General features: G+C 40.9%; 1 protein-coding gene and 2 long non-coding RNA genes across 3 annotated transcripts; 1 reads left to right on the top strand and 2 right to left on the bottom strand.

The window, feature by feature from the left end:
* Positions 1-12,509: 12,509 nt before the first annotated feature.
* On the bottom strand, positions 12,510-15,150 carry LOC130166592 (uncharacterized). The gene is made up of 4 exons (XR_008827166.1): positions 14,664-15,150; positions 14,038-14,120; positions 13,161-13,238; positions 12,510-12,639 (listed from the first exon to the last, which is right to left on the bottom strand). It is a non-coding gene; the product is annotated as an uncharacterized LOC130166592 (long non-coding RNA).
* A 30,619-nt stretch (positions 15,151-45,769) lies between these two features.
* LOC130166674 (uncharacterized) lies at positions 45,770-48,073 on the bottom strand. Its single transcript, XR_008827185.1, has 4 exons — positions 47,578-48,073; positions 46,879-47,000; positions 46,672-46,746; positions 45,770-46,376 (listed from the first exon to the last, which is right to left on the bottom strand). It is a non-coding gene; the product is annotated as an uncharacterized LOC130166674 (long non-coding RNA).
* Positions 48,074-54,201: 6,128 nt separating this feature from the next.
* On the top strand, positions 54,202-59,682 carry LOC130166971 (uncharacterized). Its single transcript, XM_056372845.1, is given in 5 exon segments — positions 54,202-54,435; positions 54,746-54,867; positions 55,250-55,587; positions 55,824-57,186; positions 57,302-59,682. Coding segments are annotated over 5 exon segments (3,303 nt in total). The 3' UTR covers positions 58,548-59,682.
* Positions 59,683-72,089: the final 12,407 nt, after the last annotated feature.

Raw genomic sequence — 72,089 nt, forward strand, 5'->3', positions numbered from 1 at the left:
TGGAGCAAAGAAACATTTGGTCTATTGAATGACTGAGTCCCAACAGTCCCCCCTTTGTTGTCAGGATGCCACCTGACGTGTCATCCTGAGAGCATAATGTATAGTCCATTTGTCAGTTCATTCAACGGGTAACATCCGGGCATTTGTCAACACTATCTATCTTGGCTAAGCAAGAACAATCAGGTTACAAAGCAGAGTTCAGATAATAACCACAATGATGAAATAGTGTAAAACAACTAACATGTTTCCTAGTTACTCATGGTGTTAGTGAGGACTGGAAAGTCAGTGATGTTAGTTTGTTAAGGTGAGATATAGAGGGTCGCACCTAGAATGACAAGATTTGGAGTGTCTGGGTGAGTGTGCCATGTATATGCAATGTCCTAAACTTGTATCTGATTTGATTCAGAATTTAGTTTGCTGCTGCTGCTGCTGACAAACCCATTGAGTCCATCTGGAAGAGTGTAGGGTACCCTGAGCCTACTTACTGTCAGTACTCTGTGCGGCGAACTCTGGAGCGCCGGTGCTTTAAGTTTTCCTTAACTTGTGGCACAAAGCTGTAGCACTTTGAGTAGCTGAAGGAAGAACATTCAGAGGCATTGTCACTGTCTGAGTTAACGTGGTCAGAGATGACGTGGTCATTGTCTGGTCCTGTGTCTGAGCCAGAATTTCTGCGTAAGGCCGTCTCCTGCTCCTATTGTGGGAGTGCCTATCTCTACGCACTTGGTGGGCGTGGCGGTTACGCTCAGCACCCATATGTGGCCTTTTATCACCCCCCTTCGATCTGTTCTGAGGGTGATCTTTTGAGGTTACATGTCTGTGTGACGCTAAGGTGTTTGAGTTGCTAGGCTCAGTTGTTTTCCCCCTTGCCTTGGAATTGACCATGGTTTCCCAAGCCATTTTTGTCATTTTCTTTATTTCCTGCATGGTGGGCTTACCTTGATGCGTCATCAGTGTAACATGAGTGCGTACACAGGGATGGAGGTTTCGTAGGAACAAAGACTTGAAGGTGGAGTTCTGCTCTAAGCCTGGTGTGTTCCTACCCTGAAAATATGTATGCCTCAAACGTTGGTAAAAGTCATTGGGATGTTCATGGCGGGAGTGTTTGATTTGAGAAGCTGCAACCAAAGATTCTATCTCATCTGCAGCAGGAGAGAATTCTTCTGTCAGTGCTTGACAGAGCTCTTTGTAGTCATCTCTGACACTGGGAGGCAGTGATTGCATAAACTTGTGGACTGCTTTTGAGCTGGTCTTCCACACAAGTTTAGTTTTCTCCCTTTGGGTTGCATGGGGCAAATCAATTAAGTTTTGATCTAACTCCCTAAAGTAGTTTTCAATATGTTGATCAGAGCTGTCTGGATCAAAATGTTCAATGTCCTTTGCTAATAACTCAAGCGCTTCGAGGCGGGGGCACTGTGAGGTCCCTACTGATGAAGGCGAGACTATGCTAGCTGGACTAGAGGAAGGAGCTGAACAGCGGTCATCACTCTCATGGAGGTGCAGAGAGGAGGCTGAACAGTCCGGGAAAGTTTTGGTCCTTCTGTTGGAGGGGTGAGCACAGGTGAAAGTGTTATGCATCAGTGGCTGATGGGAACATGAATATCCTCTACCGGATAAACTACCTGTCTCTTCAGTGTCAGTTTCAGGAAGATGGGAAGTCAGGTGGGTGTAACCTCGGTCTCTCAGTGGAGGTTGAGGAGCTGACTTTATTTCCCAGGACTTAGGGTCAGTTGGGAATTGGTCCCATCCTCTGAGTGGAGGCGGAGTTAACCTGTCATTAAGGGAAGAGTGTGAAGCAGAGAAACCAGAATCACAAGCACTGACCGATCGTGGTGGAGCAAGGCATTCTGATTTAACCTTTAACAATTCTTCCTTGTGTGAACAGAGATCTAACTCTGCTGCATGCAGGTCTCCTAAGTAGCGCATGGCTTTCTTGTTAGCTTCCTTAACTTCTTGGAGGAGAAAAGCATTTTGAGCTCTAAGCGATTTTACCTCCTCCTCTAGGGCTGCTTGGCTCTGAAGTGAAATGCTGGTTTGCCTGTGGAAGTTCAACAGTACACATCTTAACAATGGGCCTTTGGATGCAGTCTGAGCATCACCTTTGTCACTGAGTAGCAAGTCTATTTCTTTACTGCACTCACTGGAATTTAACTTGCTGATAAATTCTAGGTAGCCAGGCTTCAGGCTCTGTGCTAGGGAAGAAATAAACTGCTCTACACAGGAGTTCTCCATTGTTGTGTCTGGGAAGGAGGCAGGTTAAACAAGTTTTTCACAAAACAAGAAGTCAATGTAGTTGGCTGTGGTGTTGCGCTGGCAGACACCTTGTAGTGTAGTTTGGCAGTACACTAGCCTAACTAAACAATGCAGTGGCCTACACTATGGGGGGTAGCTTCCTGTGGAGGAGGGGCAGCTACACTAGTGGGCATAAAGATTAAGGACAGTAAAGGCAAGTGCAGGTTTACTGTCTGCTTAAGAAATGTTTCAAAAAGCAATGACTGAGATGCAAGGCAGTAACAGTCCAAAGATTATCTCTTCAAGTTGACTCAGGCTGTAATGCAAGGCAGTAACAGCTAGGTGCAGAACGTGGGTTTCACAGGGCTGGTAGCACGCTGTGGCTCTATCTCAGGCTCTATTTCTTACTCAGGCTGAAATGCTTGGCAGTAACAGCCAGGTATAAGCTCTCTGTGTTACACAGGGCTGTCGGCACACAGTGTTTAATGTTAAAGGGAGCAGCAATTCTGACAGCTTTACTAGATAGCATTGAACACGTGGTATTCAAATGCTGAACTGAGGTTCTTACATTTCCTACAGAATAAACTCAACTGGAATTGTTAGCAACAATAGCAGGCTCTTGATACTAAGGCTTATGTGTTAGCTATTAATAACTGGAGGACGTCTAATATTACTTCAGGTAAAATTAGTAAACCAATTCTCACCACAGTGCACTTGTTTGTAAGTACACCTGGACGTTTACTCCTGTGGTGGACTAAAAATTTTTCAACCTTTGCGGTTTTGGCCAAATTATGAATTTAATATTGCACAATTATGAATATTTGCCAACAGTACTCGGCCTCACACGGGGCACCATTATGTTGGGTCTGAGCTCTATTAGTAACTGGAAATCATTAGTACTCGGCCTCACACGGGCGGCACCATTATGTTAACAGTACTCTACCTCATGAGCTGGACACCAAATGTGTTAGATTTCGGTTGTTTATCAATTTATTGGCTATCACAAATTAAGGAAATATTAATATTAAAAATATTAATATTAAATAATATCTTTAAAATGAATTAAAGTTCACGGGGCACCAGCCTAAACTAATAGGCAAAATAGCCAATATGGTTTTAGTCTCAATTTATTACAATTATTCTGGAACTCTGATTAATCATTAGCTTACTAACTATAACCAAATTACCAAATCAATAGTAAGTTACAGTTGAAGGATTGGAATTCTACCGAGTAGAGGTTGGCAATATTCACGCTTGTGCAACATTAAACACACCAGTAGTTATACTTAAAAAGGCATTTATTTACAATGGAGCAGAGTAAAGTACAATGTCTAATCTAGCATATACAGGTGTGTGTGTGTGTGTGTGTGTGTGTGTATGTGTATGTGTGTGTGTGTCTGTGGGGACACAGACAAAGGCAAGATGGCCGACTCAAAGTGGTCACTGTGACCACATGACCTGAACAAAGAAGACTACAAAGATGGCGGTAAACAAAGAAACTACTAAAATGGCCGCTGAGACCACCTAGTGTGTGTGAGAGGGGAGGTGTGAGTTTCTTTGTTAGCCTAGCTCATGTAATCTAAAGGTACCAGGTTAGAGGGGGAAGGTTACCTTCATGCAGGTTCTAGGACTGAGACGTACTGCTATGTGTGTGAACATACGAGTACTCGATTAACTGTATGACTGACCACAACCTAAGCAAACATTACAACAACAAGACATCAATCAACAAGTACATTAACAAGTTAAGACTTCTGCTGATTAGCTATGCGGTGCTATGCTGTGCTGGGAGAGGTAAGGCCCAGTCCGTTAACGTTACCCGATCCTTGGAACAAGCAAAGAGGTCCTTTCCAGTGGTTTGTAAAATCCAGTGAGTTTGGGGGGTTTCCTGGTGGAATAAAGTCCTGTCTGGCTGTGTTGCTTGCTGGTATCTCCTTTGTTCCCCTCACAGAGTTAGCTGTTCCATGCTAACTCTGCTACGACTCCTGTTGCTTGGAAAATCAGCTGGCCTTGTGTTGTAGCCGCTGATTCTGAAGAGGATTTGGTTCACTCACAGTTAATCCGAAGCAGGTCGCTGTTGTGGAGGAGAAGAGTGTTTGCAGGCTGCTGGTTGCAGGCCGGCGAGAGAGCTAGTTTCTCAGGTAGCAGAGCTGACCTGGGCTGGGGCCTTGTTGCCCTTTGAAGAACCGAGAGGAGAGGGCTGGAGCTGCTCTCCAGAGCAAGCCAAGAAGGGAAGAGAGAGAGAAGGGGTCTAGAAGACTGGTTTTGTTTGTGACACCTTAGGGGGTCACATGTCACACGCTGGCCCACACTGGCTGGCCAGTGGGGTCCATGGGGGGGAAGGGTCATCCCCAGGTGTGAACCGTGAGGAACTGTGGGGTGTGAATTCCTTTGTCCAGTGGAGCAAAGAAACATTTGGTCTATTGAATGACTGAGTCCCAACAGCAAAAAGGTGCAATTTTGTCGAAAAAAGGTGGGTTTCTTAAGAAAATTCCAATGCATTTCTAATGCATTATTTATTCCCAGTTTTTTGGGAATAACTTTGGGAAAAATTGGAATTTTAACACCGCCCCGAGGCACTCCTCTCAGCTATTCTAGCTGTAGAGGAGTGCCTCGGAGCTGAGCACCCGTGGCACTAACAAGCACACTTTTTTGTTCTATAGTTATGAAATAGTTACAGTTACAGGTAGTTATTTTATTACTTTACATTACAACATGACAATACTAGATCAATCTATACACGTCAAAGTCAGGGTTTGGTTACAGGTCAGGCTACTGCCACTTGAGTATTCATTTGCAGACTGGTAATTAGAAGATGGGTTTACTGATTATTTATTAATGATTGGGTGTGTTCATGCATTTTCAAATAGTGCCAGCCCAACTGTGAATATATCATACCTAAGTGCAATTTGGATTCATATATGATATCACAATAGCATGAGAAAAATCAGCAGTCAATGGCTGTGACTTACCACCTTTATATTGCTGTGAACCAACATCTCTCTACATTCAGCAATATATACACAAAATTCATGATCTGATATGCTTGAGGGACTGTTAATGTATTTTATCACAAAATTTGGTTCATAACATACACATACACAGTTAAAAGGTCACCCAGATCTGATCCCTGTCCCAGCAGCCAAAGCACTCCTGCTCCCTCACTCTCGCTTGCCCACTCACTCGTTTAAAATTAGGCATTAGCCTGCACATGGCTGCTAAAACATTAGTGGTGCCAAACATTACGAAGGCAAGTGTATTATATCTGTCTTACACACCACAGACAGCTCTCCCCTCTGCCACTTCCAGTCAATATCCCGACAAGTTCCCTCTGTGTCCACCTAAGCGCGCCACCCTTAATGACTTTCATCCCTAGGGCTAATTGTCATTTCAGATGGATGTACTTATAAGACTAACATGCCAAAAAACTCTGAACAGTAAAATAATGGTGCTTATCGGCTAGGCCGCAAACCTGTAATTCAACAGTTCAGTGGCTACTCTTCTGTATTCCCACTAGTTAGCATTACGTATTGTCTATTCCTTAGCTTGCTACCATGTGCTCATATTGCCCAAATTTCTGGGAGTAACTAAACTAACACTGCCAATGTCACATACCGAAATTCCAACTTCACAGACTGCATTAGAAAAACATACTTACTCTGATAATTATTTGACGTTGCTCATTCTGGATTTCACTGTTGCTTCCACTTTCGCACCACTCTCCTGTGAATTCTTCCACATTCATTGAGTGAGCTTCTCTGCATGCTCAATGCCCGTCTTACGCTAACGCATCTAGGACATTCAGGGTATCTCAGACTTAACCCTTGTTTGAAAAATTATAAGGTAGTTCTTAGAGGACAAAATAAATTGCAATAAAAACTATAATTTTTCCACATCAGTTAATGTCATATATTTAATGATTTTCAGGATTGTAAACCCTCATAGTTTGTTCAAATAATGTCACTTCATGAATTATTTTCCATATAAAAAATACTAAAGGGAGAATTTGTTTATATATAATATAATGCCGTGAGAGCCACTTGCTCTCAGCCCATATTGAAAAGTAATTATAAACACTTGCATTGCATATAGGCACACACACATATAGGCACACACACATATTTATAGTGCACACACACATATTTATAGTGCACCCCCCCAACACACATACACACACACATCTTCAAAGCTCACTAACCACACACACACATATCTTCAAAGCTCAATAGCCTACTGTAATTTATGTACTGAAATTTACTGCACCTATAAGGTATAATATATTATTCTATTCTTCATCCAGTTGAAAAAAGTAAGAACTATAATTTTGGAATCTCGACTTCAGAATAAAAGACTGATGTTATGCTGTAATGGAAGAGGGATCAACATTTGCAGTTTTTTGCAGGGCTTCAATGGGAAAATTTTTTTTTTAACCTTGAGTTGTGATTGTACATTTTTTGTTTACATAGTGTATTATAGACATAGTATGGGATCTGAGGACACATCAACTGTCATTTCTCTCCAGAAAGCCTCAGGATGAGGTTTCCTGCCTTGCAGAGTTGCAATCATATGATGGAAAACATGCATTTATATCAGAATGTGTTCAGTTTGCCCTGCAAAAGCACAATTGCTAATTTGTGCACTAATCTTGCTCAAAGCAGATCCTTCTGTGTATTGTTAAAATAGTATAATATTATAAATCAGTTTTCACTTTATTCACTCATTTTTCACATTAACTGTCATTTGTCTCAGGTAAGTCTCAGAATGATGTTTTTGAAAAAATTTAAATGTTAATCTCTGCACTGCTCTCACTCAAAGCAATTCATTTTACATCATGTTTAACACTAAATGAACTTTGAACAAGAGTAGCACACAAATTGTTCGTTTTCTGGTTGGTCCCATCCAATTTCTTTCTTCATAAACGTCATATTTGCAACTAGAGCAGACAGGAAACATAATTCTGAGGCTTTCCTGAGAGAAATGAGAGTTGATGTGAAAAATGACAGATATATGACAGATATAAAAAAGTTTATAGCACCTGGTATTCCCAGTCAGTCTCCCATCCAATCACTAAAAGTACTAAAAAGATGATTTCTAGTGACCAAGAGATGAAAAAGTGTACAAATAAGACCAACAAGTCAACACTTCAATTTGGCAGGTTTATTCTTGCATGACGGACCGATCAAGTCTCTCTCCGAATGACAGAACTTGAGCTGCTTATATCGTATGTTGTTTTGGGTGTTGTAACTAACATCTGTTAACCTTGAGACCCTTACCTCTGTTTCACTTTTATTGCTTACCTCCTCCTAAAAAGGGGGTGCATCACTAAATCTCTGCAGGATGTAGATAAACTCATAAACAACAATATATATAACCATAAAATCCAGATATGTAATGGATCCCTTGACATTCTGCTTACCCCAAAAGTCAGCAGCTTACCCAAGGTTCACATTCTTAACATCCTTAAACCAAAGTTACCAACATGCAAAACAAATACAACCATACAATCTTCCCTTTTTTATATCCCCTTTTTTTTTCAGGGGCTGAGGTTACATATTGATTAACATATATTCAATAACTCAAGCATATAATTATAAGAGATAATATTTGACATCAAATGCATAACATATCAAAGTCCTCAGTGCAAATATAGGCCAAAAACCCTATGAAAGGGAAAATTCCCCTTTGGGCCCTAGAAATACTTTCCAGCCATCTTTAGGCGGTTGCCTTTTTGGCTTGCATTGGGCACATATTCTTTTTCATTCATTTAATTCTTCCCTTGATGTTTTCCTTTCAATACAATAACATGAATACATGAACATGAATAAATGAATATACATGCTATCATAAAATCTAAGTATATTGAATATATCAACTACAATTTCTACTTCATACACTAAAACATACTAAACAAAGTTCACATTTATCTTCTATCTCCCCTCTTTTTTTCAGTTTCTAACTTTATCCAATTGCTGCATCAGTCCTTGTCCTTAGATGATAACTAGAAGAGTTATAGCTATTAACAGCTCCCCTTCATCTGTTCTAGTCTCTGTTGTTGCTTCTCTGAGGTCCTCAGTCCACTGCTTCTTCTTGGCTGTTGCATTGGGTCCCGCCTTACTTTGCTGGTATAGATCCATTGATGCTGACCTTTGACCTTAACTGCTGTTCTTGTTAACAGCAGGACTTGAGTTGGTGGCCCGTAACATGGTTCCCCAGCAGTCTCTGTCAAGCTCCTCACCCACATGTAGAGTCTCCTGGCCAGAATGGGTGTAGTGAAACGGAGAGGAACAAGACTTCGGAGAAGATCTTACAGTGTCCCAGGGCCCAATTATTTATAGCACATGGACATCATCGCAGACCGTGGGCTAGACTTTTGTTTGGCCGAGACATGGCAACAGCCCAGCGACTTCTCCCGGCTGGTTGCGAGCTGTTTTGGTCCCACCAACCATCATTGCTACTGTCTACTGTCACTTTTGTATTGTTTTTATTTTTATATTTCATTTTTATTGTTGTTAATTAATTCTTAATATGTTTTTAATCTCAATTTGTGTAACTGTGTACGGTGTCCTTGAGTGCCAAGAAAGGCGCCTTTAAATAAAATGTATTATCATTATTATTATTATTATTATCTGTCACTATGACAAAGATGAAAGAAAGAAGGCATGTCATTTATTGTGTTTCCTGGTGTAGCGTCATACGTGGCCTGGCATCAGTCAAAAGCCATTAAGGAAGTTCATTATAAGGACATGCAGAGTTACGGACCCACAATTGACACTTTGCGACTCTTTCCACCATCAAACTATCAGATTGATAGGAAACTATCAATCTACTAACTACTAACACTCCTATTACTCCTCTCTGCCATTATTAGTGCAAGTAGTTTTATGTTATTTCATTTAATTTTTTGTGGTCATGTTGGAAGAAGGATGTGCGAGTTTATAAGTAAACTCTAGATTTAAATTATTCTAAAGTTCAGTGGAAAATTACTCTCTTCTCCAAGTGGAAACACAGGAGAAGATGGGTGGTGCCCATGAAACATGCGGCAGCCCCCAGGGGATAAAACAGTCGTGAACAATTCACACATTGCCTATTCTAAGCCTATTCTAAGCCAAAAGCCGAAGCCAATTCCAGGCCTAAGCCTAAATCAGGTCAGAAGCCAATGCCGTCCGGCATTGGCTTCAGAAGCCCCGAAAAGCCCCGAAAATCTGTTCAGAATCCAGAAACCAGAAGAGAAAGAAAAGTCAGAGAAACCCAGATGACAAGGAGATGCGAGAAGCGAGAAACGATGCAGAAACTAGAAGCTGAGATCTTTGCTCAAAGCTCAGAGTCCCGGCTCAAAGCCCGGCTCTGTAGCCATGGAAACTCTTAGCTCTAAGCTGCTAGTCACAAACTCATGGCTCTTAGTCATTTTTGCACTTTTCGCATCTTTTATTTTTCTTTGCCACAAGCTACAAGTAACATGATTTTTGTCTACATGCGCGATCTTTTATTTTATAAGCCAAGTCAAGACCAACTGAACCAAAGCAACAGAAGTGCCTCAGAGTAATTTTGTAACTTTTAATCATCATCAAGTTTTCCTTTTTGAAGATTTTGACAACTTTAGAGTCATCTGGTCAACGCCAGTCTCCTCTAAAGTTATCCAGCCAAAGTGAAGAGCATTAGAGTTTATTTCGCATCAACCCGCAAGAGACCCCAGCAGATAACACCTCTGCACGACCGCCTGCAGAGAAGCCGAGCAGAAATCAAGAGTGCCAGAGAAAGAAAGTCTCCTGGCAAACTCCACCGGAGCTGAACCGCTGAGACCCCTGGCAGAATCCGTCATCATGATATCGGGACACGGCCTCCAGGAGAATCCACCTAGATCCCGCGTCTCCGGGGTTACCACGGCAACCACAGCCACCTGGGTTCCAGCCGAGGGTCTCCAGCTACAGCGCAACTCACAGTAGGCTGGTCTTAACACTCTGCTCATGACTGGGTTGATGTCGAAATATAGCAATATTTAATCATTAATCATCAAACCTAATTTGTAGATGTAGTATCATTAGCTGTATAGCCATAGTGTATAGCCATAATATATTCTCTCCCACCATTGCCAACTCATCACACTGCTCATTTCATTATTATGTTCATCTCTATGACACCTTGCATATACTCTGTACATAGTAGTTTAGTTAAATGAACTCCTTTATTTACACCCAGTTGTTGTCCTGTTGTATTCTTTTGACGTAGAGACTGGAGATCCATTGAATCGAGAAGTCATGGCTTCCGATATGAGATTGATAAATTTGGCAATGAAGTAATTCATTGTTGTCCTCCTAGAGGACTGGTGCCCCATTTCAACAAGAGTAAATCCTAAAATATGGCTTAACGCTACACTGGCGAGGGGCTGTCATTATGCACGACTGTTACGCACTGCTGTGCGCTCTTTATAGGGTCCATATTTCCTCAATTGAACCTCAAGCTCATATTAAATCCAACTTCACAAACATGCATGATTCATCAGCATGACGTTTATACATGCGCCTTTTGATTGGCAGTACAGATCTCTGTGTAAACGCAACTGTGCAGCTGTGATCAACCTAAACCAACCATTTATACTAAAATATTACGGGCTATATATAGATGGTATATAGCGTGCTGCACAGTGCAAAGTCCATGTAGCAAGTGTCATTGCTAATTTGATGAAGGCACAGTGACCGTTTTCACACCCTGCTCAAATAAACTTGCGCTTCTCTGGGCGTGTTGGTCTAAAAATGAGAAGTGGTCAGGCGCAGTCATGGCTAGTTGAAAAAACCTGGCTAAAGTCAACAGCGCAGTATTTCGCTGGTAATCAACGCGCATGCACTCACACACGGAGCAGACACACATATGCAAAAAAAATCTGAATGATCTAATCGCAGTAATAATGATCAGCATGATTTGTAATAATGACTCTAAGTGAATATGTAATTGTTTTTTATGTTAGTGTTTTTCTCCTGGCGTCAATACTCTTGACTTCATTATGGCATAGTTTCCTATGGCTCAGTCTTGGAAACTGGAACACAGTAACTATTCTGCTGTTAACTCCACCATAGCAAAAAAAAAATCATATTGAACCCAGCATTTCCCCATTATGGTGCTATAATTGCATGAAATAAAATATATATATATACAATGTAATACGGCTAAGGTGCCTTCTTCCATGTACTCATTTTCAAAAAAAGTCATATCATATGTATTGAAATACTCATGTTTTTGGGTTGCAGAAGGAGCTAGACACCGTTGTGACAATGTGGGTGACCATCGTATTTGACCAGGTGGAAACAGACTCGCTTTGTTTCATTGAAAACCATGCCTGATGTACAATGTACCTGAGCTCTATCATGCACAAGATTATTTGCATCCACTACAGTATGAAAGAGTGGCTATTGGATTTGAAGAAGACATCTGTCTGTGGAAAACAGACATTCAATCCAATCAATCACAGAAAGCATGCACTCAAAGTCCTCTAATTTGCCTTTTGGTGATGTACCATTGGGGGAAAAAAAGTGTTGTCGACACAAAAGCAGATATGTCATTAACTTATAGTATCCATCACACTCAAAAACGAAGGTTCCAAAAGGGCTCTAACAGAGTTCTACCTATAACATTTCACTCTAGACAACACTTTTCACTTGGCACTTTTCTCCCCTATGTCCATCTATAGTAGCTAAAAAATGAACTCAATTTTTGTTTGTTATTGTTACTTTCCAACAATATTAAGTAAAAAGTATTTCACATTAAAACTACTCTTAAAAGTAAAATTTCTCCAAAAAGTTACAGAAGTAACTGTAGAGTAAATGTTACTAGTTACTACCCAACTCTGGTAGCTGTTACACTTACTTGACTAAATTTCTGGATAAATTTGGAGCCTACTTTTTAGAGTAGTTTTAATACAAAGTACTTTGAGTAATATTGTCCTAAAGTTACAATACTTTTACTTAAGTACAATTGGTGGCTCTACCCACCTCTGCCTATATCAAGAAACTTTATTAAAAAAAATAAATAAAAAAAAAGGAACTAAACCTTGTAAGGAAAAATACTAATTTTATACTTTGATATGAGGCAACATTGCCACCTTGTGACCAAAATCAGCAACAACATGCTACTGTACCGCTCACATAAAATCTGCTTCACATTTTACTTATTTCACAACAATGTTACACTCAAAATAAAACAAATAAACACTTAGGGCAACTTTGAGAACTATCTCACATCAGTATTTGAATGAATGCACAACACGGCTACATGTATTTTGAGTTTGAGTTCCTGTTTATTTCTGAGAAAACAATTATATTCACTTCCGCTGTAATTATGAGTGTTTAACATTGTATATTTTTGTATTCTTTTTTTTGAAATCCACACTCAGTGTAAACGCCAACTGCCTGTGCACTGCTGAAAAGGAAAGTAAAGAAAACAAAGCATATCAACCTTTGAACTTTTTATTCCCCCACTTACCTGGTGTGAGCCTGGTGATAAACCCTGAACAAGTACCCAGTTTGAACTTTACTAGTAGTTTCTCCACTACACCCAGAATGACATTAGCTGGACACCAAATGAGCCATCAGTTCAACCAGCTTGAAACCAATTACATTACAGATCACACAACCTTTTAAACTGATCGTAGCTGTTTTTATTTGTTTTAACAGCAAAAAATCCCAAAACATTATTATTAGTATTAACATATAGTTAATACTATATGACCAGTATCAAGTCATATACATTATTTTATGTCCATCTTGTACAGATAAATACAGGTAGCCTATCATGCCAGTATTGATGCCCAAATGGATCATATTTATAATTATACAGACTTACAGCTACCAAATTGGACTAAAATGGTTCATCAAGTGTCACTCTTTGTTGGAATGTGCAGGCAATGCCTTTGAATATTGATTTAAGATTATGTACTTTACCTTGTCCTCTGCCATTCTTCTGAGGTTCTCCTCAGGAACGCCCCTTTCTCTCAGGGCAGAGAGAAACTGGTCCATGATCTGTAGGATTAAACAATTGAAGTAGTCATTCTTGTTAGCAGCGGCAACAAAATTGTTCCAACTCTTGACTACTGTCCCTTCACTATACAAAAGGGTTGTCATAATTCTTCAGATTAGTTAATTGGCTTGTCAAATCGTGATGGCTGGTTTACCAAGCAGACAGCCACATTTTGAATTGACCATGCAATCAGTATTGGACAAACTACTTAAGAAAGGTAGTGAGCACCGCGGTAAAGTTGACTAGTTATTGGATATTGGCTTGACGCTTGGTTTTAACTATAGTTTTAATCGGATACCACGGTAGTGTCCAGCTACGCTACCAGTTTCAGTAGGCCTACATTAAATTACCGACCCATGCACGACAGCGGCTGGGAAGGATCTTTCACATATCACTGCCCCAGGTAATGAGAGGACCGTCATCATTCATTTCGGAGAAGCTCTGCACAGCAGCAGTGCTTGATGAACTTCAGGGGAAAATGAAGCTTGTGTGTACGTTACCGCACAACTTCCTCAATAAAAGAGCTAAGCTACTGAAAAGTTAATTAATAGAGAAAATTAAGAAAACAGCGACGCTGCGGCCAATCTACTGATAAATGTAGCCTAGCTAAACTCCTATGCTAGGCTAGGTAGCGACTCTACTGCCCATCACTGCAAGCAATGCTGTGCCACACAAACCATAATAATGATAATAATAAAAACCACACATATCAAAGCACTATTAAAAGAATTCATACACGTTTGATTACATTAGCATACACATAACATCCGGTTAAATAAATGTTGTTAACGTTAATGTTACCTTAGCTGAAGCAGCCGGTGGCAGCTCGTGGGCTGAAATGAGGATGCTCCGGTCCAGTCCAGCACACAATCATCACACCTGACCTTCATTATATTGAGATAACGAAATAATTAATTCGTAATGTCGAGAAAACAATCTTTGTTATCTCGTGATAACGAAATAATGAAATCGTTATCATGAGAAAACAATCTTTGTTATCTCATGATAACGAAATAATTAATTCGTTATCACGAGAAAACAATCTTTGCTATATCGAGACAACGAAATAATAAGTTGTTATAACGAGAAAACAGTGCCAATTAAAAGAAAAAAACTAAAAATTGAAAAGGAGCATGGCCGTTCTCGGCTTCCGTAGATTTTAGCTCTTGCAGGATACTCTCTGCAGCACCTTGGACTCGGTCCTCACAGCCTTCCATGCCATTTGCTCTCAAGAATCGGGAAATTGCGGGGACAAAACGATCAGTCCAGAGCCTTTTTATAAGGCTATCAAAGTGGCGCTCACAGAAACACCCAGTTATCTCCAACTGGTGGTGTTTCTGGCTGGGGTGACTGATCTGGCAGCCGTAGCAGTTCTCCCGAAACTTCACACCAGTTGGGTTGTTGTCGACAGCAGAGCAGACACCCACCGCATTGTGTGAGTCAGCAGGGGGTGGTGGAGACAGTGGAGATATCGGGGTGCCCTGATCATCAGAGATGGAGGAAGAGATGGGGATGATCGAGGTGATGGGGGAGATGTCCAGGGCGGCTGAGAAGGAGAAGATGGAGGAGACGGTGTTGACAATGATGGTGATGGCGGTGACCAGGACGATTGTGATAGAGGGAACCCGCTGCACGGGGTGTTGTCCGGAAAAAAACAAACAAAAAAAACATCACATGCTGTTTTAAAAATCTCTTTACACAGACATTTTGGCATAAAACAACAACTTATAGATTATAATTTACATACCTACCCTACCTACCATTCATCATTAGTAGTCTGGGTGTCAAGTGATTTTCGGCCTACACAGATGACCAGTTTGCGCACCAGACGGTATATCGTCAAAAACAAGACGTTTTCTACCACCTTCATAAAAAGTGTTGATTCTTCCTCTTTTGATTGCCTCGTCAACTTCACTAAACACATTTTGCACAGCCCGCCAGTTGCACCACTGGATAATGAAAAGGGTTTTAAACCACGCGTAATATTCTTCCAGAGTGAGTGGGTATGGGCGTAATAGCCATTCTTCACGACCTCTGGTCGCAATCACCTTCTCTCTGTCTTCACAAACACTGAGAAAAATTAAATGAGCGATTGAAGCGATCGGCCTCAACACTACATTTTCACACATGCAACACTGACCCACTGCGACACATACATTATATTATATACTTAGAGCGGCTGGTCCTGGCTCACCTTAAAACCCTTCTACCATCCACCCTGGACCCCCTCCAATTCGCCTACCGCCAGAATAGGAGTACGGAAGATGCCATCTCCATGGCACTACACTCCGCCCTCTCTCACCTGGACAATAACAACACTTATGTGAGAATGCTGTTCATAGACTTCAGCTCAGCATTCAACACCATAATCCCCTCCAAGCTGATCACCAAACTCAGCGACCTGGGTATCAACGCTTCCCTCTGTAACTGGATACTGGACTTCTTGACCAACAGACCCCAGTCTGTTAGGCTAGGAAACCACACCTCCTCTACCCTCACCCTGAACACCGGCGTCCCTCAAGGCTGCGTGCTGAGTCCTCTCCTCTACTCCCTCTTCACCTACGACTGCACACCTGTACATGGTTCCAACTCCATCGTCAAGTTTGCAGACGACACAACGGTGATTGGCCTCATCAGAAACAACGATGAGTCAGCGTACAGAGAAGAGGTCCAGCATCTGGCAGAGTGGTGCGCCGACAACAACCTGGCCCTCAACATCAAGAAGACCAAAGAACTCATTGTGGACTTCAGGAAGAGGAGTGACACACCCGCCCCCCTGCTCATCAACGAGACGGAGGTTGAGCGTGTCACCAGCTTCAAGTTCCTGGGTGTCCACATCTCCGAGGACCTCTCCTGGTCTCTCAACACCTCAACCCTGGTCAAGAAGGCTCACCAGCGCCTTTTCTTCCTGAGGAGACTCAAGAAGGCCCACCTGTCACCTCAGATCCTGGTGAACTTCTACCGCTGCACCATCGAGAGCATCCTCACCAACTGCATCTCGGTGTGGTATGGTAGCTGCTCTATCGCGGACCAGAAGTCACTCCAGAGGGTGGTGAAAACCGCCCAACGCATCACCGGTTCTCCCCTCCCCTCTATCGAGGCTGTCCAGAGCAAGAGGTGTCTGCGGAAGGCGCGCAGCATCGTGAGGGACAGCTCTCACCCCAGCCACAGACTGTTTTCCCTCCTCCCCTCAGGGAAACGCTACAGGGTTCTCCGCTCCAGGACCAGCAGGTTCAGGAAAAGCTTCTTCCCTGCAGCGGTCACCCTGCTGAACTCACAACCCCGGTGTCCCCCCCCACACACACACAACCCAGAGACTGTGACTGCCACACCAACCCCCTCAGCCACCTAACCTTGCACTGAACTGTTCTGAACCGTCTCTACTCATTGTCTAGCACTCACTGTATTTATTCCCGCTACCTCATCATTGTAATTTTGTACCCTACATATGCACATCTCCACTTTACTTATGCACACCCTCACTTTACATACCTGTACAGCACACACTTGCACTTTAACTGCTCTTTTGCACTTCTGGTTAGATACTAACTGCATTTCGTTGTCTTAGTACGTGTACTCTGTGCAATGACAATAAAGTTGAATCTAATCTAATCTAATCTAATCTAATATCGTCTCAGGGAGACCAGGCTGGTCAAGGTCGGGGCAGACCACAGAGTGAAACAATTTCCAATCATGGAAACCATGCTCTGTGATTCGGAATTTCTGTAAAAAAAACGCCTGCACTAGTACTCCCACAGAGTGTAACCTTTCCATCATGATATTCAACAGAATAAACGTACCCCCCCTCGAACTCTATCTTAAAACCATCCGAAGGCTTTATACTCTTTTTGCGATGAGGCGCATCCTGTTCGGAATAAGCACACATACCTGCAATACCGCAGGTATTGGTGATGTCCTGTTTTCCATTGTTAGGCATCTTTTTGCTAAAAAGCGCCCTCTTATTCTTCTTCTAGTCTGAAAAAAAGGGTATATATACAGTATCACAATCAAAACACACCCACTAGGAGGTGCAGATTTAAAAAACAAACCTTTACACAAACACAAACATCAGCTAACACACTACCCTTAATTTCCCCTCCTACATCCTATGCAGAAAACAAAAAAGAGAAAAAAACAGATCAAAATAGCTACAGTGTTTCATTTCATCTGTATTCAAACAATTAGCAGGAAAATGTGTACAGGATGACGGCAGATATGGGGGTGCGGCTTATCGACCTGTGAGCTGGTTTATAGAAGATACGTGCACAAGCACGAGCACAAAGGTGCCATACTATTACCATCTACACTGTAAACCCAGATTTTGATCATTACTTAAACTTTTATGTTTTGTAAAAACCTGCTATCATTACTAAACAACATTAGTTGATTGTACTATTTAGCTGAAAGATTGATTGTTAGTAGAGATAACTTGGTATGTTAAGTTTTGCAAGAAAGGGGAGGGGCCTAATTCATAAATGTCCCTGGTCACATGACAAGGCCAGCGCAACGGTGCTTGCACGGAGGTCGACACTGACTCGGCAGGACGAGCACAGGCAGCTACAGTAGACGGTCTGTCTGCACCCTCACAGCTTTACTGAACACCTTGAACGGTTAGTATGTAAAATAAGTAGCCTAGTTATCTTTGTGGGAAATTTTAACACCCAAAAGCTTGGAGATAATTTGTTGACGCTGTTTTTTCTCTGTCACATGTTAATGTACTGTTTGAACCTGTGCATGCATGCTTATTGCTAGCTAATGTCCACTCAAAATAGTGTCAGCTGAATGTTAAAGCTTAAAATTAGCATAGTGTTAACAGTCTGAGGACAGCTCAAATACCGGCGAGTTTGCGCGACTATAATTTAAATTTCCACCATTTCACGCGGTAAAAAAGCGGTTCAACTGCTGTCGGAGGCAAGAGTGTAGCAGGCGCTGCCGTTGTGAAGTGTTAATGTTGTGGATGCCATGAGCTGCGCGCCATCGTGGAGAGAATCTGGAGAGGTTTGGATAACATGGAGTGTTGTAGCTGATCCACAGGGCGAGCACATGTTGTGCACGTAGCAAATCGCTTCGTTGTATGAACTTTCACTGTGGATGTGGACATGGAAACTGTTGCAAACTAACCACTACTACGCACGACCTTGGTTGCAAGAAATAGTACATCGGTATTGTTTTTTGAAGTATTCAACTCAACCGCTCCGTGTCCACTCTGTTTCCCACTCTCACTCTCTCTCGCACGGACAGGCTTGTTTACATGCCGGTTTTATGTGTAACACAGACGTCGTTTCGGGTCTATTACCATTTTGTTATTTAACAGCGATATTGTTGAGCTGAGTTGAACTGAGTTGTTGAACTAAAAGTTTTCTTGTTTTCTATTTTTACAGATCCTTGTGTTGTGAGGATGCTTTGGAAGTGTAAGTATTGTGAGTTTATGTGTGAAAAAAGGGGTTACCTTTTAAAACATTATTGGTTAAAACACGGCAACTATGGTAGAACTGTCCCATTTCCCTGCTTACACCAATGTGTCAACTCCATTAATGCACTTAATGTCCACTTAGCAAAGATTCACCACTACTTTGCAGATGGCTTGCCTTGTATAGCTCAATTGATCTAGGTTCTTAGGTTGTTGGTTTTCTTTTGCTCTCTGTATTTTTCAGGTGTTTATGGAGTTCAGCAGGAATGTGGGCAAAAACCTCAAGCAGGAATTCTATGAAAGCATTGATCGGTACAATCCTCGTCTTCTTGAGTTATTTTCGTTCCAAGAGAGAGAATGTTGGATAGTTGTTGACACAGATTTCACAACAGACCAATGTAGGTCCATACACATTATGTCCTGTTTTCCATTGTTAGGCATCTTTTTGCTAAAAAGCGCCCTCTTATTCTTCTTCTGCTCTGAAAAAAAGGGTATATATACAGTATCACAATCAAAACACACCCACTAGGAGGTGCAGATTTAAAAAACAAACCTTTACACAAACACAAACATCAGCTAACACACTACCCTTAATTTCCCCTCCTACATCCTATGCAGAAAACAAAAAAGAGAAAAAAACAGATCAAAATAGCTACAGTGTTTCATTTCATCTGTATTCAAACAATTAGCAGGAAAATGTGTACAGGATGACGGCAGATATGGGGGTGCGGCTTATCGACCTGTGAGCTGGTTTATAGAAGATACGTGCACAAGCACGAGCACAAAGGTGCCATACTATTACCATCTACACTGTAAACCCAGATTTTGATCATTACTTAAACTTTTATGTTTTGTAAAAACCTGCTATCATTACTAAACAACATTAGTTGATTGTACTATTTAGCTGAAAGATTGATTGTTAGTAGAGATAACTTGGTATGTTAAGTTTTGCAAGAAAGGGGAGGGGCCTAATTCATAAATGTCCCTGGTCACATGACAAGGCCAGCGCAACGGTGCTTGCACGGAGGTCGACACTGACTCGGCAGGACGAGCACAGGCAGCTACAGTAGACGGTCTGTCTGCACCCTCACAGCTTTACTGAACACCTTGAACGGTTAGTATGTAAAATAAGTAGCCTAGTTATCTTTGTGGGAAATTTTAACACCCAAAAGCTTGGAGATAATTTGTTGACGCTGTTTTTTCTCTGTCACATGTTAATGTACTGTTTGAACCTGTGCATGCATGCTTATTGCTAGCTAATGTCCACTCAAAATAGTGTCAGCTGAATGTTAAAGCTTAAAATTAGCATAGTGTTAACAGTCTGAGGACAGCTCAAATACCGGCGAGTTTGCGCGACTATAATTTAAATTTCCACCATTTCACGCGGTAAAAAAGCGGTTCAACTGCTGTCGGAGGCAAGAGTGTAGCAGGCGCTGCCGTTGTGAAGTGTTAATGTTGTGGATGCCATGAGCTGCGCGCCATCGTGGAGAGAATCTGGAGAGGTTTGGATAACATGGAGTGTTGTAGCTGATCCACAGGGCGAGCACATGTTGTGCACGTAGCAAATCGCTTCGTTGTATGAACTTTCACTGTGGATGTGGACATGGAAACTGTTGCAAACTAACCACTACTACGCACGACCTTGGTTGCAAGAAATAGTACATCGGTATTGTTTTTTGAAGTATTCAACTCAACCGCTCCGTGTCCACTCTGTTTCCCACTCTCACTCTCTCTCGCACGGACAGGCTTGTTTACATGCCGGTTTTATGTGTAACACAGACGTCGTTTCGGGTCTATTACCATTTTGTTATTTAACAGCGATATTGTTGAGCTGAGTTGAACTGAGTTGTTGAACTAAAAGTTTTCTTGTTTTCTATTTTTACAGATCCTTGTGTTGTGAGGATGCTTTGGAAGTGTAAGTATTGTGAGTTTATGTGTGAAAAAAGGGGTTACCTTTTAAAACATTATTGGTTAAAACACGGCAACTATGGTAGAACTGTCCCATTTCCCTGCTTACACCAATGTGTCAACTCCATTAATGCACTTAATGTCCACTTAGCAAAGATTCACCACTACTTTGCAGATGGCTTGCCTTGTATAGCTCAATTGATCTAGGTTCTTAGGTTGTTGGTTTTCTTTTGCTCTCTGTATTTTTCAGGTGTTTATGGAGTTCAGCAGGAATGTGGGCAAAAACCTCAAGCAGGAATTCTATGAAAGCATTGATCGGTACAATCCTCGTCTTCTTGAGTTATTTTCGTTCCAAGAGAGAGAATGTTGGATAGTTGTTGACACAGATTTCACAACAGACCAATGTAGGTCCATACACATTATGTGCTTGGCATTGTTCTTTACAGGTTTTGTAAAAACATCCTAGTGCCACTCTATTAGTTGTGCAATTCAGTTTCTTATAGATCATTGACTTTCTTATAGATCTTTATTTGTTTTTCATTTTAGCTATCTAACTTGTTATTCTGTTTAATTCCCAAAAGACTACAGAGCCAACTAAAATCCGGACACAGGTGCTCAGAGGGCTTCCAATCATCCTGGGAGACAACCCCACAAACTTCTTCAAAGCAGGCTTTGTAAGTAAGCTCTTGCTTTCTTTTAATTGTCTACATGACACTCTAATAGTATATTGATTCAATTTTTTTTTTCAAATGAGAAGTCTAATGTAATGATTGTGCTCTTCTGTTATTCTTATCAAGGAATCTGATGATGATTCTTTCCGTGACATCGGGATACTTCTCATTGAGCGTGAAGGTGCTGTGCCCACATCTTCCCAGCATCTCAGTCCAGCTTCGTTGAAAATCATCATTGAGGGTGAAGTCGTGATGGGAAACATTCAAGATCTGCCAAAACCAATGTGCATTCTGTTTGGACTCACATATGCACTCCATCTTAACTATCCCAAGACTACGAAGCTCACATTTCAGTTCATCCAACAGGTACTGCTCTCGTTAGGCCACACTGACCTAAAAACAAAGCTACAGACTTTGAAACATCAGCTCACAATGTAAAGAGATGTCAGCACTACTGTAATAAGCTGTTGACTACTTTTTTTTTTTTGCCACACCAGTAAAAACACTTTCTGACCAGTGGGGTAAACCTTTTTTATTTTCTGTAAAACAGGCTGACGAACAGGCACACGTGAAACGCAGACACACACACAAACAACAGACACATGGTCTAGCCTCCTCCAGGAGGCTAGACAGTGATCACTGGCGTCCCAGAGTCACTCCCCTAATGCCAGCCATCATTGCTCCTCACACCACGACTATTTTCTTTATCTTGCCTATGCTACCACAAACAACACCATCATCAACTCTGACAAAACACACTAGCAGATTAAGCAGATTCAGCAAACAAACTCCCCTAAACAGTTGGAGAAAGTGGCGGCCATTTTGAATGAGGGAGGTAGAGTCAAGGAGAGATGCCTTTTGAGCTAAACTCTCCCCCGCCGGGTTAGGCTGTGCTCTACCCCCCAAGACTATATCAGGCCTTAGCTTTGTAATGGCTATTTCCTGGGGAACAACAAGCTTTCCTCCTAAATCTACCTGCATTTCCCAATCACAAGCACCTTCTAAGCTGCCTTGCCTTCTTGTTGTCTTACCAACTTTCTCTCCCTCTTGAACAAACTTGATTGCACCTTTCTTTGTTTTAGGTCCTCCTAAATTTGCCTGCCTCCTAACTCTTCAATTCCTGCAGCTAAGCTTTTTAGAACCTGGTTATGTCGCCACGTATACCTGCCTTGCGACAGACTAACCTTACAGCCTGACATAATGTGCTTTAAAGTTGCAGTACCTGAACACAATGAACATAGTGGGTCTCCATTTACCCAGAGTTTTAGGTTCTGGGGAGTTGGCAGTACATCATAAGTTGTCCCTATCAAGAATCTAATACTACTTTCCTCCATGTTCCAGAGTTCTTTCCAGCTAAGCTTTTTCTTGTCTACACCTTCCCAATTCACCCACTGTCCCTGCTTAGCCTGGGCCACTGCCTTAGCACCCCTTAATAATTCCTCCTGTCTACGAACCTGCTCCACGACTAGCTTTCACTTCTCCTTGGGACCTGCTCTACTCCACACTGGTTTGCTTGGGCCAAGCCACAAGCCTCCCTGGCCTATTTGGACATTACCCACAATCTCTGTATGTCTAAGCGTTGCTTCTGCCTCCTGCACTGCGATTCTTGGATTCCACTTTCACCCCTTGATTGGGTTTGGAACCACCTTACTAACTACCGCATCTTTGCTAACCTTGGTACATTTAAACTCCTCCACCAGACTAGTTACTGGGAGCTGAAGTATGTCTTTCCCATACAGTGCCACTGTGCTTAAACATCTAGGAACACCTGGCCACTTCCTAATGTAAAAGCTAACTAATTTTTCCATTTTTTCTGCAGTGGATATTGGAATCTCATATACAGACAGTGGCCACATCAGCCTGGGAAATAACCCAAACTGCAGACACCACAGTTTCAACTTTCCTGGAAGCCCCGATTTATCTATTCTATCCAGTCCCTCAGCAACATCCTTCCGAAACTGCACTACCTGTTCTCCGTCATTCAAGTCTGCCTTGTACTACCTACCTGGACTCTTTACTGATTTTTCCCTAATTATTGGAATTTCCTCTTCATCTATTACAAACTTCCTATCACTTAACTTCCCTCTGCTTATTGAGATACTTCTAGACTTACTAGGCTTGATTTTCATACTAGCCCACTTTAAGTTTTTATTAAGTCTCTCAAGTACTCTTTTCATACATGGCACCGTTGTAGTTATCAACGTCATGTCATCCATGTAGGCCCTAATTGGTGTAAGGCGCATCCCATCCTGCCGCCTCTCTCCACCTACAACCCACTTAGAAGCTCTAATGATTACCTCCATCACCATTGTGAATGCCAATGGAGAAATCGTGCACCCTGCCATAATGCCCATTTCTAGCCTCTGCCATCCTGTTGTGAAGCCTGCTGTGCTTAAGCACAGCCTAATATCTTGGAAATACAATTTTACAAAATTAACCACTACTCCAAGCACTTTAAAATAATCAAATGCCTCCCAAATAAGGCTATGTGGCACTGAACCAAACGCATTTGCTAAATCCCAAAATATGACATTCAAGTCTCTTTTCTCTGTCTTGGCTGCCTGAATCTGATGCCAAATCATGCTAGTGTGCTCTAAACATCCTGCGAACCCTGGTATTCCTGCCTTCTGTACTGCAGTATCAATTAAGCTATTCCTTTCTAAATAACTAGTTAATCTCCGTGCGACTACGCTAAAGAAGATCTTCCCCTCTACATTTAGGAGAGAGATCATTCGAAACTGACTCAGGTCTGAGGATTCCTTCTCCTTTGGGATAAAAACACCTCCTGCCCTACACCATGCTCTGGGAATAACCTGTTTCTCCCAAACTATTCTTAATTGCCTCCACAAAAACTTTAGGATATCAGGTGCGCTTTTATAAACCCGGTAGGGGACTCCATTTGGCCCTGGGGCCGAAGAAGCCTTTGCACGCCTGACTACCTCCTCAACCTCCTTCCACCTGGGTGGTCTAACATCCATCTCATGATCTATCTTTCCTACTGGCGGCATGTCAGGTGGAAGGCCTATTACTCTATTCTGCTCAAAATCTGAATATGTGTTTCTTAGATATTTTTCTACTTCTAACTTTGTTGCCTTAAGCTGCCCTCCCTTTTCCTGGTTAAACAATCCTTTGAGCAAACTTGAAAGGGTCCCTGTAAAACGCTGTCCTTACATACTCATTATTCTTTCTCTTTTTCCTAAGATATTCAGCCCTTCTAAGTACTGCTAGTCTGCCTCTCAAATCTTCTTGCAACACATTAATTCCCCCCCTCTTTTCCTCTGTTGCCCTTTTCCACTGCTTTCTTAATTGTCTTCTTTCCTTAACTAATTTCTCCATTTCCCTTTGCCGTCTAGACTTAACTGTGCTCTTTCAACCCTCTTTCTGTCTTGCACCCCAAATCTTTCTGCACCATAGGAGTAAATTATATCCCCCATCTTCTCTAGTCTATCGCTTGCATTTCCTCTTAGTCTGCTTAAAATTGCTGACAAATCTCTATTGACTGACTCCCATTCTTTCTTGCTATTTGCCCTGGGCCATTTTACTCTAGTTTTCTTCTCCATATTTCTCTCCTTGACTGGCCTATTCACCTCAGTCTCAGCTGCATCCCCTCTTGTACTCTCCTCTTCCCCCTTTGTAGCTGTGTTATTGATATCCTTCGAACTGTGGTTTTCTACCTGTCGCTGGACTTCATCCGACTTATTCGATTGACTTCTTAAAAAGTATCCCCAGCTGCCCAGCCTCTAAAAGCCCCATCCAAGGTTCCTGGGAGAAAGTTAGGGCTATCAGCGATCGGATTAAAAACTGGCGTAAACCCTGATCTGCCTTCCATATGTCGTGTGAACCTCCATGCTCTAACAGTATTAACCCTTTGATGCATAACATGGGTCAAAAGTGACCCGACAGAGCTTTAATTGTAAATATCTTTGCAATTAATTCATTTCACAACTCAGAATTCTAGGAATTCCTCAACTAACTTGTTTTTGATCATCACAAATTCTTATTTTCATGTTTACTTTTTTTAATAAATATCATTTTTGTATGACTACCCTTCTAAAGCACAACATGGGTCAAAAATGACCCGTATTCATTTCCTATGTGATTTCATGCATGGCTGTGTTTCTTTGCTATATCATTTAAAAATATATTAATTTAATCATTTAATATTTCAAAGTATTCATTACATATATTGTTTGTGATTACCATAAATTGTTTTTTTTTCATTTTCTCTGTCTACATGTTGGAACTAAAATAGGTTTTGTATCACTACATCAAGTTTACACACATGGGTCAAAAGTGACCCGTGCAAGTGTCAATTTGATAGGAACCTTTTATTTATAAAATGCTTGCAGTTAGGAACTTTTTTTTACTGCGGACTACTACAACTTTTCACTTCTCAGAACTAAACTGGACAACTGCTTTTTCACTTCTGATTCATGTATGTATTTTTTTTACAAATGTTTTACCCTAAGAAAAATATCTTCTATATATAAAATATAACTGCAGATAACATTTGAACATTATCCCTACCTGGTGGGAAAGATAAATATGCCCAGTATTACATTAGCATATTCCATTCTAGCTAGCTAACATTAGCTAATGTATACCATATCATGTATGAAATGTAATCACTGTATACTATTTTTAACTTTATTCAACTCAATTTTTTATGTTTGTCAATCTTTCAATACATACATAATAATAAATAAATACATTTGTTTTGCTAATAAACACAGTTATATTAGGTATAAGCTAATGTCAGCTAGGTTAACAAAATAAAACTTGAAATAGAAAAGTGTACTGTGTATAATTTATCAACAGATGCTGTTACAACCCGGCTCACAGGGGAAAGGGAAGCAACACAAAACCCAGTTGGTAATAGGTATAAAGTTGTTTATTTTATCGTAAATTGTAGAAATAATGATTTATATGAAGAAAAAAAAACACAAACCAAGGAATGGGGCCGATGGGTGCTGTCCAAATCAAAAACAGAATATAACAAAAAGAGGACTCTTTATGAGCTAATCGGTACAAGGAATTATCCACTTGAAAGTAAAAGGAAAAACAAAACTGGCTACAAAGGCCGACTAAAGAACCAAAAATACACTGGAAACAGTACCCCTGCACCTAGTGTTTGTAACAATACAAATGGCTACCAGCAGATAAACCAGCAAAATCAGTGTCGTTAGTAGATCTAAACCTGACCCCACTTCCAGGCTTTCAAGAACAATAGCAGTAATCATAAAACAAAACTGTTGAACAACAAACGACCACTCTATGCTAATCACAAGGTTCACACTCTACCAATGTTCTTATAACAAAGAGGCGAGCTGCCACTAATAGTCAGCTGCCTCGACTGACAGACGGGCCGGAGCTTAATAGCTGGGGTTCCTGATTGGGCGGCAGGGATTGGCCAGCTGCAGACAAACCGCACCAATCAGGCTAGAGAGGGTGGAGCATCTGTGTGAACAGGAACAGGCCGCTCGGCAGGCAGCCTGGCAAACAGAAAATTAAGCACAACAAAAGAGGCCAGAGTAGCGGCCGTAACAGATGCTGAAAACATTATTTTGATTTTCTCCATCCACAGTGTTAGTATGGCTCATCGCACTCATTCAGGTTTCAAAGCTGAAATGGTCATTGAGATGTTACATCAAGCACAGGATGAGGAAGATGGAGCAATCCTTGATCCTAACTCTGAGTCTGACCTCTCTGATGATGACCAAGACTATGTGCCACAGGGTCAAGCTGAAGTTGCAGGCGATGAAGAAGACTCCTTTGAGGAGCCAGAAGACTCATCTGATGAGTCCTCTGAAGAGGAAACTCACAGCCAGGCCAATAGGCTAAGTAAAAAGGGGTCTTACTGGAATGAGCAACCCCCCGCTCAAAGCAGGGCAAAAACCCATAACATCATGAGGAGGTGTCCAGTACCCGCATTTGGTTCAACAACCATTTCACCAAAAGATGCCTGGGAGTTGTTCATTAGTGATAACATCATAGAGGAGGTTTTAAGATGCACTAACTAACAGAACAAGCCAGATATACCACCTGTCATGAAGCCAAACAAATTGAGAGAGAAGTACAGTGCCGAATTTGGATTCTGTGGCAACATGACGATGGTGAGCTATGTCCCGAAAAAGGGGAAGGCTGTTGTGCTGCTAAGCACCATGCATGAAGACACAGCAGTGGATGACCATAGTGTCAAGAGGAAGCCAGAAGTGATCCAGTACTACAACCAAACGAAATCTGGAGTGGACACAATGGATCAAATGGTTCGCACGTACACCTGCAAGCGGAGAACACGGAGGTGGCCCATGGTGCTCTGGCACAATATGCTGGATGTTGCCACCCTCAATGACTTCACCAGCTACACTGCACAACACCCTGGTTACATGGGTGGTGTGACTAATGCCCGGCGGCTCTTCATAAAGGAGCTGGGCAAAGAGCTGGTCATGCCACACATGAGGAGGCGCATGGAGAGCACGCCCCACCTCCAAACCCATATCACAGAGGCAATGGGAAGCTGTGGGTTAACCAGGGCAGGAGGACCAAGTGAAGAGGAAGAGGTGCAAGATGTGCCCAGCTCGCAAATATCGCAAAGCTAGCAGCTGGTGTTCCAAGTGCACCAGCCCTGTGTGCAAGGAGCACAAACATGTCGTTGTTGTTTGTGAGGCATGTAGGTGCTATATTGCATCAGACTCGTATGAGTTTATTTGATCATTTTTCTTTTCTTTTATTAATTCATTTTATATGTTCAGCATTCACCACAGTTCACTGCAGTAACACTTCAGGTTCACTGACAGTTCAAACCCAGTGTTATTGGTTGTATGCTTTATGCTATGTGTGAGTGTGACAAAGTGACAAATAAACATTTCAAATATTAACTGTGTTATTCTTTGGTCCAAATCACTGCTAAAATAAAGTTTTTTGACAAAATCATTGTTATAGTATGTAATTTTTTTTTTTTAAAAATCACACTTACATACCTGGGTCATTTTTGACCCAGGTATGTAAACTTGATGTAATATTACAAAAACTATTTCAGTTTATTAATTAAGAAAGAAGATACAAAAATAATGTTTTATGGTTTTCAAAAACAAGATATTTAATGAATATTTTGAATATTAAATTATGAAATAAGTTGCTTTCCAAAAATATAGCAAAGAAACACTCAACCATGCATGAAATAACACTGTATGTCAATACGGGTCATTTTTGACCCATGTTGTACCTTAGAGGGGGTTTGCATAGCTTGTGCATCTAAGGGTTAATTGTAACTGGGTTGCTGCAAAGCTTTTTAATGCACTTCATCTTGTCAATAAATAGTAGATTTTTCAGAGGACATTTGGATAAGGACTTCTCGAGGTCAAGCCAAATTGAGGAAGCCTCATCTTTAATCCAATCAGCTATATATCTTAGATGGGCACTCAATTGATATCTCTTAATATCTGGGAGATTCAGTCCACCCATAGTGCTTGGTAACTGCAACACTGACATCCTGATCCGTGGTCGACGTTTACTCCAGATAAAAGAACTAAACCAACCATACAGTTTTTTCACTATTTTATGATTGAATAAGATGGGAAGCATTGTATGGGATAGAGCAAACGTGGAAGAATATTCATTTTCAAAAGTGAGAATCGGCCCAGCCATGATATTGGAAGATTATGCTGTTGGGACTCATCATTCAAGATACCAGATGTTTCTTTGCTCCACTGGACAAAGGAACTCACACTCCACAGTTCCTCACCGTTCACACCTGGGGACGACCCTTCCCCCCACGGACCTTACTGGCCAGCCAGTGTGGGTCAGCGTGTGACATGTGGCCCCCAAGGGTGTCACCAAACAAAACCAGTCCTCTGGCCCTCTTCTCTCTCTCTCTCTTCCCTTCTTGACTTGCTCTGGAGAGCAGCTTCTGCTCTCTCCTCTCGGTTCTTCAAATGGCAACAAGGCCCCAGCTTTGCTACCTGAGAAACCAGCTCCCTCGCCGGCCTGCTCACAGCAGCCTGCAAACACTCTTCTCCTCAACAGCAGCGACCTGCTTCGGATTAACTGTGAGTGAACCAAATCCTCTTCAGAATCAGCAGCTACAACACAAGGCCAGCTGATTTTCCAAGCAACAGGAGTCGTAGCAGAGTTAGCATGGAACAGCTACCGTGGATTATTTTCAGCGTAGCCGGGTCTAGCATCATGTATTTAGCCCGAATGTCCCGCAGACGTTTCTTCACATCCTCAAATCCTTTTCGTTTGCGCAGAACCGAGGCTGACAAATCCTGGAAAAACATGATGCTGGATTCCTGGTACTTCACTTTGCGTCTCTGTTCTCGAGGTCGTCAATGAGCTCGGCAATTCTTTGTATTTGGTTTTCAAGCACCTGGACCCGTGCCTCAACCGTCTCGGAGGTGTGTTCGACAGCAGCGATCCTATCCTCTGCCTCGGTGGTCCTCTCCTCTATCTTTTTCAGCTGCTCTGCGTGGGCCTGTACTGTTTGGGATAATGCTATAAATGCTCCAATGCATTTTATTTTCAAGATAAATGGCAAAACACAGCCAATCTTATTATTACAAATTTATCATCAGGTCAACATCAACGCATCCAACCTAAAATGATTAATCTGAAAAAGGTAATTTCAAATCATTGAAACAATTATGTGTGTGGCTGTTGAATGTGTCTGCTTGCGGTTATTGTCTGTGTCTGTGCTGTTTGTGTGGTTGTTGGTGTTGTCCATGCTGGTTGTATGTGGGGGTGTTGAATGCATCACAAATTTACAAGAAAAAACATGGATGTGCCCTGAGATTATAGTGGTAAATCTATAAAAAAAAAAAAACAGAATTCACAAGAAACCTCTGCTCAAATGTACAAGAAATTACAAACAAGAATCTGTTTGATCTGCCTAAATGAAGGGAGGCCAGCACATGAACCAACAGAGACTATCATATCAGAACAATATCTAACTCCATCTACAAAGACTGATGATGCAACAATAACTGAACAATGTCTTATGTCTTTCTGCTACAACTCCTCTCAATTTTCACAGAAGTCACATCCTTCAGCCCGCTTCCTACAACATTTAAGTGTGTGTATGTGTCAGTGTTTTTTGTGTGTGGGACTGTGTAGTGAGTGGGTGTTTATGTGTCTGTTGTTTGTGTGTGTGTCTGCGTTTCACGTGTGCCTGTTCGTCAGCCTGTTTTACAGAAAATAAAAAAGGTTCACCCCACTGGTCAGAAAGTGTTTTTACTGGTGTGGCAAAAAAAAAAAAGTAGTCAACAGCTTATTACAGTAGTGCTGACATCTCTTTACATTGTGAGCTGATTTTTCAAAGTCTGTAGCTTTGTTTTTAGGTCAGTGTGGCCTAACGAGAGCAGTACCTGTTGGATGAACTGAAATGTGAGCTTCGTAGTCTTGGGATAGTTAAGATGGAGTGCATATGTGAGTCCAAACAGAATGCACATTGGTTTTGGCAGATCTTGAATGTTTCCCATCACGACTTCTCCCTCAATGATGATTTTCAACGAAGCTGGACTGAGATGCTGGGAAGATGTGGGCACAGCACCTTCACGCTCAATGAGAAGTATCCCGATGTCACGGAAAGAATCATCATCAGATTCCTTGATAAGAATAACAGAAGAGCACAATCATTACATTAGACTTCTCATTTGAAAAAAAAAATTGAATCAATATACTATTAGAGTGTCATGTAGACAATTAAAAGAAAGCAAGAGCTTACTTACAAAGCCTGCTTTGAAGAAGTTTGTGGGGTTGTCTCCCAGGATGATTGGAAGCCCTCTGAGCACCTGTGTCCGGATTTTAGTTGGCTCTGTAGTCTTTTGGGAATTAAACAGAATAACAAGTTAGATAGCTAAAATGAAAAACAAATAAAGATCTATAAGAAAGTCAATGATCTATAAGAAACTGAATTGCACAACTAATAGAGTGGCACTAGGATGTTTTTACAAAACCTGTAAAGAACAATGCCAAGCACATAATGTGTATGGACCTACATTGGTCTGTTGTGAAATCTGTGTCAACAACTATCCAACATTCTCTCTCTTGGAACGAAAATAACTCAAGAAGACGAGGATTGTACCGATCGATGCTTTCATAGAATTCCTGCTTGAGGTTTTTGCCCACATTCCTGCTGAACTCCATAAACACCTGAAAAATACAGAGAGCAAAAAAAAAACCAACAACCCAAGAACCTAGATCAATTGAGCTATACAAGGCAAGCCATCTGCAAAGTAGTGGTGAATCTTTGCTAAGTGGACATTAAGTGCATTAATGGAGTTGACACATTGGTGTAAGCAGGGAAATGGGACAGTTCTACCATAGTTGCCGTGTTTTAACCAATAATGTTTTAAAAGGTAACCCCTTTTTTCACACATAAACTCACAATACTTACACTTCCAAAGCATCCTCACAACACAAGGATCTGTAAAATAGAAAACAAGAAAACTTTTAGTTCAACAACTCAGTTCAACTCAGCTCAACAATATCGCTGTTAAATAACAAAATGGTAATAGAACCGAAACGACATCTGTGTTACACATAAAACCGGCATGTAAACAAGCCTGTCCGTGCGAGAGAGAGTGAGAGTGGGAAACAGAGTGGACACGGAGCGGTTGAGTTGAATACTTCAAAAAACAATACCGATGTACTATTTCTTGCAACCAAGGTCGTGCGTAGTAGTGGTTAGTTTGCAACAGTTTCCATGTCCACATCCACAGTGAAAGTTCATACAACGAAGCGATTTGCTACGTGCACAACATGTGCTCGCCCTGTGGATCAGCTACAACACTCCATGTTATCCAAACCTCTCCAGATTCTCTCCACGATGGCGCGCAGCTCATGGCATCCACAACATTAACACTTCACAACGGCAGCGCCTGCTACACTCTTGCCTCCGACAGCAGTTGAACCGCTTTTCTACCGCGTGAAATGGCGGAAATTTAAATTATAGTCGCGCAAACTCGCCGGTATTTGAGCTGTCCTCAGACTGTTAACACTATGCTAATTTTAAGCTTTAACATTCAGCTGACACTATTTTGAGTGGACATTAGCTAGCAATAAGCATGCATGCACAGGTTCAAACAGTACATTAACATGTGACAGAGAAAAAACAGCGTCAACAAATTATCTCCAAGCTTTTGGGTGTTAAAATTTCCCACAAAGATAACTAGGCTACTTATTTTACATACTAACCGTTCAAGGTGTTCAGTAAAGCTGTGAGGGTGCAGACAGACCGTCTACTGTAGCTGCCTGTGCTCGTCCTGCCGAGTCAGTGTCGACCTCCGTGCAAGCACCGTTGCGCTGGCCTTGTCATGTGACCAGGGACATTTATGAATTAGGCCCCTCCCCTTTCTTGCAAAACTTAACATACCAAGTTATCTCTACTAAACCCGATTAGTACAATCAATCTTTCAGCTAAATAGTACAATCAACTAATGTTGTTTAGTAATGATAGCAGGTTTTTACAAAACATAAAAGTTTAAGTAATGATCACTCGGAAGCTTAAGTAGAAACAAAATCTGGGTTTACAGTGCAGTTCGAGCCCCGCATCGGACAGCCTGTGCTGCATGTCATTCCCCCTCTCTCTGCCTCGCCATTTGTCTTTCTCTATTATCCTGTCCAATAAAGGCACAAAAGCCCAAAAAAATACACTTAAAAAAAAAAGAGTGTATTAACTTGCTCCTCCTGCATGCGTAGCCCTTTCTCACTTTAGCTGTCTTTTCTATCAGGAAAGCCTCAGTATGATGTTCCCCGTGTGTTGTAGTTGCAAACAGGACGAATAGGAAGACACGCTTCTCTGTCATATCATGGTCTGTTTGTCATGAAAACGTTAGAGTGTTCACCTGAGAGCTCTTGGTGCAAAAGGATTTCAATGGAGTAAGACATCGTATTGAGCAACTTTTACGTCTGGATATACTGATATCCGTAATTCAATTCTTCCTAGTCAAAATGAACATTTCAAATATGCAAAATGTTATTCTGCCTATCCACAATTGTCATTTCAGATAACAAGTTCATAGGACACTTTTCTCATTCATGTCTATGGGGTTTCTCATTACAGATATCTTTAATTCAATTGTAGATAGCCACAATGTCAAATGTGGATATCTGCAACTAAATTATGACTATCGTAGTTCCAGTTCCATATCTACAATTTAATTCTTACTATTACTATTTTATACTTACTACTCCAATTAAAGACATCTATATTGTCCTTCTTAGATATCTTTAATTATGTTTTAACTAATCAAAATGATATGATGATATCTCAAACTGAATTGTGACTAACCAGAATTAAATTGCAGATATCTCGTATTGGAATTATGGATAGTCATAATTTTAATTGTAGATATCTATCATCAAGTTATAGATAGATAACTTATTATTATAAGAATTATAATTATAGAATTAATCTTGATTAGAGATATCTCGAATGGGAGATATCTTTAACTTTCATTCTGCCTAGTCAAAATGTAATTAAAGATATCTTGAAATAGAGTTGTGACTAGGCAAAATTGATGTTGCAGATATCTGTAATTATGTCAGAAGTTATGGCAAGTAGGAGAAGGGGCTTGCTGTAGGTGGGAGTGGCTTGCAATCGTGTGTCTGGAAACAATACTATGTTCAATACAACGTAAATTTCTAGCACAACTCTCAACTGAACAAAGTTCTCATTCCCTACAAATTCCTTGATTATGAGCTTGTTCTATTTAATGGTATTTTCTAATTATCCTATCCACAACTGCCATTTCTTCTGCTAAGACTGTTCAAATGATTTGTTTGCTGGCGAATATCCAATGGAAAGCCTGTACTCTCCAGTTCATTTGGGCCAGTATCCAATGGGAAGCCTTGCATCAGCAACTTCATGCACAATTCTGAGGAGTCAAAATGACATTTGCGATATCGTTAACTTTAATTCTGCTTAGTTAAAACTGAATTACAGATATCTGCAATTGTCATTATAGATGTGTGATGTGTCGAATGTCGTTTTCAGTGACTTCATTGGAGATATCTGTAATTTAGTTTTGACTAGTCAAAATTGAATTTTCAATTAGAAACTAGTCAAAATTGAATTACTGATATCTTTTACTGCCATTGTGACTTGTCAAAACTGAATTACAGATATCTCTAACTTGTTTTAGGTTAACGTAATTTGCTTCAAAGTTAGCTCAGTTAACTTTTCTGGTAAGTTATTTGCAGCAAATTTATTGGCATGGCTTAATGCAAAGCTCATTAAATAGTTACTATAGTTAGTAGTAACTAGTTATAGTTATAGTTACTATATATAATAGTTGACTGTTGACGCAGTTTTGCATTTGTGTTTGCAGGAGGATCTGGTGGCAGCAGGGAAAAACCTATTTGGACGGCAAACCTTTCCTCCTTCCAGGGCCAGATAGTGAAATTCTGCCTGCTACATATGTACTTGCTGAACTCACCAAACATGGAGTAGGAAAATGTAAGATTGAAACACATAAGAATTGAGTGTTATTTACTTTTAAACCTTATCATTCCAAGGCATTCATGCAAGGTTTATCTAACAGTTTCTTGCAAAGAAAACCATGGAATGAGCTGCTATGAATTTAATGTTAACCTGAGCCTGTCCTATCATGCAAAATATCAAACACAAAGTTATCTGATACATTGAAGTATGACAAGGAATTGAGAATACTGTTGTGTTTGATTCCAAAACAAGATTTTTCTCTTGGATTTTCAACAAGATGACTATAATGCTCCTCATTGGTTGATCTGGTCCGTAACATCACACGTGGATCGCTTTTACTAAAGGCTGTTTGAGTAGAGGCTTTATCAATAAGACACATTCTGCAGTAATGGTTGGCACTGAATGACTCCAAATAACCAAGAATTGAGTTCAGACCTAAATTGTCACCTGTTACTTGTGCTATGGTGCCATAGATCGGTTGATCAGCAAATTACATTTTCATTCCACTATTTTCTAGTATCTTCTATAAATGGAGTAAGAATTTTGTCAACTCCATACTTTTTTGCATCTTGGGAATGAAACAAAGAAATAAGATGGATATTCATCAGGGATGAGTTTAGACGTGGTGGTAAATTGCGGAGTGTGAAATATAAACATCCAAGCTTATGAATGCCTTGTTTCGATCCTAGTGGATTCGATGTTTCAAAGTCATCATAATACACTTGAATTTGTAATGAATCTTTTGATTTTGAATATAATGGGTGATTTTGATAGTACTTTCCCTCACAGAAATCCTGATATAAGCTAATGACAGTGGCAGACTTATTAATTTGACCGCAAACTACTTTATTCTTGAAAATGAACTCCAACGTTTTTAACAGTGGTATGTAAATGAAAGTGTCATTTACTGGAACCTGTTCATATATCCAGATATTTTGTTTCTCTTCGAGTCATATCTCACTCCTAAATGAATTTCAAGTGGTTCAACAAAACCCCATTTTTCACTAAAATACTTTGTCCATTTAGAATTTGTGTTTAAGTCAGCAAATGGATTGAAAGCATTGTCAAAAACCTCCTCCACTGCACTTCTACTGGGATTATCAGCAGGCACTGCACTTAACACTTCAGCATCATTGACATACTCCGTCATGCTTTCAATAACTGATAAGACAACATTGTTAGCGACACCACTGCCATGTAACTTTGCTGTGATTGAAGCACACATATCTTTTGTCTTATCTTTTGACATTTGGGATGTTGAAGGTTGATTTGACATTTGGGATGTTGATGGTTGATTAGTTATATCTGGAATCATGCCAAATGCATCTTCTTGTGAGCTCTGTTCATCTAAATCTGACTGATGTGGTGTTTGTAAATCATTACTTGTGTTAAAAGAACTATGAGAGCCATTTAAGTGCTTTCTAAAACCTGCATAACTGTTAAACTGCAATGAACATCCTTCTTGGGCACAAATAACAACAAATTTCTTGCCTGGGTATAACTGATGAAAAAACTTGAGGTACTGAATTAATGCACTGGGTGCATTGTGCATGGACCTACAAATATGACACCTATACATCTTTTTAGGAGCTTGTCTCTTCACAACACAAATCTTATAGTCTAAGAAATTAGACTTTCAACTAAAACAAACAAAGGGGGAAAAAAGTGCTGAAGTGCACCAAGTGCATTGTGCAAATACAAATGTGCATACACTGTTTATGAACATGGCTCTTAGCTCCTGTTCATAAACTTGGCTATTAGCTCCTTCACCTTTGGACTCTCTTTAGTGGTGTCAACATCAATATTATAGACAGTTGTCTGGAGAAAACTGTACATGTTGCTGAGAGCATCATCTACACTGAAAACGAAGTGCACTTTGAAGAGTTCATCAAACGCTGCCAATGACATGGTTCCCTGGCAGGGGATGAGCTTCTTGTCGATCACAACGTAGTAAGTAGATGGATTGCTTGCTGGTTCAAGCGGCAAGATGGTATGGCTAGCAAGTTGCCTCCTGGCTCTCCAAGTATTTTTCAAGGCTCCGGCATGACTGTGGAGAAACTACATGTCAGGTTGAAATGTAGTATTGTCTTATGCTTCTAATCACAATCAGAGCTGCACTAACCAGGGTTTCCACACATTTTCACAGACAAAATTTCAAAACTTTTCAAGCTTTTCACCTATAATACAATATCCATAACCTGGAGAAAGTTTTTGATGTCCTGAAGAAGATTTAGATGTCCTGGAGAAGATTTATGGAGAAACAGAGCTCTTGTGCCCATGATTAATGTAAGATATGCTAATTACATTACAGACAACAAAATTCTATCAATTTTCCCAAACTTTTTGATTTTACTTTTCTGCATGACTTTTCCAGGCCTAGAAAATGACTTAAAAAATCCCACTGTTTTTCATGACAATGTGAAGCATGACTTACCTTGTGAAACACAACTCGATGGTCCATGGCCTGAGCTGCACTGATCTTTTGTCTTCTCTTTTTAGAGGGCTGATGTGGCAGGATATGCAGGAGTAACAAGAGAGATGCCATGTCACTGTCCCACTCTGTAGAAAGAGAAAAAAACTTGTGTATTAGTTTAATTTGTCAAATCATGTTTCTTTCATTTCAAAACTATGGAGAATTACATCATACAATCCCACTTTAGATAACAAAAACTCCTCATTAAGCACATGTATATAGGTTTGTGAATGACAATGCATTCAAATTCCACGTGTTACCTGGGCAGTCAGAGGCTTCGTCATTGTTCTGATTCCTGGCAGACCTCAGCAAACTGTGGATGACTGGGGTGGTTGTAAGGCTCTCAGCTTCTTTGATCACCTTCCTTTTAAAGGATGGATGCCACTTTTCAAGCAGTTTGTCGGCTGTCCAAAAATGAGGTTGAAATCTTGATTTATCTGCAGTGGCAGAGAAATGAAAGAACATGTTTTCTTAAATTTACATTTTTCAGATCACACGTTGCACTTAAATGTCTAATACTTACCAGCCCTTTAGTGTCCAGCAGCCTTGGAAACACAGAGTAAGTTATCTGACTCATCAGGATTGTGGATGAGGTGCTGTCTATACTCAAAGGTGTCCTTCATCTTCTGCAGGATTATTTCTCTGTCAGTGATGTGGCTCATCAACGCTCCTCATCCAACTGACCACCAATCTGAGGCAGCTCCCTCTTTTGTCCTGGACCGCCAACTCCTGCTGTCTGCATTTTTGTTTCCTTGAAAGGAAGTTCAGTGTTCCTCTGAACGGTCTTGAGCCGCCATGCCAGAAATCCAGTACCACTTTGGCTGTCATAGAAATGTTCCTGACCAAAGAAAGACAAAAGTTAGTGAGAAACAAAAACCATGAATTTGACAGGATTTTACCACCAAGATATGAGAAAAACAAGCGAGAAAAATAAAACTGCTAATGCTGTGTTTTAAAACAAATGTTTTAGAAAAATGATTTTTTTATGCATAAGAGCAGCAGTAGTGCAGAGTTTGATTGCATCTTAAAGTGATTGTTCAACATTTTGGCAAATTCGCCCATTGCCGTACTTGATGTAATTATACAAGTAGGTTCATTACCTTTGATTAGCGTGCCAATACTTACAAAGCAGAGATGGAGTGCTAACTGTAGCACACAGAGTTGAAGCAGACTGTACAGCCCCTCTTTCCCTCAAAACAAAAACACCACACCCCAACAATTCCAAAACACTCTTATGGACACGTCATGGCTTGCATATTCACCACACTATGTAAAAACAAGCAAGCACTGTATCACAGTTCATACAGGAAGTAGTTCCAGGTATTTGTTACGTTATGTTTCCATAGCATGGTGAATCACAGTCATAACCTGTCCATACGAATGTTTGAGTTGTTGGAATGCATTATTTGAAAATGTTGAACTATCCATTTTTAACTATTCAGTGAAATACACTTTGTGATGTGCCTGAGTCACATATGAGCAGAATGTTCATTTTATTTCATAAGGTTAACATGATTATTCTGTACTTCTTTGATTATATGTAATAGAGATATATGCCTGGGTCAGACCAAAATATATCATTTCAAAACTGAAAAAAAAAAAAATAGTACTGCTACTTCTTGAGGTTCTAGTAAATTAGCACTCTTTAACTTTCTCTACACTTTGCTTTGTCTGTGTCAGATGTAACAAATTATACTTATTATAATTTCAAAAGTGAAAAAAAATATTTCCAAAAAAGCCTCAGTTCGGTTCAATTACAGCTCTTTTGTGTTTTTATCCACATTTTGATGTACCTGTGGCATTCAGGATTTAAAAGGACAAACAATTAATAGACATTGCATGTCTTTTCATTAGGCTGAAATGATTCACATTGGTTTGAAATTTGTCATTACAATGTCTGGCCAAGATTAAAGTCATGCTTTTGAAATCTGGCACAACTGAATTTTTAAATTGAATAGCCCTGGTGTACACAGTATATTAAAGACTAAAAAAGAAATTCATGACTTATACATCAACATAGCCAAAGTTATCCAAAAAAAGTATATGTTTTTGTATAAATACATTTAAAATTTTATAAAGGAATTTATTGATATAATTCAAAGAACAATTCAAAGTTAGGTATGTAATCCAAATAAGACTTACGTATCCCTTCCTGGAGAGGGGATCTTTCAATGCAGGGAACAAGGTAACAATTCTCAGTGCGTATTTCTCTTTAGTGGTTCGCTGAGGGATTCTCCTGAAAAGAAAAATAAAGTTGATTCTTGTTTGTTTACCCAGCTATACCAATTACGCATCGGTGCTTTATAAGGGTGGAATAATACTATTACTTAAGTAATGTTTCTTATTACTATAATTGCTGCCTTTTCTTCAATCTCACTCAAGCAAAAAGAAAATGGAAAAAAAAATAATGTCGGTGCCGATATGTAATTGACCGGCAGATGAACGTGCGACATGCGTAAGGGTCCGAGGTCCCGCCCAACGCTGCTTGCAGCTTTATTTATTTTTTATTATTGCTGTTTAAAAGCTACTATAAAAGGTTATTTAAAATATGGCGGTTGTTCTACAGTATATGGCCGGAGTTCTAGAATATTAAGGGCGGTCCAAAAAACTAGCATAAACTCTAACCCTTTCACAATTTATTACTAGGAAAAAAACATCAGTAATCAGGCCCTACCGTACCTAAATAGTTATTCACAATCGTTTAAAAACAAAATAAGAGTAATAGCTGTTAACTACCTAACCCTTGTATTTTAAACTTGCCCTTCTGTCTCAACCATATGTCCTGCAAGAATGTTAATCATCTGCCTTCTTCTACTGTCACTGAGAGTCCCTGTCGCTTCATATTCCTCAAGCACTGTTGTCCCTCCTGGTTTTGTCTGTAGAATCTGCTTGATCAGCTAAATGGATCATAACAGCAGTGTTAATGCAAGACAAGAGCAGCAAAGTAATTTCAGACATCAGGATGATGATAGGACTGAAATGATTAAGACAAACCAGATTCTAAAGAAAAATCAATTTTTGGAGGAGCACAGCATCAAGTTTTTGACCTTATAGTTTGGCAATTTAAAAATAAATGCATGAAATTAATCAAAATCAATCTAAATCTGTTAATCTAAATCAGATTCTACAATTTCGTTTAGCAGACACTTTTATCCAAAGCGACGTACAATGAGCACTAATACATCACAAGCAAGGAACTAGTTAGATCAGGGGTCCCCAAACTTTTTCCTGTGAGGGCCACATAACTTTTCCCTTCTCTGATGGGGGGCCGGGTTCAGTTTGTAACAGAAAAAGTGTGACGTTTGCAGGGGTGCCTAAACGTAAAAATGTATTGTTTTCTAGAAAGCCACACATAACCAAATAACCCTTTCCGGGTTCTTCACAGAAAAAAAAGTCAGGAAATAAATAATAACACTATTAATGAAATAAATAATAATAGTTCAGGGGGCCGGGCCAAATGTGGGGGCGGGCCGTATCCGGCCCGCGGGCGTTAGTTTGGTGACCACTGAGTTAAATAATGAACTTACATCTCTGGCTGAAGAACTTTGGGATGCCTCTTCATCACTTCTCTTTCACTTGACTGGTCTTGCTTCACAGTCACTGCTACTGCTGGACACAGACAGGAAACTTCCACCAATTATGGATGGTGTGGATAGAGGTGACACAGATGCACCTGAATCTAAAACAAAAAGGTGTATAAATACTTAACATTGCCGCATTATTGTAGATAAGATTTTGCAATCAACCATGCTAGAAGAATCTACAAACAGCAGCCAAAAAACTATGCCCAATTTTGTGCCCAACAGCCCTGTCCATTCATGGATAATGGTTAATTTACCATTGTTGTCACCGTCCTGGATGATGAAGCAAATCCCATTCTGTGGGGCCAAGTCTGTAAACACAGATTCATCCACCTCGGTTCCCGAATCATCTTCCACACAAATCTTGTCCACAAGGATGGAGAACTTCTCTTTCACTAAATGATTAGTTAAAATACCACATTGTTATTTGTTTAAATCAGAAAAAAGTCTAGTCAGTTAAAATTACTGGTTAGTCATATACAAATCGGGACAATTACCTTCAGAAATGAATTCTTCATAATCAGCAGCTTGTAATTTGATGTATTTCTTGCGGTCTTTGTACTGCACCTTAATTAGCATCTTGCAATCTTGAGCATGATCCTGCAGAAAAATTACATTTTTTTTTTAGATAGTCCTTCAGCTGTCATTTATTTCTCTCTCTCTTTTTTAATCACCTATACAAAAGTGTGAAACTTTTACTACACTCAAATCTCTGATGGACAAAAATATACTTTTTGTAACTGAAGCTGTTGGATATGAAGATGTCTTTCTGCCTGACAGGTGTGGAACTTATCATACTGCTCTTCACACTTCTTATGATGACTGCGGTGTCTTTGTATCCTGTCAAACAAACGCACTGAAAAATACAATATTCCAGTTATTTAACAAATTATCAGCCAATTAAATATGGATTATTAATAATAATAATAATAATAATTAATTTTGATTAATTTTACTTTTAAGAGTAGTTTTAATGCAAAATACTTTACTTTTACTTGAGTAATATTGTTCCAAAGCATAAGTGTCAAACTCAAGGCCCGCGGGCTAAATGTGGCCCTCTACGTCATTTTATGTGGCCCGCGAGAGCTAAAAAGGTTGGATTATCTTATAATAAATAAGTCAAAAGCTTTGACCATATGCATTGACCATAAACTACATTTCCCATAATTCATGCCGATCATGTTACCTGTGAAGTGACGGCATCCCGCCACTAGATTGCAGTGTTTCCACATCAGTGCCATTTTCCGAATTAAGAAATACAAACAATGATCCCAAAATGTCTAGGAAGAGAAAAATTGATACAGATGGAAGGCTGTTTCAAGAAAGATGGGAGGCGAATATATGTTTGTGCTTCAAGGAGAAAAACCGTTATGTCTTTTGTGTTATGAGGCAGTGGCGGTTATCAAAGAGTACAATCTACATCGGCATTTTGACACCAAACACGGAGCTATGTATGCCAAAGTGTGCCTTCAAGAAAAACAACAAATGGTGCAAGAATTAAAAGGCAAATTGCGATCGCAGCAGGACGTGTTCAAGAGAGCCACAACCAAAAACAATGCGGCAGTGAAAGCAAGCTTTATTGTGGCTGAAGAAATTGCCCACACTGCAAAGTCTTTTTCAGAGGGTGCATTTTTTAAGCTATTTGAGTTATTTAACATTAAGGAGTAGTTGCATTTATTTTACAATACATTTAGTTACATTTAGCTACATTTATACTGCCTCAAAGTTACATCTGGCCCTTTGAGGGCAACCATTATGCTGATGTGGCCCTCGGCGAAAATGAGTTTGACACCCCTGTTCTAAAGTAACAATACTCGAGTACAATTTTTGGCTACTCTACCCACCTCTGATCTTGAGGGATATTAATCTAACTTATGCTATTACATGAACATTGTCGAAACTTTTAACCTTAAATTTTCACTCCGACTTCACTTACCTAAAGGCTGAGAACATACGTTGGAGCTCTTATGGTCCTGTTGATTGCTAGTGCTACAAATCAAAATAGACAACGTTAATTGCATAAGTAAAAGAGTGTTATTTTAAGATTTTAATTAAGACCCAAACAGCTTCAACAGAGTTATACTAGTTTATGTTACCGTTTATTTACCGTGTGTCGAAAGACTAACCAAGCACTAACGTTGGCATAAACATAAGTGACACGTGCATGCCTTGGCATGTCTGCTTATGTACGGCATCGGTAATTCGTTAGTAAGAGAATAATATCGCCATTTTCCTGTATTTGAAATATTGAGCCAACACAAACACATTTTTGTGCAAAATATCAATCAGTGAGATATATCGACGTGATACTCACCTGTCGCTTGCGTGGTGTCTTCTCATTGCGAGTATGCGGGGTAAAGAAAATGGCTGCCATTTCAATTTCTACCAGAAGTGTGCCTCACCAAATGCCCGGATGTGAAAACCACACCCGCAGGTGTTGGATACCGTTAACTCTATACTGTTACGTCCACAATAATATGTTTTCTCACTACCACGGAGTTCATTGTATCAGAATCAACACCACAACCTCAACACTTCACTGTAAAACAGCCTAACACTAGGATTTTGACTCCAGTGATTTTGCTGTGCAGGAAATTACTGATGTCAAGAACAGATGCAGCATTTCATCAGATGAATTAAGACACAAATAGATACAACAAACTATTTCTCAGTTTACCTTACAATTAGAAAAATCAGGGTCACTTCACAAAGATGAAGCACGTACTGGGTGTAAGCACTAAAACATGTACATGTAAGACATAACACACAGATAGGTCATAGATTGTGGTTAACCAACATTTTCACCATGATGAATTCACCTTATGAGGCGCATATTTCCATCTATATGCGACAGGCTGTTGGGGTAAGGTGCATGATACACCCGTCTTGCCACAGTGCTGCTCCATCTCCTAGCAGTTTACCTTAGCCAACATCTTGTGCCCTGCATCGTGGAACCAGCAATCCATCTGCGCGTAACAAGGGTCTCATCATCTAAAATAGTAATAATGTTACTAAATAATAAAATTTTATGTTCAGCGGCTATAAAAATCTCAAATACAGTAAACCATCAATTACCATCCAAAGTTTGGATACAGGCCTTGAAGTCTTCTTACAGGACATTCAAGTTCTTTCTATTGCAGAAAATCTAGTTCTCACTGTTATACCAAGCAACTTTGACCTCTTATACAAAAATGAGGAGGAGCATCCCAAAATTTTTGCGATTCATTTGAGTTTTTATTGTCTATACCTTTGCGATAAATTAATTTAAATCACAGTTTGAGGAATTTCATAATTAACTTGTCTATGATTATCACAAGAGCTTATTTAAATGTTTTCATTTCTTACTTTTTGAGTTTCAAACCAGAATAATCAGGTTGGTAGAAAGCCAGCTGTTTATCCAACCATAGCCCAGATTATTAGCCAAATATTTGTCAGGCCGAGACTCAAAGCAGGACTCAGATGCAGAGATATTAGGAAACCAAAGGCTTTTATTGAATTCACTGGAGACCTCAGACAGAGTGACAAACCAATGGCTATGAAAAAACTAGACACTAGACTCTGAATCTAAGGAACAAAAAACGAGGAAAAAGGTACTAATCAAAAGAAACCAACTGATAAACACAAAACCCTCCGTACAGAGGAAAATCCTGACTATATAAAAATAAAACAAAAAATAATCTACTCACGCTACTAAGCGGAGGATCTAAAATAATAAATAACTGGGCTACATGAAATGAAAATCACTCTTAACAAGGAAAAACAAAGATCTATGAAAATATGCTAAGGTAAGAACTACAAACAAAAAAAAAAAATCACTCTTAATGAGGAAAAACAAGGGGCTATGAACTTTAGCTAGGGCAAAATTTACAAACAAAAAAATCACTCTTCTCGAGGTACAAACGGCTTACTTTGGCGACTACTGTGGCTGTGGACATGGACAAAGGCTCGGGTGCAGGACGAGGACGAAGACACTCTGGCACAAGACAAGGGGAACACAGACTATTTAAACACATGGAAGGAAATAGGGGACAGGTGGAAACACTTAGGGCAATCAGACTGACACATGAGGAAGGGCAAGTGACCTGAAACGAGAGGAGAATTACTTTTCAAAATAAAACAGGAAATGACAGGACAAAACAAACCCAGGACAAGACAACCTCACCACGGTGTGAAAATATTGAATATTCCCCAAACTGGTCCCAATACATTCTAGTTTACTTTATGTACTATTTAATTTATTATTAAGGTATTATTATTATTATTATTATTGTTGTTGTTGTTGTTGTTGTTGTTGTTATTATTGGTTTGTTTGTTTGTCTACAGCTCATTTCACCAGTTTGATCATTTCTGTTACTGTATAATTATTAATATCAAACGTTAAATCATGTTTTACAGTGCAATACACTCCCCTGAATGAATTGCTGAATAGCTGAAAACCCTCCATTTTCAGCTAAAGTGACTCCAGAGATCAGTGTTCTGAGACCATCCAGACTTCGTTATAGGTCCTCAAGCGTGTCCTCTCAAGTGAACAAAGCTCTCCTTCTCCACAAATTTCTTAAGTATGAGCTTGTTCTATTTCATGGCATTTTCTAATTATCTTATCCACAACAGCAACCGCATTTTTTCTGCTAACATTATTCAAATGATTTGTTTGCTGGGCGAATATCCAGTTAATTTGGGCCAATATCTAATAGGAAGCCTTGCATGAGCAACGTCATGCACAACAATTCTGATGAGTAAAAGCGACGTTTGCAACATCATTAACTTTAATTCTGCCTAGTTAAAACTGAATTACAGATATCTGTGGTTGTCATTTGGGATGTGTGACGAGTCGAATGTTGTTTTCAGTGACGTCATTGCAGATATCTGTAATTCTTTGACTAGTCAAAATTGAGTTATGGCCTAAGAGTCTGAGGAGGGGGATGCCCACTCTCCAACCTCCCCTAGCCCAAAACCTTCACTTACATGGCAATGGATTACACAGAATGATCCTGACCTGCAGCCTCAACCTATTGAGATTCCACTCCCACAGAGAGGAAAGGGCAGGGGTGGACTGGGACAAAAATTCAGCCCTGGCATTTTCTGTCCAGACCAGCCCACTACATTATCAGCGGACACTACATAGAAGTCCACTAATCTCGCGGCATCTTCTCTCATGCATACTACAAAGAAGAGTCATATTCCTTGATAGCAGTTAACAAATAAAGCACTTAACTATGAACTCAAGGACTAAAATTGACAGCTATAGCAATCAATCAATCAATCTTTATTCATTATAGTGTCAAATCATAACAGAAGTTATGTCATGACTAGGGGTGGGACGAGACTAACGGGAAGAACCTTTATGCTACCCTTTCAGTTTTTAGTCTGTAAGCCCAGCATTAGTTAAAACCAGACTCGGACAATAATAACAAAAAAATATCCTGACAAATAATCTAAATAGAAACATATTACAGACAGTAGCAGCATTAGAGCTGAAACTCACTCGCTCAACGGTGAGAAAAAAAAAATATATATAGCTGTGTGAAAAAGTCTAAGACATGGGTTACAGGTCTGAATAGATATGCATTCTCATATATGTGTATGTGCACAAGTATGTATTGCCCTACTTCCTCGTCCGCAGCCAGCCAGCTCCGCTCCTCACCAAATTCATGACCTGCAAGAAACAGCAAACAGAACTTGTACTCAGTATCTGTGTACTGTCAAGTATATGTAGCCATGTAGACTTTTTGTGACGTAGTGACACTTAGTGAACAAATTCATTTGTCATGAAGGATGACTTAAGTCTCAAAAGAGCCCTAAGGCCTACCTGCATAACTGTTAATTGAACTTAAAAGATATGCAGATGTTTGAAATTAAAACCATCAATATGAATATATTCAACCAGGAAATAATCATAATCAAACCTTTTGTTTCAATCTGAGACAAAACAAGTTGCATAATAAACTCACAAAGTCAAGACGAAGCTCTCAGATATGATGGATGACTCAAGCATCATAGAAGAACTTCTAGCAGGTCAGGAAAACCTGTTTTACAGGAGGTAATGGTAGCAGAGAATATAAAGAGACATTTATGAATGACCAATTGTCATTTTATCACACATATAGTATGTTTCTTCACATAAACCTTTAAACATACACATATTGCATTCCTCTCACCACATGAAATGAGCTCAGGAACCCAAAAGTGGCCCAGTGAATGGTGGTGGAGACAAAGGAGGTCCTCAAAAGGGGACAGAGGGAAAACAACTCCTTAGGCTCTCATATATAGGGTGGTCAACCTAAAAGAGACATATACTTATATATACACAGCCATTTGAAAACTACAGTAAAAGTAACACATTTACACACAAATTAAAGTTACACACAAATTATGAAATAGTTATCACCTCAGTAAACAATAAATGAATTGAAAGATTACAATAAATTCAATGGCAAATATTGCAAATTAAACTAATTATTTCCTATAGGTTTACTTGTATTTTGTGCTAAAATTCAAAGTATCTCATCTGTATTTACAATACAGCTTGATTCTGCATCTCTACTTACAGCTCATTGGTCCATGTGAATGTTTACTGTTGCTATGGCAACAAGAGACTACTGATGTTAGCAGCTCTTAGCTAGCTTAGCTAAATCATCTGAACAATAATAACCCATAATATCACAATTCGGCATATTTAAACAAAATCAACCACAACTACCAACTTTCACAGCCCTTCAACTCTGGGCTAATATGCTGTCACAAGTAGGACTATGCAGTTAATTAGGTCACATCATTCAATGTAAAAACATTTTCTACTTCTTTTTGGACATGTCTCAAAAATGTAGCCTAGCCAGCCCCAGGCTAACGTTACTTACCGTGTATGTCTCCTCTCGCTCGTCTCCCGGCGCGGCAGCACCTGCTGGGGCGGTGACCCCGGCACCAGATAGGTCCGTCAATTTAGAATATTTAGCAGCCGCCACCTCCAGAGACTTCAGCTTTTTAAGTCGCAGTTTTTCAGCGCCACCCGGGCGTTTCTTCCGCTTATCCATCTTCAGCTCAGCAGCAGCCTGTCCCGCGACTCCCGCCCATGGCATGAGGTCCCGCCCACCCTGGTTTGTGTTGTGATTGACAGCACTGTCAGGGCTCTCTGAGCCTGTCAGCCCATGATTGATTGACAATGACAAACAATAGACCAATAATATGTGTCGATGCTGGCAACACACTGCTAGCCCTCTGCAGCCAATCGGCCGGCCCAAATGGAGGGAATTTAGAGGAAAAAAACAAAACAAAATAACATAGCGGACCGGACCGGCCCACATTGGGTCAACGGCCCACCGGGACGATGCCCGGTATGCCAGATGGCCAGTCCACCCCTGGGAAAGGGTACAGGGGCTGCACCGCATGAGGCCTTCTAACAGGCAGTAACTCAACGACAAACGCCGTCGCTACCAGCAGCTACAACATCAGTTGCAGGAGTTGGCCCTGGACAAGGATCTCTTTGCCCACCACTTAAGAGTCTGTCTCGACGTCTTGAGTTCTACCGAAGTCTGAGACGGACTGGCCTGACTGGCCTACTTCCCAACACCAACAAGCCACAGTGAACTGTGGATCATGCTAAACATGACTCACCATGGACTATATCCATACACCACTCCCATGGACCATATCATCTTGTGAACTTCCACAATTACACACACTGAGCACAATGTTTGAAGAGCACATATTGCACTATGTTTAATGAAACAAACTTACACTAGACATTATATATGTATTACACTTGCACTGCATGTTATATGCATCAAACTTACTGGATTTTGAACTTGCACTGGATGTTAAGTTCTAATGCACCCATAATCTAAAATCATCTCAATCACTTAAAATTAATGTTTACTGTGAAATGTACCAAGTCACCCCCATAGGTGGTATTAATTCCTATAATCCAAGCTTGCTAAGATTATATAGTATGAACACCAGGATTTAGAATTTGCTCTGGTGCCCCTTTATCAAAAGAAATAATTCATTTTTGTCCTCCCTGAGGACAAAAATGAATTATTTCTTTGATTAAAGTGATCAATGGATCTCTAATCTCTACCTTAAAAGAACACAACAGGTCAACGAGTGAGTGTAAATCATAGATTTGTGAAAACTGAATGACCAGTGCCAAAAGAAGGAGGACCTCATGTACAGAGCAGCCCATTTGTTTCCATTCATCTGGTTGTGGAGAAGGGAGACTGCATGGACATCCTTAGTTCTCAAATGGGCTGTGATGATGATGCTAGAAAACCACTCCCAGTTCAGCTTCTTCTGATGAAATGACAGACAAATTGTTGATTAGTTTGTTTATCATACTCTGTCTTTAGTATTCACAGGTTCAGTTTCTTACCTGTTGTTGACAGGTGATGGTAGCAACACTTTTAAGAACAGAATTTATAAATATTAAACTGTGATTAAGTGATGGATCAACTCTAGCACTGTCACCACCTCCACAGGTGAAAGTATTTACCAACTGACATCAGCAGAAACATGTTTAAAAGAACGTAGTAAATTGATTAATTAAATACTGTATTGTACAATTTACAGTCAACTGTAACTATTTAAAAAAAAATACACCTGTGGATAAAGTTAAAGCTGAATTTCACTGTCATATGTAGGTTTGCATAACAAAAAGAAGTAGGTTCAACAGTTTTTTAGTAACAAGTATAATCATACCAACTATGTTCATTGTGTTCAGGTACTGCAACTTTAAAGCACATTCTGTCAGGCTGTAAGGTTAGTCTGTCACAAGACAGGTATACGTGGCGACATAACCAGGTTTTAAAAAGCGTAGCTGCAGGAATTGAAGAGTTACGGAGGCAGGCAAATTTAGGAGGACCTAAAACAAAGAAAGGTGCAATCAAGTTTGTTCAAGAGGGAGAGAAAGTTGGTAAGACAACGAGGAGGCAAGACAGTTTAGAGGGTGCTTGTGATTGGGAAATGCAGGTAGATTTAGGAGGAAAGCTTGTTGTTCCCCAGGAAATAGCCAGTACAAAGCTAAGGCCTGACATAGTCTTGTGGTCTAGGAGTAGAGCTGACTGTTCCTTGGGAGGCCTTAGTTGAAGAAGCATATGAAAGGAAAAAGCTCAGGTATATAGAGTTAGGGGCAGAAGCAGAGCAGCGAGGATGGAAGGTCAGGAGCACAGCCTAATCCGGCGGGGGAGAGCTAGCCCAAAAAGGCACCTCTCCCTGACTCTGCCTCCCTCATTGTGTTGGAGAGTGGGGGAGTCGGGGGAGGTAGAGCACAGCCTAATCCGGCAGGGGAGAGTTTAGCTCAAAAAGGCATCTCTCCTTGACTCTACCTCCCTCATTCAAAATGGCCGCCACTTTCTCCAACTGTTTAGGGGAGTTTTTGTTTGCTGAATCTGCTAGTGTGTTTGTCCTAGTTGATGATAGTGTTGTTTGTGGTAGCATAGGCAAAATAAAGGAGAAAATAGTCGTGGTGTGAGGAGCAGTGATGGCTGGCATTAGGGGAATGACTCTGGGACGCCAGTGATCACTGTCTAGCCTCCTGGAGGTGTCATGGGACCAACTAGACGAAACACTGGTGAAAGGAGGTTCCCACCTGATGACCCCAAAGACATGTTAGTTATCACTGCTCATTAGTCTGTATAGCTAAATTAATAGTTATCATAGGACATGTTAAGCTTAGGAAGCTATTCACTGAGTCTGGTCCATTTTCTGTAGCACGAGTTTCTTGTGTTTACCTTAAAAATTATTCATCATGAGTCCTAATGTATGAGACAGTTAATATTTATTTTCTCCATTAACAATCTCCCTTTAAATAAGCGATGCTGTTGGAACAGCACACTGATATTAACTACAATGGCTGAGGACTATAAAATATGAACTCTGATGTTTTAAACTATTGACAATTTGTTACAGCTACAGTGGAGTCATCTGATTGTCATCTGATTGTATGTCTGACATGGGGCAGAGAGTGTAATAAGACAGTGAGGGTGTAGGGAACAAGGAAGAGGACACTGCAGGCGGAGGTGGTGCAGGGCCTCCATCATTGCTGCCAGAGGTTAAAAAGTAGGTGTCCCCAAAGATCCAGACCTTAGCTGGATGGAAAAAAACATTATAATAGAGAGAAATCATCAATATCATATTGTAGAATATAGAGAAATAGACAAAGGAAACAGCACTCTGATTAGATGATCACACAGTTATCTGAAAATACATTATACCCTCAGCTTAGTTGTAATAGTCTGCTGAACTGTTTTAAGTTAAATAACAATAGAATATACTTTGGTGTCATTGTGCAGGTGAACATGTCATGATGGTTCTCAGCTCTCAATAATCAATAATGAAATGAATTAGAGCTGCAAAACTAGCTGACTAACACTTAACCGAACTTAATATGAACAAACACGACATGTCCGCTGATCTGCTATTTAACAGCATGTAGAGACATGACAGTTAACTGTAATAACGCTATTGTTTAGTCACTGCAACGTACTGACATTGACAACCCGCTATCACTGTTAATGTAACCCAGTGGTTATCCAGCCAATCTGTTATTCAGTGGCAAGAAGCACACTGTCTCTTTAAGAGTTACAGCAGTAAGCCCTGCTTTACGGCTGTAGAGCAGCAACATCAGAGCAGGAGAGTTCGCGGGTTTACACTTGATTTATGGGGAGGGGCCGGCAAGATGGCGGCCTGCACACTTGTTTTTGCGTGAGCTCCGGAAAGTTTTGAGTACCAACTATAGATAAAGGTTGTATGACAACAATTTAACGGACTATTATTCCCGGAACTGTGAGAAATATTAAAATGTATGTTGCATTATTAAGAGAGTGTTGTTTATTATTTGTTTATTATTTGTTCTTTAGTATTATGATGATTACTGTTGCTATGCGTTGGGGGGCGCTAGGGTGAAACTCAAGGCAGTCACGCACACATAGGGAGACACCAGAAGAACAGGATGACAGGTGACCGCCTCAGATGCTTAAAGTAAACAACAACTCCTAACAGGGTGAAGAGGCGGTTACAAGAAAAGGGAGAGTAGGTTTTTCTCTAGGTGAGGACAGCTCAGAAGAAGGAGGCACAGTGCCAAGAGGCTGGGACCAGCCTGTGCACCAACGAAGGGAGAGCTGAGTCTAAACCATGGTTTCTCCCCAACCTTTCCACCAATCAGATAGTTACAAAAATACATACAAAACTCTGTGTAACTGCTAAGATAAACACTCTTCTCTGGGACGTTGGCCACAGCTAACTGCTTGCAGACTGTGGTTTTCAGATCAGAGGAGATCCATGTACATGCTGATTTTGATTCTTTAATAGCAAATAAATATTGGTTTAAATGGATAACTTTGAGTGGAGAACTCTTATTGCAAATAAACGAATGCGCTGACAAAATTGGTGACCCCGACGTGATTTGCAAGAAGAGAAATTGGACTCAGGCCACGACTGAAGATTTTCAGCGGGACCTGACCGGAGCCCTGGACTCCTAGTCACTCACGAGAGCTTTCATAAAACAAGGTAAGCAAAAGCCTGTTGTCTTAAGAACCAAAATTCTGTACATTGGCTACATCTAAATCCCTGTGAGTACATAGGAGGTAAGGTGGCTTACGGGACAAAGTGAATAAAGTTAAAAGATAAATGTCATTGTATTGTGTAATATTAGAGAATCAAAATTTAAAAAAAAAAAAGAGATGAAGTAAATGAATGAAAGATAAGATAAGATACGTGAAACTGCACCTACAACCTTAAGTTGGGTGGATAGCAATTGGAGTAAAGATATTAGACATCACTGTTGACTCACGGCCTAAGATTGTGATCAGTGGATGTAAAAGTTTGGAACACATCGGATCTCTGTAATACCTGAGATGTGGCTAGTGGAATAATATGAAGTAAAGACTGGAGGAAGACTAAACTCTCTGGTTCGTGAATGGTACCTGGAGCCAGCTGACCGGTCCATGCTAGTCTGAAAAGTACCACTAAGAACTCACATCTGTAGACGTGCAGTGTCTAGTCTGTTACATTGTCAGGAAGAGATAGGTGTGTGTGTGTGTCTCCTAATGAGCTCCACGGCAGAGGCACAAGCTCAGGGTAGAGCACGAAATTAAAAAGTAAAAAGTAAAAATTGTATGGGGAAATTCCTGTAAAAAGCGGACGGACGTGTATTGTTTGGAGCAAAATAGTGTGTGAAAACGCTAACGGAGTGCTCAAATAGTTACATAGTCTTAGGAGACGTTGGGAATTCACATACACGTTGGCAGTGAATAAGAGGCCTTTTTAGAAGTGTGATGCATGCAATGTATGTTTGAATGGTGAAGGGAGGTACTGATCAGCAGTGTCTTGGTGGAATAAAAAGAAGCAGTGGAAACCTTGCGGTGTTAACGCGAACTGCTTGTGCTGTGGAAACCTAACGGTGATAACGGAAGCAGCATTCCATCAATTGGGTCAGTTGCTCGGGTGAACTCCATACAAACTGGCTGGCTGTTGAGGGGAATTGTGAGAGGTCATTGACATGGGCAAGGAGGGAGGCAGTAACACTCCATAGCTTCCACATTTGTTGTGACATATTAACTGCTGAAAAAACTGTCTAGAACTGTAAGAGAGTTAAAGGAACCCTAGAACAGAATAAGTGTGAAAAGATATAAAACATAGTTGAAAAAAAAAGCGGAATAAAGAGCATAGTATCTACAGTAACATATGTAAAAATGAATTTAGGAGAATTAAAGGCACAAGTTTTGAGCGAACTAGAAACTAAAGCCACGGAAAAAGATAAAAAACAGACTATAAAAGAAGCTACCAAGATATGGAAAAAATGGGAAAAACAAGGTCTCCTCCTCAGCAACCCTGAAGCTGCATGTCCATCTCCCCAAACAATACTATGTATCGTTACAGCAGCCTCTGCAGAACACAGAAGAGCAGTAGCAGATTGGGAGGCAGCGGGAAAACATTCCTGGGGCACTGCCTATGCCAGGATGAAGAAAAAAAGAGAGAAAGAAGTAACAACCACAGCATTGTGTGAGATCCTCACTACCATGGGAAAGCAACAACGAAGGTCAAAGAAAGATAAGCGAGGGGAGGCAGGAAGGGAGAAGACGGCAGTCATGACTCCCACCACACACACACCAGAAGAGGAAAACAAAAAGGGTCAGAGTCAGGTTACGACACCCTCCCTGTATCCAGCCCTACCAGTCGAGCCTCCCCCATACCACGATGCTTCAATGAAAGAACAGACTAAAGAAAAAAACATCCAAGCACCTCTATTACAGGTTAAGTCAGGAGTTCTGGACGTAGAAATGCCAACTGATGAAAATAACCAGAGTTTAAAAAAAGAGATGGCCGCCATGACAGGAAGAATAGTGAGTGTAATGAGGATTATGAATGAGAGAATGGGAGAGTTAGAGAGCTCACTCTCCACTAACCTTGCTGATAACGCATCCTCAGCTGCCTCCAATACCTCATGCAGGTCAGAGAGAGACATTGGCCCTCCCCCCCTAGTGGCTGAAATGGGGGCAGCCAGAAGTCAATACACAGCTGACGATGAAGAAGAAACTACTGAGGATGAAGAGGAGGAGAGACAGGAACCATTGTCACTACAGGGCCCTGACCCGAATGACAGGAGGAGTGTGAATCTGCAGCCAGTAGCAGGCGTAATTACTGGACAGTTTAACGGACATCTTGAACCCAGAAGAAACCCTTCATCTACTCATCGCAGCTCCGGACCCATGTCAGAAATAAAGGTGAGTCAAAGGAACCTCCTACTGGGGTGGGCAGTTATCCATTAAGGGTAACGACTACTGGAGCCCCGGCCTACGTCCCTTTCGCACACCGGGACATGGAAGGCTTATTGGCCAAGCTACCACCATTAGGAAGAGGAGCATCTGACTGGATCACTACTTTAGAAAGCCAAACCATGGGAGAGACACTGTGTGTAGGAGACTTGAGAGCCCTCCTAGGGAAAATCGAAGGGAAAGAAGTGGCAAAGAAAATACTAAAAGAAGGGGGCGTGACAAGTGAAATACCTGATAACACTTCTCTGAATGCTGTCAGAACCGAGTGTGGAACGCCATGAGAAGAGAATATCCTACAGAAAGAAATGTGGACAGCGTGGGAGAAGTTAAAATGAAAAAGAATGAAGACATGTTGGATTATCTAAAGAGAGCAGCGGAATTGTGGGCCAAACACACGGGGGCTAGACATGATTCCAGCGACTCAATGCAGGCTCTGTGGCGAATGCAGTGCATAAGAGGCCTCCCCGAAGAAGTCCAGAAAGCATTGAAAGAAGTGGTGGGACTTCAGAAGCTCCCATATAAATTGTGGGTTGAACATTTAGATCACCACCACCGCAGACACGAAGACAGACTGGGGCAAGAGGAGGAAAATACAAGGAAACTATCCCAACGACTGTTAAAACAGCAAGTGTCAAAAAGCGATGAAGAAGTCAACAAAGCTAAAGCTAAGACAAGACAAATGTTAGCCGGAGCGCCACCAATGGACGACAACTGGAAGCAGGAACTGCAAAAAATTGTTAAAGAAGCCTTGGACTCCCGGCAGATCTCCGCACCACCCCCAGCTCCCCAACCAACCCCACAGACCCCTCATTACTTCCAGCCTGCACCGCAATGGGGAGGCCCAGGGAGAGGAAGAGGCAGAGGAGGAAGATGGACAGATGTATGTTACACCTGTGGACAAAGAGGGCACTGGGCCTCTGCTTGTCCCTCACAAGGAGGACAACCACGACAACACCACAACCAATACCACCAAAGGGGAGGACGAGGAGGTCACTACAGAGAAAGAGGAGGACCTAAACTTCCGTTTCCAGCACAAATGCCTGCTCAGGCCTGGGAGCCAGAACAGGAGTATTGACGGGACCCAGAGACGAAATCAGGCCAGTTCTATACAAATCTGACAGAACCAATGGTGGCCTGTGAAATTAACGGCAAAACTCACTATCTGTTGGCTGACACAGGGGCAACTTACTCTTGTCTAAACTCTCCATATCCACTCTCACATCGGAGCCTTGCCGTCATAGGAGTCTCAGGGAAACCACAAAACCAAACATTCACTGTACCATTGGCAGTGACACACGAAGAACAGGTATTAACACACCAATTTCTTTATGCCCCAGACTGCCCTGTCAACCTACTCGGCAGAGACCTACTGGGAAAATTGGGAATGACCATCTACTGTGGCCCTGATGGACTGCACCTCTCCACTACATCGTCCCAATGCATCAATCAAGGACCATATTCCAGAGTATTATACATGACACCTCCCCCTGAACCTAAAGAACCTTTTACCAGAGTATACTGGATGAAACTGCTCCCCACAGGTCCTGACACTCCCCACATCCAATATCTGTACATGCAGTGGAAACCATGGTTACAGACCTTACACCCCTACAAAGCCCCACAGGATGAACTCCACTGCACCCTGAACTATCTGACACAACCAGATGAGTCATATGATGAAGCCTGACAGGAAGAAATGGAGAGTCACACTCAGACACTCAAATTCACCTCCATTTTTGCAGGAAAAGAAGGTGTGGCTGCCTTTTGTGAGCTCACTAGAGACCAAGAGGGTTGGTATGCTCTACACGGAGACTCAAGCCCCCATGTCACACTGGCTGTCGGCAGTGACTATGAGGCTAGATCTCTTGGACCTATGGTAAAAAGAGCACTGACATTCTCATGGGAATCGACTGCTGCCCCACGAGTCTGGAAGGCCAAAGAAGAAGACATGTGGTGTATTGCCGCACCCATAACAGACAAAACAATCTCGGAGAATAAAGATTTAACCCGCTTCCATGGCAGGGAAAAAACAGACCATCCTGATACTCCCCGGCTCTTAGGAGAGGTTCCACCACAGATCTGGACTTCTTCACCTCAAGATGTTGGCTTGGTAAACACACCCCCTATCCACATCACCCTGAGGCCGGGACAGAGACCTGTCTGGAGACCTCAATATCGCCTGAAAAAAGAACAACAAGACGGGATAGCAGATACCATCACGGGGCTATTACAAGCAGGAGTGATCATCCCCTACAGGTCCTCATGGAACACTACTATACTTCCGGTGACAAAGGGAGAGGGTAAAGGATGGAGGATGGTACAAGATTTCAGACCTGTAAATGATGCAACTATCCCAGAAGCATTGCCAGTTCCAGACCCATATCTAGCCCTACAGAATATCGGGCCCCAGCATCAGTATTTCACCGTGGTGGATCTTGCTAATGCCTTCTTTTGTCTACCTTTGGCAGAAGACTCTCAGGAGTATTTTGGGTTCACCTATAAAGACCAGACCTACACATACACCAGGCTACCACAGGGTTATCGTGACAGTCCTGGTCTGTTCAACCATGCTCTCAGAACTCACCTCAAACCCTTAACCCTGCCTGCAGATGTCACCCTTATCCAATATGTGGACGACATTCTGATTGCTGCTCCATCGGCTGAGGCATGTCTGACAGCCACCCATGCACTGTTGAAATTGTTGGCAGCGAACGGCTACAAAGTCAAAAAAGAAAAACTACAAGTGTGTAGACGACTGGTCATCTTCCTGGGACGGGAAATCTCACACTCCTCGCATACTCTCACTGCTTCCCAGAAATCTGCCATCCTCTCACAAAAACAAGCCGCGGACGGTACAACAGATGTTGGCTTTCCTGGGGCTAACGGGATACAGCAGAAACCATGTCCCTTGCTATGTTGACCTCACACAACCTCTGAGAGACATAGTAGCAGAGGCAGGAAATCGCAACCTAACTGCCGAACTGCTATGGACACAAGCTGCTGAAGAAGCCTTCACACTCACCAAACAAGCACTGGCCCAGGCGACTGCTCTGTCCTCCCCAGATTACACCAAAACTTTTAATCTGGATGTTTCTGAAAAAGCTGGGGTGGTAAATGCAGTGCTTTTTCAGAAAAAGGAGGGAGAGAGAAGAGTGCTGATGTACCACAGCTCAAAACTGGACAATATGGAAGTAGGACAAGCAGGATGCACCAGATACTTAGCAGCTCTAGCAAAAGCTATCACCAAAACAAGCCACCTGGTAATGTGCCACGAGCTGAAGATAAACACAGACCATGGAGTAGTAGCTTTCCTGGAATCAAGCGCATTCACTTTCTCAGCAGCAAGAAAAACAAAAATCTCAGAGACCCTACTACAACCCCACATCACATACCACACAGAGGGGGTAAACATGGCAAAAGTACTAAATGCTGAGGATGGACAGCCTCACAACTGTGCTGAAAAAGCAGAAAAAGAAGTGAAACTCAGACCAGACCTGGAAACAGAGCCACTACAGAACCCAGACATGATCCTGTTCACAGACGGCTGTTGTTACAAAGGAGAAAATGGAAATGTTGCCTCCTATGCGGTGGTTGAGCAGCAGCCATACACCAGAAAGTACACCACGAAAGAAAAAGGAATCATCCCACAGCCGGCATCTGCGCAACTAGCAGAAATAATCGCACTAACAAAGGCCCTCAAACTGGCTGAAGGAAAAAAGGTAAACATCTACACAGACTCAGCCTATGGCTATGGAGCTGTGCATGTAGATGGACCACAATGGATAAGGAGGAATTTTCTGACCACCGCCAACACTCCAGTGAAACACAGGATGCAATTAGAAGAATTGGTGCACTCCATATCACTACCAGCAGAAGTGGCAGTGATGAAGTGTAAAGGACACCAGAAATTGGATAACGACATAGCCGAAGGAAATGATGCCGCAGACAAAGCTGCTAAAGAAGCCGGAGGCTACACACCCAGACAAATGGTGATCACAGACTCCTCTCCATTACCTGTTCTAACGGAAGAAGATATCATCAAGATACAAGAACAAGCCTGAGCATATGAACAGAGTGAATGGGCAAGAAAAGGAGCTATACAAAGGAATGGATTGTGGAGGTCACATGATGGACGACTGGTGGCTCCAGCAAAACTCTGCCACCTACTACTGAAGCAAGCCCATGGACCAGCCCACGAAAGTAAACAAAGGACACAGAAGAACATTGAAGCATGTTGGTGGCACCCTCACATGACCGCCCTAGTGGACAATTACATCACAGACTGCACCACATGTAATGAACATAACCCCAAGCAAGCCTACAGGTGCCCCCTAGGGAAGTTCCCTGTGCCAGAAGCACCATTCCAGGACATCACTATAGATTTCACGGACATGGGAGCAGAAAACAGAACAAAAGGATACAGATACCTGCTGGTAATGGTGGACCGATTTACCAAGTGGGTAGAGGCCATTCCCTGCAAGAATGAGTCTGCACAGACTGTGGTAAAGTGGCTGAAGAATGAACTCATCCCTAGGTACGGGGTTCCCAAGAGCATTCGCTCAGACAATGGCTCACACTTTAGCAACAAAGAACTAGCTGAAGTAGAAAAAGCATTAGGCATAACACACAGGTTTGGAGCAGTGTACCACCCTGCATCACAAGGGTTAGTAGAAAGAGCTAACCAAACGCTAAAATGAAAAATAGCAAAAATATGCTACGGCACTAAGCTCACGTGGGTGGACGCACTCCCTCTAGCGCTTATGTCAATGAGGACCTCCCCAGGTTCAAAAACACATCTAACACCACATGAGTTGCTGACGGGCAGGCCAATGCCTGGACCACCCCGAGAGGGAGGTCATATGCCCTCTCTGGATGTGTGGCAGGTGAGCTGTGATGAGTACATGATTGCACTGACTAATCTCATTCGAGTTTTGTCTAAACAGGTACAGCTGGCCGGACCCGAAGCAACTCCAGCGGAGACTCCAGCAATAAAGGTAGGAGATTGGGTGCGTGTGAAAGTCCACAAAAGAAAGTGGCTGGATCCCAGGTGGACAGGACCCTATGAAGTTACTGAAGTAACTTCCCACGCGGTCCAGGTAAAAGGTAAAGCTGGAGCTAATTGGCACCACCTGACACATTGTGCACCTGCATCTCCACCCTCACGCACTTTGGCGGAGGTTAGAACTGATTTGGCTGAACTAGGTGAGGGTTCAAAGGAGATAGACTAAAAAAAAAAAAAAAAAAAGACCCTCATCAACACCATAGTTGAATTAAACAGACGACCATGGCACCCCTTTAGGCACCCAGGCTGGTGTGGGCTAAGGGGAACATTGTGTGTGTTTTTGTTCATATCATTAATCATAGTACTCCCCATTATATTGTGGGAGGTTAATAATAATCACACCACCAATACTACTGACAGCATTGCAGCTACACCTCACCTCCCTGTCCCTGGAGCTAGCAGAAAACTCTGGGGTAGATGACCCATTTGGAGGATGGTTTGACAGCTATTTTGGAAAATATAAAGCTTTGATTATGTCTCTGGTTGTTTCTATCGGGTGTTTCTTGGCAATTTTAGTTTGTTGTGGCTGTTGTTGCATTCCATGCCTTAGAACTTTAATTAACCGACTGATCACCACCGCTCTCTCAAAAGAGAAGGATCCTCCTCCTTATCAGATGCCCTTATTGAGCAAAGAAATAGAGTCAGATGATGAAGATGAGGGAGATATGGATGAGGAGGTGGCTACTGAAATCTGGATCCCAGGGTGGGCTGATGTCAGTCCTAGGAGAGATTCTGATCCTGAAGAAGATGAGAGGGCTAGTGAAGGAGAATAGTACAGTTCATTGAGTGCTCTACCTACAGGGAAAGAGGGTTACATGATTCCAGGTCACAACGGATGACCTGTACAAGGAGAAGACAAGACTAGGTATTGTAGCCTGTGACTGTTGCTTACTACTGATGGAGGTTTACACCTTAAAAGGTGTAAAAGGAGGGATTTGTGAGAAATATTAAAATGTATGTTGCATTATTAAGAGAGTGTTGTTTATTATTTGTTTATTATTTGTTCTTTAGTATTATGATGATTACTGTTGCTATGCGTTGGGGGGCGCTAGGGTGAAACTCAAGGCAGTCACGCACACATAGGGAGACACCAGAAGAACAGGATGACAGGTGACCGCCTCAGATGCTTAAAGTAAGAAACAACTCCTAACAGGGTGAAGAGGCGGTTACAGGAAAAGGGAGAGTAGGTTTTTTTCTCTAGGTGAGAACAGCTCAGATGAAGGAGGCACAGTGCCAAGAGGCTGGGACCAGCCTGTGCACCAACGAAGGGAGAGCTGACTCTAAACCATGGTTTCTCCCCAACCTTTCCACCAATCAGATAGTTACCAAAATACATACAAAACTCTGTGTAATTGCTAAGATAGACACTCTTCTCTGGGACGTTGGCCACAGCTAACTGCTTGCAGACTGTGGTTTTCAGATCAGAGGAGATCCATGTACATGCTGATTTTGATTCTTTAATAGCAAATAAATATTCGTTTAAATGGATAACTTTGAGTGGAGAACTCTTATTGCAAATAAACGAATGCGCTGACAGAACTATAACTAATGCATTAACTCAATACAGAACTTTTATAAACGGGAGAAATACAGACTTCACGTAGATTACTGCGACCAATTTTAGCTAGCGTTAGCTTCCCTATCATTTATCAAACATGCCGAAACGAGAGAAAAGGGCGAACCTTTTGATGGATTTCGAAAATGAAAGCCCGCTCTCTTTGAGCTCACCTTTGGTACTAGACTCTCCTTCGGCAAGTCCTAATCCCAAAAAAACCTGCTCAAACAGCCAAGAGGACTCGGTGTCCAACGCAGACATACTAGATGCCATCAAAGAGTTATCAAACAGATTCTCTTCTCTTGAGAAAAAAATAAATAAAAACTCAGCGGATATCGTGACCATCAAAGAAAACGTCGAAGGGATGAATCACCAGATAAAGACAACCATCGACAAAGTGCAAACTGTGAACCGGCGAGTCTCCGAGCAAGAGATAAAAATTGAAGATGGAGAGCGTTACAGTCGACGCTGGAATCTTAAACTGTTTAACCTCCCGGAGTCTGTCAACGAAACTGCAGAAGAAGTAAGAAAGCAAATATTTGACATCTTCGGAAAAATGGTTCCAGAGGAGAAAAACAAGCTGGGTTTCCTCATCGACACAGTACATTGGATCGGACGCAGATAATACAGTTCACCATGCGCACCTTCAAGCAAAGGATCTGGAGAGCTTCAGTGAGCGCCACGGTGATGAAGGAAAATAATCTGCGACTTGCTGAGGACTTGACATACTCGGAGAGACAAAGTCGGAAAAAACTTTGGCCTCTTGTTGACAAAGCACGCAAAGAAGGGAAGAAAACTACATGGCGCGGTCCTGAGGTGATCATCAATGGTAAAAGAATTACTGCAGAATCTATCTAAAGATACTCATAACAACACTTAACTCTGTGATCACACCGTACATTCCCCTTTCTATGAGAATGGAATAATGACATCAGATGTCTAAGTTAATTATTTTAGGTGTGTTGATAAGAGGTTAAACTTTTGGTCAAAACACAGTCCATATGCTGTTTATATGGTTACATTTCTGACTTGGTACTCAAGATTCTAAGAGGTTCTACTACTTTATATTCCTTGAGGAACCCATACTAAGCCTAAGTTTATTCAAGGCTTGTATTTGTTACAGTTCTTAAGACATCGTGCTCTCTTTTCTCTTTTTTTTCTCCTTAAAAGATGACTGAATTTAAGTTCAACTCGTTAAAAATTGTTTCTCTTAATGTGAGGGGACTTCGGAATGATACTAAAAGGAAAGCAATATTTCTCTTTATTAGGAAAACTGATGCTAACATTATCTTCTTATAGGAAACTCATTCCAGTGATACAGACAGTAAATTTTGGAAAAATCAATGGGGGGACCAAGCATATTTTAGTCATGCCTCTCATCGCTCTGCAGGTGTTGCCCTTTTATTTAACAAGTTTACAGGAAATATTTTAGAAACCTTTAATTCTGAAGAGGGCAGATGGATCATAACTGTGATAAAACTGGACAACTCTCTTTTCTTAATCTGTAATGTATATGGTCACAATGAGATAGCCCAAGCAAAAATTATGTTCAATCAGACTTACTCCAAATTAAAAGATTTACAGGAAAAATATAAGGACGCATACCTGATTTTGGGAGGGGATTTCAATGATGCACCAGATGATCCGGTGGATAGAATTCCAGAGAGAATTTTTCAAAACTCACAGTTTAAAGCCACACTTTTTCTAAATGAGAAATTATCAGTTACTGATGCATGGCGCTTTTTTAACCCAAACAGTAAAGAATTCACCTGGAGTTATTCAAGATGTACACAGCAATCTAGGATAGATTTATGGTTGACATCCATCTCTTGTATACATCATATATCTGAAATGTCACATTGTTATGCTCCTTTATCAGATCACAAAATGATTTCTATTCATCTAATTGGCTCAAATGAAGGCAATAATAAATTGCGTGGTAATTGGAAGCTAAACAATAAAATACTTAATGACCGAACCTTCCAAGATTCAGTTAAATTAATGTCTCAAGATATTTTTAGTAAAAATGATATGAATAGTACCCAGAAATGGGAATATTTCAAATTTAAAATAAGGGAAATAGCTATTAAACGCAGCAAAGACATTAAGAAAGCTAGCAACGCAAAAGAACAGGAAATTATGGAAAATTTGAATAGTTTGTTGAATAAAGAAAATCTTTCAGAAGATGAGAAATTAAAATTAACACAACTCCAAAGTGAAATAGACAAACTATATGTAGAGACTGCTAAAGGAGCCTTTATTCGATCCAGGGCTAGATGGTTAGAAAATGGCGAAAAAAATACCAGCTATTTTTTTGCATTGGAAAAGCGAAATTGTAAAAGAAATAATATTTCCACACTGAAAATTAACAACTGTGTGAGTACTAACCCCAAAGAAATAGCAACATATATAAGATCCTTTTATAAAGAACTGTACAGATCTAGATTTGAACCATTGTATTGTGAAGAATTCTTAAATAACATCAAAAGATACATCCCTATTATCTCAGAAGAATTCAGATCTAGTTGTGAAAATCCTATCATAAACAGTGAATTTCTAGAGGCCTTGGAACATATGAAAACCGGGAAATCTCCTGGAACTGATGGTTTGACTACAGAATTTTACTTGTGCTTCTGGAGTGTTATTGAAATCCCATTTTTGGAAATGTACAGAGTATGTATTGATAAGGAAGAAATGTCAACAACAATGAAGCAAGGAATAATAAACCTGATACCCAAACCAAACAAAGATCCTTTATCAATAGAAAATTGGAGACCAATCACCCTTCTAAATGTAGATTATAAATTATTTGCACTTGTTTTTGCTAGAGGGTTAAAAGAAAATCTAACAGAAATTATAAACGAAACCCAAACAGGATTCATGGCCAATCGTCATATAAGCAGCAATATAAGATTGGTGTTTGACCTACTTGATTATTCAGAGTATGTGGAGTCACAGGACAGTTATTGTTTTTCTTGACTTTTATAAAGCGTTTGATACAGTCGAACACCCGTTTATATATAAGCACAGCTACAAGCTAAGGATTGAGGAGCACTTCAAGGACAACTCCGACCCCCGACGCATGTGGCAGGGCATCCAGGCAATAACAGACTATAAATCAACCAACACCTCCCCAACATCCAGTGACGCCTCCTTCCCAGACGAGCTTAATAGCTTTTATGCTCGTTTTGAGAGGGACAACCAGGAGCCAGCCATCAAGGCTGTGCTCACGACCGAACACCATCCCCTCATCCTCTCCCCCACCGACGTGTACGCTGCACTGAGCAAGGTCAATGCACGTAAGGCTGCCGGACCTGATGGCATCCCTGGACGCGTGCTCAGGGCTTGTGCAGGGCAGCTAGCTGAGGTCCTGACCGACATCTTCAACCTGTCCCTGGACAAAGCAGCTGTCCCCACATGCTTCAAAACCACCTCCATCGTGCCAGTGCCCAAACACTCCAAGGCTGAGAGCCTCAACGACTTCCGCCCTGTTGCACTCACCCCCACCATCATGAAGTGCTTAGAGCGGCTGGTCCTGGCTCACCTTAAAACCCTCCTACCACTCACCCTGGACCCCCTCCAATTCGCCTACCGCCAGAATAGGAGTACGGAAGATGCCATCTCCATGGCACTACACTCTGCCCTCTCTCACCTGGACAATAACAACACTTATGTGAGAATGCTGTTCATAGACTTCAGTTCAGCATTCAACACCATAATCCCCTCCAAGCTGATCACCAAACTCAGCGACCTGGGTATCAACGCTTCCCTCTGTAACTGGATACTGGACTTCTTGACCAACAGACCCCAGTCTGTTAGGCTAGGAAACCACACTTCCTCTACCCTCACCCTGAACACCGGCGTCCCTCAAGGCTGCGTGCTGAGTCCTCTCCTCTACTCCCTCTTCACCTACGACTGCACACCTGTACATGGTTCCAACTCCATCGTCAAGTTTGCAGACGACACAACGGTGATTGGCCTCATCAGAAACAACGATGAGTCAGCGTACAGAGAAGAGGTCCAGCATCTGGCAGAGTGGTGCGCCGACAACAACCTGGCCCTCAACATCAAGAAGACCAAAGAACTTATTGTGGACTTCAGGAAGAGGAGTGACACACCCGCCCCCCTGCTCATCAACGAGACGGAGGTTGAGCGTGTCACCAGCTTCAAGTTCCTGGGTGTCCACATCTCCGAGGACCTCTCCTGGTCTCTCAACACCTCAACCCTGGTCAAGAAGGCTCACCAGCGTCTCTTCTTCCTGAGGAGACTCAAGAAGGCCCACCTGTCACCTCAGATCCTGGTGAACTTCTACCGCTGCACCATCGAGAGCATCCTCACCAACTGCATCTCGGTGTGGTATGGTAGCTGCTCTATCGCGGACCAGAAGTCACTCCAGAGGGTGGTGAAAACCGCCCAACGCATCACCGGTTCTCCCTTCCCCTCCATCGAGGCTGTCCAGAGCAAGAGGTGTCTGCGGAAGGCGCGCAGCATCGTGAGGGACAGCTCTCACCCCAGCCACAGACTGTTTTCCCTCCTCCCCTCAGGGAAACGCTACAGGGTTCTCCGCTCCAGGACCAGCAGGTTCAGGAAAAGCTTCTTCCCTGCAGCGGTCACCCTGCTGAACTCACAACCCCGGTGTCCCCCCCCCACACACACAACCCAGAGACTGTGACTGCCACACCAACCCCCTCAGCCCCCTAACCTTGCACTGAACTGTTCTGAACCGTCTCTACTCATTGTCTAGCACTCACTGTATTTATTCCCGCTACCTCATCATTGTAATTCGCTACCTCATCATTGTAATTCATTGTAATTCACAGTGTAATTTATTGTACCCTACATATGCACATCTCCACTTTACTTATGCACACCCTCACTTTACATACCTGTACAGCACACACTTGCACTTTAACTGCTCTTTTGCACTTCTGGTTAGATACTAACTGCATTTCGTTGTCTTAGTACGTGTACTCTGTGCAATGACAATAAAGTTGAATCTAATCTAATCTAATCTAATAAGACTTTAAATTTATTTGGTTTTGGGAAAAATTTTATTTCAGTGGTGAAAATGCTATACAAAGACATCAATAGTAATTTAATGACCTATCCCAATACCTCTGAAAGATTTCCAGTCAACAGATCTGTACGTCAAGGTTGTCCAATTTCCCCTTTTTTATTCCTAATTGTCGTAGAGTTACTTTCACTAAAAGCCCCAACATACATGGTCTGTCTATTTTCCAAAAAGAAATTTGAATTACTCAACTGGCAGACGACACAGCCTTGTTTATGAGAGACAAATATCAAATTGAACCAGCCATACAATTGATCAATGAGTTTTCCAAAGCATCAGGTTTACACCTTAATATACAAAAATGTGAAATTTTAAATCTATTTGATACAGACGATGAATACATATGTAACATTCCTATTAAAAAATCTATCAGATATTTGGGTATCGAGGTAACCAAAGATATGTTAACCAGACAACATCTTAATTTCCTTCCTAGATTAAAAAAGATTAAAAATATTATGAATATGTGGCTTCAACGTGACCTATCCATTTTTGGTAGAATCCTCTTAACCAAAGCTGAAGGCATCTCAAGACTTGTTTACCCCGCCCTATCATTGTATGTCCATGACTCAACAGCTAAAGAAATTAACAATGTACTTACTAATTTTGCTTGGAAAAACCGACACCACCACTTAAAAAGAGATATACTTTCTGGACCAAGAAAAGATGGGGGCTTTGAATTATTAAACTTTATTGATCTTAATAATACATTTAAAATTAAATGGATCAAGGAATGCCTTAAAGCGTCAGACTCTATTTGGTACTTTATTCCGAACAACATTTTTAAAAAAATTAGGCGGTCTTCACTTTCTACTCACCTGTAATTATAAATGTACCAAATTACCAACAAAATTATCCAAATTTTTTCAACAGGCCCTCCTAGCATGGAAATGATGTTACACGCATAACTTTTCCCCACACAAAGCCATCATATGGAATAATAATGATATAACGGTTGGTAAAAAATCAATTTTCAAGCAAAACTGGTTAGACAAAGGTATTATATATGTCACTGATCTCTTTGACACCAATGGTGTACTACTTAGTTATGAACGATTTCTTCTTATTAAGTCCTTTCCTGTAACGAGCAAAGAATTTAACTCTGTAGTAAAAGCTATTCCTTGCGGCTTATCCCACCTGAGGAAGAGTCACCTGCAATTTCAAGAAGTTCTAAGGATAGAATCCCTCTTATTTGTAAATGGCATAGACATAATGGATAGTAATTGCAATAATAAACACATTCGTAACACATTTTATGAAAAACGAAAAATTAGCCCTTGAGGGAAAGTTTTTGGAATAACATCTTTACAGATATTAACTGGCAAAGAGCATGGCTTTTGCCATACAAATTCTGTATTAACAATAAAGTGAAACAAGTGCACATTAAAATCTTACACAATATATATGTAACTAGTTTATACTTATCCAAATTTTTAGATATTGAAAATAAATGTACGCTCTGTGATAACGAAACTGTCACGACTGAGCAAGAACGTGAATCCAAACGCACGACTCAAGACAAAAAGTACAAAAATAAACAATCTTTATTGATAAAGTATCAACACAAAATCACTCACTAAGGAGGCATAAAACTACTTGATAAAGTATCAACACAAAATCACTCACTAAGGAGGCATAAAACTACTAACCAAAAATCACTTGATAGAGGAAAACAAGTTCGTGAAAGAAATAACAAGGATAGCACTAGAGTTCCTAGGAACCTGACGTGGCTTGGATATCGTGAGAAATGGCTTGGCTGTCTGAAATAAGCAAGACGAACTAGCACAGGACAAAGGAAGACACAGACTCTAAATAGACACAAGGTAAGGGGACACAGGTGGAGACAATCAGGGAGGGGCAAGCAATCAGACACACGGGGGAAGGAGCAAGTTATCTGACACGAGAGGGAAGTAAGATTTCAAAATAAAACAGGAAGTCACGAGACAGCATAAAGACAGGACAACACAAAAGTAACTTAACATAAATTCTTGGACATGACAGAAACTGAATCTTTAATTCATCTCTTTTACAACTGCTCAAGTTCACTAACCTTTTGGACTCAGACTGAGAGATATATATTGTGTAAAACGAAATATAATGTCAAAATTAACTGCAAAAGTGTCATCACTTGTTTTGATCACGATAACAAGGAAATTGGATTTATAGTTAACTTAATGATTCTATTTGGCAAATTTCATACCCACAAATGCAGATTTGCAAAAACTTCCCCAAATTTTTTCAGATTTTCAATTGAATTTTTAGAGTACATTAAAACACTACAACTCTTAAACTCAGCTAAATGTAACAAAACTGTCAAAATTTATGAAGACCTATTCAAAGAGAAATAACCCCTTTACCCCTTGTCATATATATTTGTTGCTTGTTTTATTCACTGATTTAATGTATGATTCAGAATTTTGCAATATACTTGTACTGTATATCCTCAAATTATTTTTATATATTGTATTGTTTATTACCTACTCGATATTGTATTAACAGAAATTGAGATACTGAGCACCTGTCTGTATATTCTACTCATTGTTGTTCAATAAAGTTTAAAAAAACAAACAAAAAAAAACACTTGATTTATGCTGAGAGGGGAGAAGACATGGCCGAGCTGTAGTCAGTCTGTTATTCATCTTTCACAAAAAGTCATCGCTTCTTATGCTGTTTTTCCTGCTAGCGTGGGTGGACCGGAGCCAGAGACCGCGGTTGTCGTAGGACTTGTCACCAGCCATCATCCAGCTTTGCTCATGGATCACTTGAGTATCAGAAACTATTTCTATAGAGCTCTATAGTATTTTTTTTTGGGTACCCACATTTTTTTGTTTCCTTTGCTGCAAGTTTTATTTTACTCCTGGACTAAGAAATACCAAATTGCACAGCAATTTGTGGAGAGGATTAACTTTTCATTATCCAAGAACAAAGGGACTGATTTACTTTTGATACATACTGGAAAAATAAAAGAAAAGACTGATGGAAAGAGACATTACACAAGATTTTGAATTGTGATATTTCATTTATATTGTTGACATCTATTTGTGTTATTGGATTAAGTCAGATACTTTGAGTGATTATGTCACTGAAATATTTTGAGTTAAACAAACATTCACTGGTTTAAAGGGAAGGTACGTTCCAGTCCATAAAATCTTTTATTTTATTTTATTGGACTTAGGTAGCATACTACTGCCAGACCCAGACTAAATTCCCACTGAGTACATTTAAATCTCATCTTTGTTTGTTGTTATTGAAAGAGGGACAAATTGATACTTGGTTACATTAACACTAAGTTCGGTAATGTAACCTTGCTGCAGAACAAATTTTAAAACACATTATAACATGTTTTTCCCTTGGTCTATGGTTTTAATATAAGCAGTTACACCACATAGTTAGCTTAAACACAGTAACTTCAGCTAATGTTACCATGTTTCTCCTCATATATGTGATATTTACCAAATATGTATATGTATGAAATTAGCTACTAAGATTATTTTAACACTAAGCTATAAAGTTTACCTTGAATTATGAATGCTAACTGAGTTAGCAGTGACATCATACCGCACATCCAGGAGCCTGCTGCGTTCAGGTAGCCGGAGCAGGCGGGCGCAGTTTTGCCAACTCCTCAGTAAGGAAAGTAGCTATTGGCTGTCCTAAAAGTCGCTAAAAGCAGCTAAATGACATCATCACCCAATTTGCATAATTGGCTATTTGCATGTAATTGTAATAGACACAGTAGGGGAGAGGAATACCATCATGGGAGAGACAAAAAGTGAGTAAAAAACACCCTAAATATGTTTAGAACTCCAAATGAACTTTCTTCTGTTGATTCTTTTTTTTTAATTTTGCCATTGAAAAAAGCCATCACTTCTCAAAATAACTTCATGACTTTGATGCTTTGTCTAGACCCACATTACATTAATCAATTTTGTCCTGTATTGTTAAATGTTAGAATATCAAATTTAATCAAAAGACTGTTATGTGGGGTGGAATTGCTAGCTCTACGTCCAACCCTCCTCCTTTATCCGGGCTTGGGACCGGCAAAGTGACCCAAAAGACAGAGTACCTAAGTAACTCTGGCAGAGTTACTTAGGTTGTTTTGGTTGTTTGGTTGTTTTTTGGGGGGGGGGTTTTGTGGTGTGGGTCTCCTCTGCTTTGACTGCAGCTGGGACTGCTGTGCGAGGCTACTGTGAGACTGACCGCCTGTGAGTGCTTTGGGATGGGGGAGGGGCTCGCGGCAGCACCCGCTGCTCGTTGAGGACAGTAACTGCAGAGCGATACGTGCTTTCACGTCAGTCTCCAAACACCAGAAAAGTCTCCAATAACACCAGAAAAAGTTGCTAGATTTGTCGCTAGTCCCTTTTGACTAAAAAAGTCGCCAAGACGATTTGGAAAGTTGCCAGATTTAGCGAGAAAGTCGCCAAGTTGGTAACACTGGGCGGGCGTGCAGTGTCCTCTGTTCTCGTGGTCACATCGAGTCAGAGCCACTCCTCACTCCTCCCCAGCTCCACCCTCTTCTCCAAATATGGTTTCTTCCGGTTTCAGAAAACCAAAATGGCGATGGCCAAAATGAAAACTCCTGCCTCAGAAACGGCAGTTCACAAACCAATGGGTGACGTCACGGTGGGTTGCCACTTGTTGTAAATAAAGAAGTTTATTGACTAGACTACTATCTACAGAGTAAATGCAACATGTAATAATCATAAAGATGAAAATAATAATGAAATGAGCTGTGTGATGAGCTGGCAATGAAGGGAGAGAATATGTTACGGATGTACACTATGGCTATACAAAGATTGAGATTTGGTAATTAAATATTGCTATATTTCGACATCAACCCATTCATGAGCAGAATGTTAAGACTGGCCTACTGTGAGTTGTGCTGTAGCTGGAGACCCTTAGCTGGAACAATGGATGTATGGAACCCAGGTGGCTGAGGTTGCCGTGGTAACCCTGGCTACGCAGGATCTAGGTGGATTTTCTTGGTGAAGGATTCTGCCGGTGTCTAAGCAGTTCTGCCTTGGTCGAGTCTGCGAGTAGACTTTCTGTCTCAGGCACCCTTGAATTCTGGTAGGCTTCTCTGCAGGCAGTCGTGGGCAGATGTATTATTGGCCGGCTTCTCTTGTGGGTTGATGCAAAATAAACTCTGATGCACCTAACTTTTGCTTGATAACTTCAGGGGAGGCTGGAGTTGACCAGATGATTCTAAAACTGTCAAAAATCTTCGAAAATGATATGAATGAATGATGATAATAATTAAAAGTTACAAAATTACTCTGAGGCATTTCTGTGGTTTTGGTTCAGTTGGTCTTGACTTGGCTAATAAAAATAAGAAGACTGCGCATGTAGACAAAAATAATGTTACTTGATCACGTGGCAAAAGAAAGTACAAAGGACACGGACAAACGAAAAAGTGCCATGGCTAAAAGCTAGGAGCTAAGAGCTGTTGCTAAGAGCTAATAACTAGCAATGTGTGAAATTATCACGACTGTTTAATCCCCTGGGGGCTGGCGCACGTTTCAGGGGCGTCACCCGTCTTCTCCTGTGTTTCAACTTGGAGAACAGATTAATTTTCCATGGAACCTTTGAATTGTTTAATTCTAGAGTTTACCTATTACTCGCACATCTGTCCTTCACCATGACCAAAATATTATATGAAACAACATATAAACCTAATGGCACTTATATTTACAGACAGGAATAATACTAGTGTGGATTTAATATTACATCCTTCAATACCTGAAATGAATCATAATACAAGTGGTTAACTTATCCTAAATGTGGATTACACAGCAGTTCTTTGACTGTAATAATAATAATATGGACATTCTGGATGTCATGTAGTGTGTGTTACCTTGTGTGAAGGATGCTGACAGTATGGTCACATGAAAGACATTGTCTAAAGTCTTCATGTTACA

The sequence above is a fragment of the Seriola aureovittata genome, chromosome 3 (assembly GCF_021018895.1).
Source record: "Seriola aureovittata isolate HTS-2021-v1 ecotype China chromosome 3, ASM2101889v1, whole genome shotgun sequence".
NCBI lineage: Eukaryota > Metazoa > Chordata > Actinopteri > Carangiformes > Carangidae > Seriola > Seriola aureovittata.